The sequence below is a fragment of the Gossypium arboreum genome, unplaced genomic scaffold, assembly GCF_025698485.1.
Source record: "Gossypium arboreum isolate Shixiya-1 unplaced genomic scaffold, ASM2569848v2 Contig00185, whole genome shotgun sequence".
Lineage (NCBI taxonomy): Eukaryota > Viridiplantae > Streptophyta > Magnoliopsida > Malvales > Malvaceae > Gossypium > Gossypium arboreum.
The window spans coordinates 169,076-241,164 of record NW_026440307.1 but is presented as its reverse complement, the minus strand read 5'-3'; the positions used below and the strand labels follow the sequence as shown (position 1 = coordinate 241,164).

Here is a 72,089-nt window from a genome sequence, read left to right as displayed (position 1 = left end):
CCAGCAATCCTAATGACGAGGCTAGGCAAGCCTTTTATAGTGTGATGAACGAATGGTTTAATCAATACATTCGAACCAACACGGCTGTTCCACAACCTCCATTCCCGACAAATGCAACCCTGCACCTACAATACCTCCGTGACTGACCAAATAAGGTCAAGTAAGCCCCAATCGATAGGATTCAAAGCATGGGGCCACTGAATTTAAGGCTACGGATGATGATGATGCCGAAGCGAGCTGAATTTTTGTTAGATAACACTATCCGGTGCTTGATGAGCTATCCTGTACACCGATGAGTGCTTAAAGTGTACCATCTCCTTGCTTACGAGTCCGCCTACTATTGGTGGAGTACTCGACTTCGTGGTGCCTAGAGAGCAAGTGACTTGGGAATTCTTTCAAACCGAGTTCTGAAAAAGTATATCGATCGAGATTCATCGACCAAAAGCGGAGGGAATTCCTTGATCTTAAGCAAGGTTCGATGTCGATTCTCGACTACGAACGAAAATTTGTGAGGCTTAGCCGATGCAGCGAGAATGCATTTCGTCCGAAGCTATTATGTAAAACGCTTCGAGGATGGGCTGAATGATGATATAAGGATGTTTGTTGGCATCCTCGAGATACGAGAGTTCGTAGTACTTGTTGAGCGAGCTTGTAAAGTCAAGAGCTTAGAAAGGAGAAACAAAAAGCTGATGTGGGAACTGGAGAATTCGAAAGAGGTCCTCGGAAAGTCTCTTCAACAAGCATCGAAGAGATTTCGAGATGATGTGAGCCGGTCTAGAGGCGTTTGGGCTTTTCTAGACGAGGACGCGATCGACCCCTGTGACCACACGAGTCACCTCGATCGCGGTGGTGGAAATGATCGCCGAGAGGGCGGAGTGTCCACATTGTGGCAAATGGCATTCGGGAGCTGTTGGTTTCGTGATCGCTCCTCGCTATAAGTGTGGATCGGCCGACCACTTTATGAAGGATTGCCCGAGGATGCATGAGCAGAATGTAAGTCGAGTGCAAACCCGGTGCTACCATTTGCCGAGGTAGGCCACCTAGAAATATGGGCGATGTCGGTGGCGGTCGAGAGGATCTAGAGATGCTACCATCGGATCCGAGGCTCGTGCTCTGCTAGGACTTATGCCATACGCGCACGCGAGGATGCTGCCTCTCCGGATGTTATTACCGGTACTTTCATTCTTTTCAATACAAATGTGATTGCTTTGATTGACCTGGTTCTACTCATTCATATATATGTGAAACCTTAGCATCCAAAGAAGACTTTGCCCATTGAGTCTCTTGAGTTTGTAATTCGGTGTCAAACCCTTGGGTCATTACGTGCTTGTCAACAAAGTGTGCAAGAAAAGTCCCCTAGTGTTCCGAGGTTCTTGTTTTCCGGGACTTGATGCTTTTGCCGTTCGATGAGTTCGACGTTATTCTTGGTTTGGATTGGTTGACCATGCACGATGCGGTTGTAAATTGCAAGAGCAAGACTATCGATTTGAGGTGCGCGAATAATGAAATAATTCGGGTTGAGTCTACTGGACTTAAAGGGTTGCCACCGTAATATCGCCGATGTTGGCCCGTAAATATGTAAGAAAAGGGTGCGGCGTACCTTGCATACGTGCTTTCGATGACAAGGAATCGAAAAGAAACCCGAATCTGTGCCCGTGGTTTGTGAATACCGGATGTTTTCCCAAAGAATTGCCGGTTTACCACTGTTCGGAAATAGAATTTGGCATCAAATTGGTACCGGTACCACTCAATTTCGATAGCTCCGTATCGTATGGCATCAACGAATTAAAGGAGTTGAAAGCTTCGGTTGCAAGAATTGGTGGATAGAGGTTTTGCTCGCCCGAGTTTTTCGCCTTGGGGTGCGCCAGTATTGTTCGTGAAGAAGAAGGATGGAACCATGTGGCTGTGCATCGACTATCGTCAGCTTAATAAAGCGACGATAAAGAACAAATATCCGTTGCCACATATTGATGACTTGTTCGATCAACTGAAGGGAGCCTCGGTGTTCTCGAAAATAGATTTGAGATCGGGCTATTATCAATTGCGAATCCGAGATTCGGACGTACCCAAGACTGCCTTCAGAACGAGATATGGTCACTATGAGTTCCTAGTGATGCCGTTTGGGCTCACTAATGCCCCTGCGGTATTTATGGATTTAATGAATCGGATCTTTAGACCATATTTGGATCGATTCGTAGTCGTGTTCATTGATGACATTTTGGTCTATTCAAGAAATGAGACCGAACATCTTGAACACCGCGGTTAGTCTTTGCAAATTTTACGGGATAAGCAATTATATGCTAAGTTCAGAAGTGTGAGTTCGGTTAAGAGGTTAGCTTCTTGGGTCATGTGGTATTCAGATCGGTATTCGAGTCGACCGAATAAAATTTCAGCCATACTTAATTGGAAGCCTCAGAAATATTACTGAGGTTCGAGTTTTTGGGGCTTCTTAGGTTATTACCGACGATTTGTAAAGGCTTCTCAACGATAGCCACGCCGATGACGGCTTACTCCAAAAGGATGTTAAGTTCGAATGGACGGAGAAATGCCAAAAAAGTTTCGATCAACTGAAAACTTATTTGACTGAAGCCCCAATTCTAGTGCAACCCGAGTCCGGCAAGGAGTTTGTCATCTATAGCGACGCCTCTCTACTTGGGTTAGGTTGCGTATTAATGCAAGAAGGTCGAGTTGTGGCCTATGCGTCGAGGCAATTAAAGCCACATGAGAAAAATTATCCGACTCATGATCTCAAATTGGCCGCCATCGTATTCGCCTTAAAGATTTGGCGACATTACTTATTTGGTGAAAGGTGCCATGTATACTCGGATCACAAAAGTCTCAAATATTTGATGACCCAAAGAGACTTAAATCTGCGACAAAGACGTTGGCTCGAGTGTTAAAGGATTATGAGCTGATCATTGACTATCACCCGGAAAGGCGAATGTGGTTGCGGATGCCTTGAGTCGTAAATCGTTATTCACTTTACGAGCGATGAATGTGCACTTGTCTTGTCCGATCCGACAGTGTGTTAGTGGCTGAATTGAAAGCCAAACCATTATTGACACACCAAATTCGAGAAGCTCGGAAAGTTGACGACGAGTTGGTTGCAAAACGGGCTGCGTGTGTTCGAACAAGGACTCGAGTTTCAAATCGACGATGACGATTGTTTGAGGTTCAAAAGTCGTCTGTGTGTCCCAAAGAATTGAACTCATTTCGATAATTCAATGAAGCCCATTGTAGCCGAATGGCAATCCACCCGGGGAGTACGAAGATGTACAATGATTTGAAACGTCGGTTTTGGTGGCATGGTATGAAGCGAGACATCTCCGATTTTGTTTCGAGATGTTTAATATGTCAACAAGTGAAAGCGGAACATCAGGTGCCTTCAGGATTACTTCAGCCAATCACCATACCCGAGTGGAAATGGGATCGAGTCACAATGGACTTTGTATCCGGACTGCCATTGTCAGCAAGTAAGAAGGATGCGGTTTGGGTCGTGGTAGATCGATTGACTAAGTCGGCCCACTTTGTCCCCGTACGCACGGATTTTTCAATGGACAAATTAGCGGAATTGTACGTTTCTCAGATTGTGAGATTACACGGGGTGCCTATTTCCATCGTGTCGGATAGAGATCCGAGATTTACCTCGCGATTTTGGAAAAAGTTGCAAGAAGCTTTCGGTACCAAGTTGCATTTCAGCACCGCCTTTCACCCCCAAACCGATGGTCAATCCGAGCGGATAATTCAGATACTTGAGGATATGTTAAGATGTTGCGTCCTCGAGTTTAGTGGTTCATGGGAACGGTATTTGCCGTTGATTGAATTCGCTTACAACAACAGCTTTCAATCAAGTATTAAGATGGCACCCTACGAGGCCTTGTACGGTCGTAAATGCCGTACACCATTGTTTTGGACTGAGCTCGGTGAAAGCAAGATTTTCGGGGTGGATTTGATTAGGGATGCTGAATAGAAAGTGAAAGTAATCCGTGAAAGTCTCAAGATAGCCTCAATCGTCGAAGTCGTGCGCGGATCTGAAGCGTAAGGATATCGAGTATCAGGTGGGTGATAAAGTGTTTCTCAAGGTATCGCCTTGGAAAAAGATACTCAGGTTCGGCCGTAAGGGCAAGTTGAGCCCGAGGTTCATTGGGCCATATGAGATATCAGAGCGAGTCGGTCCAAAGGGCATATCGCTTGATTTTGCCCCCTGAACTCAAAAAGGTTCACGATGTCTTTCACGTTTCGATGCTTCGACGCTATAGATCCGATCCATCGCACGTGATTAGTCCATCAGAAATTGAAATTCAAGCTAATATGAGTTATGAGGAAGAACCGATTCGTATCCTATCACGAGAAGTGAAAGAGTTGCGAAACAAGCGGGTTCCGCTAGTGAAAGTGTTATGGCTCAAGCACGGGATAGAAGAAGCTACTTGGGAGACCGAGAACTCTATGAAAGAGCGATATCCAAACCTATTTACCGGTAAGATTTTCGGGGACGAAAATTTCTCTAGTGGGGGAGAGTTGTGACAGCCCAAAATAGACCCTAGCCGGAATGTGGTTTCGGGACCACTAAACCGAGTCATAAAAATAATTAATTGTTATATTCTATGCTTACTATGTGTGTGCATGCATATGTGGAAATTTCATTCTCTAATTTTACCCATTTGTATGAGAAAGTATTAAATAGGGATCAAAGTGAAACATGGTGAAATATGATAGGCTAATTTTAAATGGCTTGTTAGTACATGTTAACAAAAAGGTGGAGTTGCATGTCAAATAATCCCCTTCCTAAGGAGGAGTGGCCGGCCATGACAAGGTTATGGGCAAGGGAACATGTTTCCAACATGTTTTGCTAGTGGTGTATGTAGGAAGTCATAAAATAAAGACTAGCATAAAAAAAAAATTGTTCATCCATTCTAAACACTTTGGCGAATGTCCTAAAGAAAGAAAAGAAAAATTTGTTCATCCTTTCTCATCTTCTTGGCGAAAATACTAAGGGAAAAGGGGAGGATTTTTGCTTCATGCTTGGGTTGGAATAGACCTAGAAGGAGATTTGGCTAAGTTTGCATCAAGATTAAGGTATGTATGAGGTTGTGTTGGGAGTTTCATGCATGGTTTGGTTGCTAATTTGATGTGCATGTTAGCCATGGCTCAAATCCTTGTTATGCCATGGAAATGGTATTTGGCCAAAGTTGTTATGGTGATAAAGCCATTGCATGCTAAGTGTGAAGCTTGATGATGATGCATGCAATGATGGATTGTCTACTCTTGAGTAAGATTTTGAGTTTTCTTTTTGTGTTTAACCATGATTGAAGTTGAATGGAGCATGATTGTCATATTCGGCCATGATGCATTCATGAGCATGGTTCATGCTTCTTGCATGTTAGTTAAAATTTGTATTTTTGGATGGCTATGGACACCTTGAAATTCGGCCATGCTCATATTGTATATATATGTTTGCACATGATGTTTTGTGTAACACCCCTAACTCGTGAAGGACGCCGGTGTCGGACACGAGGGGTTAACGAGACAAATCCTCTTAAAGTACCGACCAATTTGGCATTTCTGGACAGGCTGGAAAACTGCGTCACCGTCGCCTTAAAAATCATATCTCGAGTTTCAAAACTCGGAAACTGGTTTCGTAAATTTTCCCTGAATTTAGACTCATATACCCATCCATGGATTTATTTTTAGAATTTTTGGTTGGGCCAATTGGTACAGTTTATTAGTTAAAGTCACCCATGTTACAGGGATCGACTGCTCTGACCTCCGCGCGTTACAACTTGAATATCTTTCTGTACAGGGCTTAATACTGGTTTCGTTTGTTTCTAATGAAACTAGACTCAAAATGGAATCTGTACATATAAGGCATGACTCCTAATTCTTTCTGGATAATTTATGGTAAATTTTCAAATTCTCGACAGGGGACCCAGAAACCGTTCTGGCCCTGTCTCACGAGAACTTTAATATTTCCCAGTATACTGCTCATATGGTCGTTTCGTTTCGTCCATATAAAAATAGATTCATCAAGGTTCAGTTCCATAATTTACTCACTATTTAATTCTACTTCTACTATTTTTAGTGATTTTTCAATCTCATCTCACTGCTGCTGTCCGCAACAGTTACTGCAGAGACTATGCCAATTTCATGAATTTTTCCTTGGCCTTAATCATCCATCATACATGACACAAATTATGGCCACCTTAACAAAATTTGAGTTTCTAAGACTCGTGGCTATAGGTTCTAGCATCCCACTCGACGACCACATAGGCCATTTTCACATGGCTTAAAGTTTACAACCCACAATTCGACAAAATATAATAGCCTATACATGCCAAATGTTCTTCAACAACAAAAAACAATACCACAAGATTTCAGCCGGTGTGATGACTTCAACGACGGTTCCGAGCACGCAACAATACGAGTCCAAGAGACCTAAAATGGGTGACAAGAAAACACCGAGTGAGTTTACAACTCAGTAAGTCATAAGCATTCGTCAATCCACTGATAAAGTTACTACTACATGTACAACAAATGAGGCTAGGTACTCGTCCATATCGAATCTATACCATAATACCTCGGACCTTTCGGTCCAATCTCGTACCAATTCATACATCCACATTTCATATTCTACACAACAAGATAATCAAGCATTTTTACACATTAACTCATTTTCCAGCACAACCATACAATTTCAATCATCACATAGATTTAAGGCTTACCAAATTCAACCCCAAGCATGAACGTATTCTCTATTCGTCATGAGCTCGAGGTACTTACCCGATCCGCTGTCCATACCCAATTCGATGGAGACACACCCTCCATATATATAGAGTACGCACACACGTGCTTATTACTTGATTTCGCACACTTAGTGCCACGTAATTTAAGCCCGCACACACAAGCCATACCCTCCGAGCTCGCACACCCAAAGGCCGTATTTTTTCAGCTTGCACACTTAGTGCCATATATTTCCAGCACGCACACTTAGTGCCGATCTCGTCACCGTACACGTATTGCCCGCACACTTAGTGCCGAAAGCAAACTTTCTACACATTTCACTATTTCTTTTACATTCAACAAATGTCATCACTCCATACACATACATTTCCATTTATATATATATATCATCCCATTAAACACAATTGCATAAATTTTACAATCATTTAAGCAATATCAAATACGTGCTTAATGACTTACCTCGTGTTGGGTAAAATAGTTCCAAGTCGGCTACTCGATGACCTTCGCCTTCCCTTGCTTGATTCTCCTTCTTTAACTCCTTGAGCTTAATCAATAAATCACTAGTTTAACCATCTTGCTAAACATTCATAATTCAACTACACATGCATATGTATGCTTGTATATTCGGCAACCATTCTTACTAATTGCCCATTTGGTCGATTATACACCTAACCGAATATGCACCAAAAACTTGATTCAACATTACCTACATACTCACTTTAATGGCCGAATATATATATATATGTACAATGTCAACTAACATCTTTTAATCACCTAATTTCATCTCATGAACATTTAATCAAATTTTCCCAATCTAGCATATATACATATAATGAGCATCAATTATGATGGTTAATTATTATTATGACTCAGTTTGGTGGTCCCGAAACCACTTTCCGACTAGGGTCGATTTAGGGATGTCACAACTCTCCCCACTTAGAAATTTTCGTCCCGAAAATCTTACCGTAAATAGGCTCGGTATCGCTCTTTCATAGAGTCCTCAAGTTCCCAAGTGGCTTCTTCCATTCCGTGTTTATGCCACAACACCTTCACTAACGGGATTTTCCTATTGCGCAACTCTTTTACTTCACGCCTCATAATGCGAACCGGTTCCTCTTCATAGCTCAAATTAGGCTGAATCTCAATCTCAGATGGAGCAATTACGTGCGATGGATCAGACCTATATCGTCAAGCATCGAGACATGAAAAACGTTGTGAATCCTTTCGAGCTCGGGGCAAAATTAATCGATATGCGATCGCCCAACTCGTTCGGATACTTCATATGGCCCGATAAACCTCGGACTCAATTTGCCCTTACGACCAAATCTAAGCACCTTCTTCCAAGGTGAAACTTTGAGAAAGACCTTGTCTCCAACCCGATATTCAATATCTTTTCTTTTCAAATCCGCATCGACTTTTGGCGATCCGAGCGACTTTCAAACTTTCACGAATTACTCGAACTTTTGCTCGGCATCCTTAACCAAATCAACCTCAAGAATTTACCTTCACTAAGTTCACCCGAATAATGGGGTACGGCATTTACGATCGTATAAAGCCTCGTAAGGCGCCATCTTAATACTTGATTGAAAGCTATTGTTGTAAGCAAATTCAATCAAAGGCGATACTGCTCCCATGAACCACTAAACTCAAGGATGCAACATCTCAACATATCCTCGAGTATTTGAATTATCCGTTCGGATTGACCATCGGTTTGGGGGTGAAGCGAAGTGCTAAAATGCGCTTTGGTACCCAAAGCCTCTTGCAATTTCTTCCAAAACCGCGACGTAAATCTTGGGTCTCTATCCGACACGATAGAAATAGGTACCCCATGCAATCGAACAATTTGGGAGACGATAATTACGCCAACTTATCGAGCGTAAAATCCGTGCGGACGAGGATAAAATGAGCGAGACTTGGTCATCTATCAACAATGACCCAAACCGAGTCTTTCTTATTACGAGTCAATGGTAACCCAGACACAAAGTCCATTGTTACTCGATCCCATTTCCATTTGGGTATCATGATCGACTGAAGTAATCCCGATGGCACTTGATGTTCCGCTTTCACTTGTTGACATATCAGACACCTTGAAACAAATTCAGAAATGTCTCGTTTCATACCGGGCCACCAAAATTGGCGTTTCAGGTCATTGTACATTTTAGTACTACCCGGGTGGATTGACATTCGACTACAATGGGCTTCATTTAGAATTATCGAAATAAGTTCAATTCTTTGGAACACACAGACGACTTCGAACCTCAAACAATCGTCATCATCAATTTGAAACTCGATTCCTTGTTCGAACACACTCACCCGTTTGCAAGCAACTCATCGTCGACTTTCTCGAGCTTCACGAATTTGACGTATCAATAATGGTTTGGCTTTCAATTCAGCTACTAACACATTGTCGGGTAGGATAGACAAGTGTACATTCATCGTCATAAAGCAAGCAAAGTGATTTCCGGCTTAAGGCATCCGCAACCACATTAGCCCTTCCCGGTGATAATCAATGACGAGCTCATAATCTTTTAACAACTCAAGCCATCGCCTTTGTCGCAGATTTAAGTCTCTTTGGGTCATCAAATATTTGAGACTTTTGTGATCCGAATACACATGGCACTTCTCACCAAATAAGTAATGTCGCCATATCTTTAAGGCGAATACGATGGCAGCCAATTCGAGATCATGGGTCGGATAATTTTTCTCATGTGGCTTTAATTGCCTCGACGCATAGGCCACAACTCGCCCTTCTTGCATCAATACGCAACCCAATCCAAGTAGGGATGCGTCACTATAAATGACAAACTCTTTGCCCGATTCGGGTTGCACTAGAATTGGGGCTTCATCAAATAAGCTTTCGCTTGATCGAAACTTTTCGACATTTCTCCGTCCATTCGAACTTAACATCCTTTTGGAGTAAGCCGTCATTGGCGTGGCTATCGTCGAGAAACCTTTACAAATCGTCGGTAATAACCGGCAAGCCCCAAAAAGCTCCTAACTTCGGTAACATTCCTTGGTGGTTTCCAATCGACTATGGCCAGAATTTTGTTCGGGTCCACCTCGACACCGATCACGGACACCACGTGCCCCAAAAAGCTAACCTCTTTCAACCAAAATTCACATTTATGAACTTTGCGTATAATCGCTTATCTCGTAAGATTTGCAACACTAGCCTCGGTGTTCAAGATGTTCGCTTTCATCTCTCGAATAGACCAAAATGTCGTCGATAAATACAACTACGAACCGATCCAAGTATGGCCTGAAAATTCTATTCATTAAATCCATAAACACCGCAGGGCATTAGTGAGCCCAAACGGCATCACCAAGAATTCGTAGTGACCGTACCTCGTTCTAAAAGCGTTTTGGGTATGTCCGATTCTCGGACCCTCAACCGATAGTACCCGACCTCAAATCTATCTTTGAAAACACCGAGGCTCCCTTTAATTGATCAAACAAATCGTCAATTCGTGGCAATGGATATTTATTCTTTATCGTCACTTTATTGAGTTGACGATAGTCGATGCACAACCTCATGGTTCCGTCCTTCTTCTTCACAAACAATACAGTGCACCCATGGAGAAAAACTTCGATCGAAATAAACCTCTATCCGTCAATTCTTGCAATTGAACCTTCAATTCCTTTAATTCCGTTAATGCCATACGATACGGGGCTATTGAAATCGGCGTAGTACCCGTACAACCGATGCGAATTCCACTTCTCGAACCGGTGGCAATCCCAGAACTCCTCGGAAAAAACATCTGAATACTCACAAACCACTGGTACCGATTCGAGTTTCCTTTCCGTCTCTTTACTTCCAAACACATACGCAAGGTATGTTTCACACCCTTTTTCACATATCTCCGGCGGTCATAGAAGATATTATCGCGGCGCTCCTTTAAATCGAGAGACTCGACTCGGACTACCTCATTATTTGCACTCCTCAAATCAATGGTTTTCCTTTGCGATCCACCATTGCGCATCATGTACTGGTCACCAATCCATACCAAGAATAACATCGAATTCATGAAATGGTAGAAGCATCGGATCGGTAGGAAAACAGATTCTCGAATTATTAGGGGCATCTCTTGCACACTTTATCAACAAGCACGTATTGACCCAAAGGGTTTGACACTCGAATTACGAACTCGAGAGACTCAACGGTAGAGTCTTCTTGGATGCTAAGGTTTCACATACATATGAGTGAGTAGAGCGGGGTCAATCAATGCAATCACAATAGTATCAAAGAGAGTAAAAGTACCAAAGATAACGTCAGGAGGATGCCTCCTCTCGTGCGCTGGATGGCATATGCTCTAGCAGAGCACGGGTCTTGGATCGGACGGCCGTATTAGAGGCTCCTCTCGATTACCACCCCTACCTCCAGAGATTCTCGGGGCCTACCTCCACCGTCGTTCCACTAGGTCTTGCACCTTGCGTCTTATTCCTCTCATCTAGCTCCGTGCAATCTCTAATGAAGTGGTCCTTCAACCGCATCCATAACAGCCCTATTAATGACTTACCCCAACATTCACCTAGGTGTCGTCTTCCACATTGGGGCATTCGGTCTCTCTTGACGATTATTGCCCACACTAGCTACTGAAGTAGCTCGGAGTCCGTCAATGGTCGGCTCTAATGGAAATTCCCGCATCGTCCTCGACTTCTTGGTGTCCTCCTAAACCTCTTTACAGCCGAGAACGGAGCTTTACTCGTCGATCTTTTACGGTAATCTCTTGCTTCAAATTCAGCCTTCTTCTTCTCCTTCCCAAGTTCTTCCGCCTTGCGTGCTCGTTCGACTAGTGTCACGAACTCCTTTATCTCCAAAATTCCCACTAGTAACTTTAACTCTTCATTCAATCCTTCTTCAAATCTTTTGCACATCGCAACCTCATCAGCCACACACTCCGAGCATACCGACTAAGTCTTACGAACTCATGTTCGTATTCGATATCTGATCATCCGGCCTTGCTTGAGTTCCAAAATTCCTTACGCTTCGATCGATGAACCGTTGACTAATGTATTTCTTTCAAATTGGATTGAAAGAAATCCCAAGTAACTCGTTCATTTGGGACTATGGAAATTAAAGTCCACCACCAATAGTAAGTGAGTCTCAGAACAAGGATATAGCACACTTAAGACATTCATCGGTGTGCATGATACCATCTAACACTCTAATGGTGTTATCGAGCCAGAACTCGGCCTTTTCGGCATCATCAGTAACTATGGCCTTGAACTCCTCGGCCCCACGCTTCCTAATCAAGTCCACAGGTGGTTTACTCAGCCTCACAGGATCAGTAACTGGAGGCATTGCGGGCTCTTGGGGTGGAGTATTTAAATTCGGGAATGGTTGGACAGCCGGGTTGGTTCGGGCATATTACGCGACCCACTCATTCATCATGGTGAAGAAGGCTTGTTTCGCCCCTTCATTTTGATTATTCGCGGATGACTGAGGCTCAACGGGCGGTGTCCCTTGCGCAGGAGCAGCCGCTACACTTTCAACGTCATCCGCCAAGGGTCTCTCTACCCCGGGTTCCATTGCTAATCAAAACAAAAATTCCAACCGTCAGAAGTCATCACATTATTAAGTGCTAACAATTTGGCATGTATAGCTAGACTCACACGCGCTATGGTAGTCCTAGAACCGACTAAACCATAGCTCTGATACCAATAAAATTGTAACACCCCTAACTCGTGACCGACGCCGGTGTCGGACACGAGGGGTTAACGAGACAAATCCTCTTAAAGTACCGACCAATTTGGCATTTCTGGACAGGCTGGAAAACTGCGTCACCGTCACCTTAAAAATCATATCTCGAGTTTCAAAACTCGGAAACTGGTTTCGTAAATTTTCCCTGAATTTAGACTCATATACCCATCCATGTATTTACTTTTAGAATTTTTGGTTGGGCCAATTGGTACAGTTTATTAGTTAAAGTCACCCATGTTATAGGGATCGACTGCTCTGACCTCCGCGCGTTACAACTTGAATATCTTTCTTTAAAGGGCTTTAATACTGGTGCTGTTTGTTTCTAATGAAACTAGACTCAAAATGGAATCTGTACATATAAGGCATGACTCCTAATTCTTTCTGGATAATTTATGGTAAATTTTCAAATTCGCGACAGGGGACCCAGAAACCGTTCTGGCCCTGTCTCACGAGAACTTTAATATTTCCCAGTATACTGCTCATATGGTCGTTTCGTTTCGTCCATATAAAATAGATTCATCAAGGTTCAGTTCCATAATTTACTCACTATTTAATTCTACTTCTACTATTTTTAGTGATTTTCAATCTCATCTCACTGCTGCTGTCCGCAACAGTTACTGCAGTAGACTATGCCAATTTCATGAATTTTTCCTTGGCCTTAATCATCCATCATACATGACACAAATTATGGCCACCTTAACAAAATTTGAGTTTCTAAGACTCGTGGCTATAGGTTCTAGCATCCCACTCGACGACCACATAGGCCATTTTCACATGGCTTAAAGTTTACAACCCACAATTCGACAAAATATAATAGCCTATACATGCCAAATGTTCTTCAACAACAAAAACAATACCACAAGATTTCAGCGGTGTGATGACTTCAACGACGGTTCCGAGCACGCAACAATACGAGTCCAAGAGACCTAAAATGGGTGACAAGAAAACACCGAGTGAGTTTACAACTCAGAAGTCATAAGCATTCGTCAATCCACCGATAAAGTTACTACTACATGTACAACAAATGAGGCTAGGTACTCGTCCATATCGAATCTATACCATAATACCTCGGACCTTTCGGTCCAATCTCGCACCAATTCATACATCCACATTTCATATTCTACACAACAAGATAATCAAGCATTTTTACACATTAACTCATTTTCCAGCACAACCATACAATTTCAATCATCACATAGATTTAAGGCTTACCAAATTCAACCCCAAGCATGAACGTATTCTCTATTCGTCATGAGCTCGAGGTACTTACCCGATCCGCTGTCCATACCCAATTCGATGGAGACACACCCTCCATATATATAGAGTACGCACACACAGTGCTTATTACTTGATTTCGCACACTTAGTGCCACGTAATTTAAGCCCGCACACACAGTGCCATACCCTCCGAGCTCGCACACCCAGTGCCGTATTTTTTCAGCTTGCACACTTAGTGCCATATATTTCCAGCACGCACACTTAGTGCCGATCTCGTCACCGTACACACGTATTGCCCGCACACTTAGTGCCGAAAGCAAACTTTCTACACATTTCACTATTTCTTTTACATTCAACAAATGTCATCACTCCATACACATACATTTTCATTTATATATATATATCATCCCATTAAACACAATTGCATAAATTTTACAATCATTTAAGCAATATCAAATACGTGCTTAATGACTTACCTCGTGTTGGGTAAAATAGTTCCAAGTCGGCTACTCGATGACCTTCGTCTTTCCCTTGCTTGATTCTCCTTCTTTAACTCCTTGAGCTTAATCAATAAATCACTAGTTTAACCATCTTGCTAAACATTCATAATTCAACTACACATGCATATGTATGCTTGTATATTCGGCAACCATTCTTACTAATTGCCCATTTGGTCGATTATACACCTAACCGAATATGCACCAAAAACTTGATTCAACATTACCTACATACTCACTTTAATGGCCGAATATATATATATATGTACAATGTCAACTAACATCTTTTAATCACCTAATTTCATCTCATGAACATTTAATCAAATTTTCCCAATCTAGCATATATACATATAATGAGCATCAATTATGATGGTTAATTATTATTATGACTCGGTTTGGTGGTCCCGAAACCACTTTCCGACTAGGGTCGATTTAGGGATGTCACATTTTGGCTATGAAGTAAGTGATGAATATATTGGTTTAAAGAAGAAGATGTGGAAGAATGCTTGTGAAATTGCAAGCACAATTCGGCCTAGCACACATATAAGTGCTTGATGCTATATTATAAGTTTTGGGCCACAATGTGCAAAGCATTAACTAGTAAAATGCATGCTGTTTTTGTGAGGTATTAAGTGCAAAATTGGCCTCAACATGTACATGAATATTCGCCTTGGGTAGCCTATTGAAGGCCTTAGCTTTTCCTTGATGCTCAAATAAATTGTATTGAATTGCTTGATGTAGTATAAAATGTGCATGACCATTGTGTATTCAAGCTAAAGAGTGGCCATATGACCATTTAAACTCCTTGTCATATTCGCCATAAGCAAGCACAATGAGGTTTTAATAAATTGAATTTGTTTGAATTAGCTCAAGAGCTAAGAGGGCCACAATTGGACAAGGGAAGGAAAAGGTGATCGAATAGCCGAAAAAGCCGTTCGACAACATCCGAGGTAAGTCCTCAAGAAGTGACCTTACTTGAATTATGTGAGATGAAGTATGGATGTGTATGATTATTGATTTATGTGTGTATGAGAAATTGAATGATACCGGGCTAAGTCCCAAGGCGAATATGCTTGTGAATATATGTGCGTTTGAGCCTTAGTAACGAAAATGAAATATGTATGTCCAATGATTATTGATGTATGTGTACATGAGAAATTGAATGATATCCTGCCAAGCCCGAAGACAATTATGTTGAAATTATATTCGGGTTAAGACCAAGGCAATTGTGCTAGTGGCTATATCCGGGCTAAGACCAAGGCATTCGTATGAAGTTATTCTATCCGGCTAAGACCAAGGCATTTGTGCACGTGATTATATCCGGTTATATTCCGAAGAATCTTGGGCTGGAGGTGAGTGTTGGTTGCTGTAATGAATTCAATTAGTACACTCGAAAAGCCCAAAGGATAAGGTACGTTATATGTGCATTGGAAAGTCGACATGTTTGAGCACATTCGCTCAATCGACTAATGAATTTCAGTTATTGAATTGGTTGATACTTTGTGAAAGTATATAATGATGAAGTGTGAAGTAAGAATGTGTATTAATGAAATGATGCATTTGGCTATGTGAATGTATTGCTGTAATTAGAGTTGATTATATTCCTTGAGACTTACTAAGCATAAAAAAATGCTTACCCGTTACTTTGGCTCTCTGTTTTATAGATTTCGCCGATAGCAATCGGATTCGGGATCAATAAAGTCGAAGTCATCCACACTATCCACGCCTCTATTTTGGTATAAATTTTGGTTGAACTTTGAAATGGCATGTATAGGACTACCCCTTGTTGGATGAATATGTTGTGATGTATATATGTACGGCCATGCGAAAATGGCTCGTAAAAGTGAAGTATCGACTTAGACTAATTGTGGGTTGTATGTATATATTTGGTGTCATGATGTGGCTATGGCTTGGAAATGGGAATGTTGGTCATATGATCAGCCATTGGCATTGTAACACCCCGTACCCGAGACCGTTTTCGGAGTCGAACACGAGGTGTTAACGGACTTAATTCATTAATTAAACAGCTCATACAATTCATTTTAAAATTTCCAGACAAGCTGGCTAACTGCATCACAGTCGCTTTAAAAATCATATCTCGAGTTACGAAACTCGAAATCCAATTCCGTAAATTTTTCCTGAAACTGGACTCATATATATATCTACTAATTTGTTTCTAGAATTTTTGGTTGGGCCAATTAGTACAGTTTATTAGTTAAAGTCTCCCCTGTTTCAGGGTTCAACTACTCTGACCTCTGTGTATTACGAATCAGATATCTCCCTGTACAGAGCTTCAATGACTATGCCGTTTGTCTCTAATAAAACTAGACTCAATAAGGAATCTTTACATATAAAGTGTGACTTCTAATTATCTTTGTAAAATTTATGGTGAATTTCCAAAGTCAGAACAGGGGATCCAGAAATCGCTCTGGCCCTGTTTCACAAAAATTTAAACATCTCATAAAATATAGCTCATATACCTGTTTTGCTTATTCCATATGAAAATAGACTCATCAAGCTTCGATTCCATAACTTATTCATTATTTAATTCCATTTATACTATTTTTAGTGATTTTTCAAACTCACGTCACTGCTGTTGTCTGAATCTATTTTATGGTAAATTTTACCTATTTCATGGTTTCCATGGATTAGCTAGCAATTTGACATACATAATACCAAATATGATCATGATTAGCCATTCCAATGGCTAATCATTACCAAGCATTTCTATTTCCATACCACTCAATAACCATATCATAAGACCATATATACAAAATGATTATAATGCTATACATGCCATACTCAAAATATACAAGCCATTATGCCAAGATGGTATACGGATAGTGTGAGCGTGCCTCCGACCGCTTCCGATTTCGAGCTGGCTTGTCAACACTACAAGGAATGAAAAGGAGGAGTAAGCATAAATGCTTAGTAAGCTCACATGCAAATAGCAAGTAACATAACCATATAAGCAAACATAAAACATCATTTGCATAATCATCACCAAGACATTCATATCACCTTTTCATTTATCATCTTACCATATTGTTGTTATATCGAGATTTCAACCCGAGGGTTAAGTACATACCTGTTCAAAGTATCCATTTCACAACACTTACCAATACGTCCCTTTCATCTTGAGTATTCCTCCATTTGAGTAGAACTTTACCCGTTGAACACATCGGAATATAATTCGGATACATGGATAACTTGCACATAAGTGCCACATATGTAGCCAAGCTACCATGTAACCCGCCCATAAGTGAACTCGGACTCAACTCAACGAGCTCGGCGTTCGCATCCATAAGTGAACTCGGACTCAACTCAACGAGTTCGGATGCCTAGTTACATCTCACGAACTCGGACTCAACTCAACGAGTTCGGACGCTCGCATCCATAAGTGAACTCGGACTCAACTCAACGAGTTCGGATGCCCAAATATCCCAGTGACATGTCACTTGTATCCTAATCCATTCCCGAGGTTCAACGGACCTTTTCCCAATCATGTGTCTCAACCATCTTCTACGGAATGCCGATACGATACTCGGTAGTATTTCACATTTTCCAAGTATATCACATAATTTGACATATTATCAAACAATTATCACAAGTATAATATTTCATAGTAATTATCATATCATTTAAAAACATTAAAACATTTAAAATAATAACTATGTTACCAACATTTACATATGAACTTACCTCGTATGCTAAAATGGCTATTTTACCATTTCATCCACCACTTGGTATTTTCCCCATTTTAGCCCGAATTTCAGTTTTCCTTGCTCTATCATTTAAAATATAGTCTAATTAGGACTCACATTATTCAAATTGACCCAAAATCATATTTTGGAAAAATTACAATTTTGCCCTCAAACTTTTGCATATTTACACTTTTGCCCCAAAGCTCGTAAATTAAAATTCAGCCTATTTTCTTATGTTTTATGACATGCTGATCATTTTTCCTTCTATGGCAACATCAAATTCTCACTCTAACATGTACTTATGACTATTAGGTATTTTTACCGATTAAGCCCTTTTGCTCGTTTTCACTTAAAACCGAGTAGCACAAGTTGTCTAACATAATTTAAAACTTCATATTCTATCATAAAACACCAAAATACACAAATTTCACCTATGGGTATTTTTCCAAATATAAACCCTAGGTTAAATTATTGCTAAGCATAAGCTAAATCGAGCTAAGGGACTCCAAAACGTAAAAATCATTAAAAGCGAGGCTAGAACGAACTTACAATCGAGCTTGGAAGCTTGAAAACCCTAGCCGTGGTTTCTCCTTGCTATATTCGGCCATGGGGTTGAAGATGAGAAAATTGGCTTTTAATTTTGTATTTTAATTCATTTTACCCCTAAATGACCAAAATGCCCTTACTACTAAACTTTCCAAAAATTCCATCCATGTCCAATTTTTGTCCATAGACTTAGAAATTGGTAAAATTACTCTTTAAGGACCTCTAATTAATAATCTAATTCAATTTTATGCAAAATACTTCTAGAACACAAGTTTTGCAATTTATTCAATTTAGTCCCAAATTTCAAATTAGGCACTTTATGCGTAAAATTTCTTCACGAAATTTTCACGCAATCATGCAATCATATCATAGACCTTAAAATAATCATAAAATAATCATTTCTATCTCGGATTTTGTGGTCACGAAACTACTATTTCGACTAGGCCCAAAATCAGGATATTACAACTCTCCCCCCCTTCGTGGATTTTCGTCCCCAAAATCTTACCGTAAAAGTGGTCTTCACTTTTAATCTCATATTTGGTGTCAAGAACTTGCACTTAGACTGTACCTCCAATACATCTCTTCAATTTCTCATATGATCTAAAAGCTTACGCCTCAACTCTCAACTGTTCTTAAATTTTCAACCCTTCTTAATTTCCCATGATATCATGACATAAAACCCGGATCTCAACTTGATTTAATGGAGACCGGAATTCCAAGAAATCCAACAATCAAAGAGACCTGAAATTCCATGAATCTGATGAGTAGGAATTCATTCAATACAGATGTGATTTATAGATCTCGCCAAACATTTAACAATAGGATACATCACATTTTCCTCTTTCCGCCATAGAAATAATTCTGATATGGCCTCAAGAATAATCCTTCTCATTTCCATCCCAATATCAACATTGACAAGGATAATTTTGATAGATCCCAATGCTCGTCTTTAACCCCTTTAACAACTCCGATTTTATGTAGCATCGGATGCTCTAAACTATCACATTACCTCACTGTCTTGAAACACATCACAATTCATACAACAATACATTACCGAAAGTCGAAGTCTTTGCTCAATGTAGACTAGTCTAGTTCGACGCTTGTTACCAATATTCTCATCTATCCGAACTCACAACATGTAATAAACTTTTCAGCTTTCACAAGATGGAAACCTTATCATTCGTAGTGACTTAAACTAATATTCAACTCTTTCTAATAAATATAGACTTCTCGTTCAAACTATTTACTCTTTGATCTGTACAAAATGAAATTCTATTATCGACTTGGGAAAAATAATCCCGACATAATTGTCACATGAAATCTTTCAAATAAATAATTTACCATACCGACTAAAACTCGCGCTTTTATCACCTATGCCTTTATTGATGTCAAATCCTTACACGAAATTAGAAAAATCCCAATACTAAAATCACCACATTACCAAGATCAAATTAGAAGTATAGTCATATTTGACATGATTATCACGAGTGAAGAACGTGCTTGAACATGAGTCGTAATTGACAAATTATGGAACAAAGATAACAAGAAAACCGAATAAAGAAATCCAAGATAGAAAACCGGAATAAAGAAATCCGAATAAAGAGATCCGGGATAAAGAAACCCAAGATACGATACTATGCCGAGAATCGAAAACCAAATTCATAGAGAAAATACGAATACCACGATAATTCTTCAAAGAAAGAAAGTCCAAAAGAAAACATCATTTAATCCCACTGAAATCAAATATAACAAGATCAATATATCTTCCCATACATATATATCGGATGAAGCATCAAGTAGAAGAAAGAATCATAATATCATATGAATTCTCTCATCAATTCTTATCGACGAAATGAAATAGAATACCCGATAAAATAGAGCAATATAAATTATAAACCAATGACTACCAATGCTTTCATCCAACACCGAATTAGAAGACATTCCCATATAACAAGAATTTCTTCGAAGATCAATAGCCATAGAAATATTTCGAGAACGGGTGAACACATAGAACATCTCAAAAGAGATCGCTAAATCTGTCCGGTCATAATCACACACTCGGATAATTCACATTTGAAATATCATTTCCCCAACTAGTTCTGCGTCACAAATTTCATATTAAATCATTCACTAAAGAATGTCAGTTACGAATAAATTTCGATTTACACTTTTCTCGACCTTGCACTTGAGTAATTCGATTTACCAAAGAGAATTCCTTCTCTAATCGGGACAAAGGCATAATTCCAATAATCTTTATATCAATCGATACTTTCGCTCGACTTTACTTATCAGCTCATTTTCAATCTCGGATCATACTTATAATTATTCTATCACCGAACTCTTTGGGTTTTCAACAGAAACTTATTCAATACAAATCTCATGAAATTCCATTATAAGTACCACTTTGGTAAGGGGAGGGTTGTAGGACCTCGACTCGACTTTCTTATACATACACATATGACACAACTTCCATCATCATAGTAACATCATCAAAATCATGTCATTCATTCATGTTGGCTTACACCAATTTTCCTATTGTCCCATTTAGACAATATACTTATGCATACATTCTATGTTTTCTAGACAGCTTTACTTATCCATTCATTTAATTAAATTAATTCATGCTCATGACATTATATAAGGCCAAACAAACATAGATATTTGCATCACAATCACAACTTTCATTTCGTGCATCATCATGTACATATCATTACAATCATACAATTCAGTCCAACAATTTAACATAGATAAGTTCATTTCATTATAATCCTTTATCTCATAAAAATTGTATATCATTAACATTCATCAACATTCAACGTCCAATCAAGACAAGGACATTTTCATCCGTATTATGATATTATGACCTTTATTCATACCTCTACTACTTTCTATTTATTCCGTTCATCTTATCAAGTAAGCCACATACACTACATCGTATGAGTATTAAGCAAATATGGATATTTATCACAACATGAACTTTCATCTCACATATTATCACATATGTATCATAAACTTTTATTCATACTTTTCTGAACCAAGACTTATCATAATCATAATTTTACTCAAATACCTTCACATAACATTGAACATGGTCGGCACAGCTCGGTTGGAGAGTACCCTGTCTAAATAAGACGGTACTTATACGCGTCGGAAGACATCACACTATCACAGATCAGTGGCATGTATAGCTAAACTTTTACACATGATAGGTTAGTCCGAGAACCGACTAAACCTGCTATGATACCACTAAATGTAACACCCCGTACCCGAGACCATTTTCGGAGTCGAACACGAGGTGTTAACGGACTTAATTCATTAATTAAACAGCTCATACAATTCATTTTAAAATTTCCAGACAAGCTGGCTAACTGCATCACAGTCGCTTTAAAAATCATATCTCGAGTTACGAAACTCGAAATCCAATTCCGTAAATTTTTCCTGAAACTGGACTCATATATATATCTACTAATTTTTTCTAGAATTTTGGTTGGGCCAATTAGTACAGTTTATTAGTTAAAGTCTCCCTGTTTCAGGGTTCAACTACTCTGACCTCTGTGTATTACGAATCAGATATCTCCTGTACAGAGCTTCAATGACTATGCCGTTTGTCTCTAATAAAACTAGACTCAATAAGGAATCTGTACATATAAAGTGTGACTTCTAATTATCTTTGTAAAATTTATGGTGAATTTCCAAAGTCAGAACAGGGGATCCAGAAATCGCTCTGGCCCTGTTTCACAAAAATTTAAACATCTCATATATGAACCACTATTTTGACTAGGCCCAAAATCAGGATATTACAGGCATGGTTAAAATGATCATATATGAACCTATGTATGGCAAGACTAGTTGGTTCATGGAGACTACCAAATAGGTAAGACCTACCTTAAAAACAGATGCTGCCAGCTGCAGTGACGTGAATGTGAAAAATCACCAAAATTCGTAGGAATGGAATTAAATAGTGAATAAGCTATGTAAATGAACCTTGATGAGTCTATTTTCATATGGAAGAAACGAAATGGTCATAGGAGTTACATGTTAAGAGATATTAAAGCTATTGTGAGACAGGGCCAGAACGGTTTCTGGGTTCCCTGTCGCAACTTTAAAAATTTATTATAAATTATCCAAAAATAATTAGGAGACATACCTTATATGTACAGATTCCATTTTGAGTCTAGTTTCATTAGAAACAAACGGCACCAGCATTAAATCCCTGTACAGAGAGATATTCAAGTTATACCGCGCGAAGGTCAGAGCAGTCGATCCCTGTAACATGGGTGACTTTAACTAATAAACTGTACCAATTGGCCCGACCAAAAATTCTAGAAATAAATCCATGGATGGATATATGAGTCTAAATTCAGGGAAAATTTACGAAACCAGTTTCCGAGTTTTGAAACTCGAGATATGATTTTTAAGGCGACAGTGATGCAGTTTTCCAGCCTGACTGGAAATGTCAAATGGATGGGCAAAACAAGTGAACTTGGCTTGTTAACCCCTCGTGTCCGACACCGGCGATGGTCTCGGGTTCGGGGTGTTACACCACCCATGTGCAACATAATATTATATAAATGCAGCAAATACATACGGCATACAAAATCATACAAATCACAGTCACAACAGTCCAATCACAGTCATACATTCTCAGTCAAAATATAGTCAAATCAATCAAATTGTATTATCAGTGAGTCATATACCTTAGAGGGGTAAAACGGTCTTTTTACCTATTAGGGGTATTTTAGTCATTTCACCCTACAAGGGTGTTTTGGTAAATCTACAAACCAAGGGTATTTCGATAATTTTGCAAACCAATGGTATTTCTATAATTTTTGAAAGTCAAGAGTATTTCTATAATTTTGTAAATCAGGGGTATTTTGATAATTTTCCAAATCAATGGTATTTCGGTAATTTTCCAAATTAGGGGTATTCTGGTAATTTTATAAATCGAGGGTATTTCGATAATTTCACAAATCAAGGTATTTTGGTAATTTTACAAACCAGGGGTATTTTGGTAAATTTGCTAATCGAGGGTATGTTGGTAATTTTGTAAACCAAGGGTATTCAGTAAATTTGTAAACTAAGGGTATTTTAGTAATTCTACCCTACAGGGACATTTCAGTAATTCTACCCTACAGGGGTATTTCAGTAATACTAGCCAACATATATGATATTCACATAGTCTAATCCAATATTTACTACACAATCATACAATTTATCCACTTGGGCCCATGGACCCATTAGGCCAACATGGCCCAACCCGGCCCATCGTGGCCCAAAGCAACCTAAGCCCACGAGGGCACTCATGATGGCCTCAACCATCACGTCAAAGCTCCCACACGTGCGCTCGCACGCTCATGTGGCTGTCACTATCGTATGACCGGCATTTCGGCATTTCAGCAATTGTCGTTCTACAGATAGAGTAGTGCGAAATACACACCTGTTTATGAGAACGCGCCGAAGTCCACGATCACTAACCTTGGCACATCCTGCATTAAGTCTTAATCACTTTTTCCCTCCACAACTCATCTTCTTCGCTCTATTTAAAGCCAGCTTCTCACCAATTCCCATGTTAGCTTCCCGATGTGGGATTACTTTCAACCATTAGGAAAATTCCTTATTTTTTTATGACCACTTCAACCACAGAGTTCCAGTCCAACTCCACCTCCTACACAGCTCAAACAACAAAATAAATACAGTAAAATAAACACTCCATTGCACTTCCCAAGACTTGAACCTTAGACCTTAAAGTTATATAACACGCCACCTTGCCACTACACCACAAGGCTCTTTGTGTCACCATTTTAGCCTCAATTAAGTATAAAGTCTATAGGCTAAAGTCCAAGTTCCTTTAAAAGAAAAACCAAAATAAATTGCAAAGACAAGATTTGAACCCAGGCTCCCTTGCAACCTTAATAACGCTACAACCACTAGACCACATGCTTCTTTATGTCATTATTTACCACAATAATTTAAAAGGCCCTCATCCAAGCATCGAGGGTTTTAATCACTTAAAACCAAAATTTTTGCTAAAGCCCAGGTTTGAACCCAAGATTTCTCCAACACTTCTCAGGGCCATTTACCACCAAAGTAGACATTTAATTGTGTCATTTCCTTGTACAATTAAATGCTTATATACAACCTCCTTACAAACCCATACACAAGGCTCAATACTTCTAGGCCCAAACTCAGGGCACTACAATTCTACCCTCTTAAAGAAATTTCATCCTCGAAATTTCCAACTATCTGAACAAGCGCTTAGCTCAATCTACACCACTACGCTCCTGCTGAGCACTCTAGTTCCTAACTACACTAATACACTTTTAACTTAATCTCAAAACCTCTCACACCCAACCAAACATCTAACCATAGAAGCAAACAGATATTTACCACACATGCATACAATTTCTATATTCAAACATCACATCCAAACAAAACACACCTGACTTAAAAGGAATTGTTCAATCCCGAACCCGATGTTCCTTAGACCCGTATTTGAGACACGCTCCTGACTTCCTCCAGCATTCGCCTGGATGGCGCCTTTTGCAATGCTCACAAGCTAGAAAGTTTGGGTACGTCTTAACGCGTTTCACAGAATGAGGCTCCTGCTTCAGAGGATTGTGATCCCTCTTCCTGCTGCGCTCCAAGCACCTAGCCTGAAGTGTTTCACCATACGCCTTAACTCTTACCTCAAATACTTCTTCCAGTACTTCCCTTACCAACCAGGTCAGTGCCTCCGTACCAAGCTCTGGGTTATTGTTACTTGAAGTTGGCAGACTTACCTTGACTACAGTTTCTTGAACCATCTCATGATCTGGGGAGACAGGCAACTCCTGGTGACCTTGCTTGCCTTCGGAATCCACCACAGTACTGTTGCTAACTAAAAAAAAAATCTAATTTCCAAAACATACACTGAATAAATACAAAATCTAACTTTAAGTATAGTCTAACATCAAACTTACAGATTCGGTGCCAGAGACTCGGTAACCACACTTTTAGAAAAATATTCAGAAAAACATTTCAAATACTTCAAATCTTTTCCAACCTTTTTGAAACAATTCTTTCAGAAATCCAATTTTAAAACCCATTCCACAGTTGAGTTTTGTAACTTAACTCTGATACCACTAAATGTAACACCCCAAACCTGGACTAGATGCTATGGCCGAAATCTGACGTGTCACATTGAAGTGTTTTTCGAACACCATGTTCTCATTGAAAACCCTTCTTACTATTTAAAACCTTTTGCCATTTTAAAACTTGTGAAAACCTCAATTTCCGTTGGTTTATTAAAAGTCATTCTTTTGTAAAACCTTATTACCTTTAAAACTTTATTTGCGGTGGAAGCTTAGTTTAAAGATTTGCGGAAACATGATATTTTGAAAAACAATTATTATTTTGGAAAACAAAATCGTGTTCTACTCCAGCAGTTATAAAACAGTATATCAAATTCCAAATTTAGAACCAGAAATTAAAAGAGGCCTTGTTACAACCCAGATCAAATATAAGTACTTGTAAATAGATAACTTAAAAGAAAGTCGGAAACAATAGCAATTGTGCGGCCACCTCTGAGTCTCGCAACACCAATCCATCTAATGCTGCGGATTACCTGTACAATTAATAAATGGGGTGAGTTTATGAAAACTCAATGTGTAATCCCCTCCTAAACTAAAACAGTTAGTAAACAGACAGAATTTAGAATCAGTCTGGGCGGAAGCCCATTACAGAATCAGTATCATATGCAGATATGCAGACATATTACCAGCCCAATCCAACCAACACACTACCCGTACCAACCAGCAAACCATGTGAGGATAAAATCGACCCACCCAGCCAACACACCAAGCTTAGCACCGATTGCGGCACTAAGTCAATAGGACGACTCAACATCATAAACAAGACAGCACATAGCCGTAAACATCGTAACAACGCTGCCAGATAACAGGATGGCTGGAAGCCATAAGCAAAATGGCACAATGGCACAAAGCCATCGATAACTCCATTATGTTAGGCACATAGCCCTTAACTAGAGTAACATAACTGGCACATAGCCCTAGGTAAATGTGATCGACACAAAGTCGTCAATAATCATATATTGGCACATAGCCTTAGGCAAATACGTTTGGCACAGAGCCATATGTAGGTTGGCGCAAAGCAATAATCAGAATAATTGACTTTAAACCATCAGTAGTTGTATCATGTTAGGCACATAGCCATTAGCGATGGTAATATAGTCAGCACACAGCCTCAGGTAAATATGATCGACACAGAGTCGTCAATCATATATTGGGCTTAAAAGCCACCGGTAGATCCACGGTCGTCAAGCAACCATGCGATCCTTAATCGGTGGATCCACGGTCGTCAAGCAACCATGCGATCCTCAATCGGTGGATCCACGGTCGTCAAGCAACCATGCGATCCTCAATTTCTTCCTTCGTTTCATAATCCCCACCCATGTGCAACATAATATTATATGAATGCAGCAAATATACACACGGCATACAAAATCATACAAATCACAATCACAACAATCTAATCACAGTCATACATTCTCAATCAAAACATAGTCAAATCAATCAATTTGTATTATCAGTGAGTCATATACCTTAGAGAGGCATAACGGTCTTTTTTCCTATTAGGGGTATTTTAGTCATTTCACCCTACAAGGGTGTTTCGGTAAATCTACAAACCAAGGGTATTTCGATAATTTTGCAAACCAATGGTATTTTTGTAATTTTTGAAAGTCAAGGGTATTTCTGTAATTTTGTAAATTAGGGGTATTTTTGTAATTTTCTAAATCAAGGGTATTTCGGTAATTTTTCAAATCGAGGGTATTTCTGTAATTTCACAAATTAGGTTATTTTAGTAATTTTACAAACCAGGGGTATTTTGGTAATTTTGCTAATCGAGGGTATTTTGGTAATTTTGAAAACCAAAGGTATTCAATAATTTTGTAAACTAATGGTATTTCAGTAATTCTACGCTACAGGGGTATTTTAGTAATACCAGCCAACAGCTATGAGATTCACATAGTCCAATCTAATATTTACTACACAATCATACAATTTATCCACTTAGGCCCATGGACCCACATCGCCCAACCCGGCCCAAAGCAACCTAAGCCCACGATGGCACTCATGATGGCCTTAACCATCACATGCGCTCGCACGCTCTTGTGGTTGCCATCGCCGTCTGACCGACATTTTGGCATTCCGACATTTGCCGTTCTACAGCTAGAGTAGTGTGAAATACTCACCTATTTTTTAGAACGCGCTGAAGTCCACAACTCCACCTCCTACACAGCTCAAACAATAAAATAAATACTCCATTGTGCATCCCAAGACTTGAACCTTAGACCTCACAATTACACAACACGCCACCTTGCGACTACACCACATGGCTCTTTGCGTCACCATTTTAGCCTCAATTAATTATAAGGTCTATAGGCCAAAGTCCAGGTTCCTTTAAAAGAAAAACCAAAATAAATTGCAAGAGACAAGACTTGAACCCAGGCTCCCTTGCATCTTAATGACACCACAACCACTAGACCACATGCTTCCTTGTGTCATTATTTACCATAATAATTTAAAAAGCCCTCATCCAAGCACCCAGGGTTTTATTCACTTAAAACCAAAATTTTTGCTAAAGCCCAAGTCTGAACCCAAGATTTCTCCAACACTTCTCAGGGCCATTTACCACCAAAGCAGACATTTAATTGTGTCATTTCCTTGTACAATTAAATGCTTATATACAACCTCCTTACAGACCCATACACAAGGCCCAATCTTCTAGGCCCAAATTCGGGGCGCTACATGGTATGTTGTATGTTAAGTTGCCAATCTCTTTTTGGGGATATGCGGTATAGATGACTTCTTATATTCTAAATGATATGCCAACCAAAGCAGCATCAAAATCTCCATACAAATTGTGGCATGGCAGGAAGCCAAGTTTAAACCATTTAAGGATTAAAGGATGCCCCGCCCACGTATTGGATAAACATGCGAGGAAGTTGGCCTTAAGGAAAATTTGTGCATGTTTGTAGGATATCTAATTGGAACAAAGGGTGATTTGTTTTATAACCTAAAAGAGCAAACTGTTATAGTGTCAACTCATGCTACTTTCCTTGAAAAAAGTTATATGAATGACTTTAAACCTCAGAGTAAATAGGTACTCGAGGAACTTTCTAGAAATATACAAAACCCTACAAAAAGCTATTTCAAAACCAACTCCTAATAGTATAGCTGCAAATGATCAACAACATAGGGTGCTTCATTGCAATGGGAGGGTCTCTTGTAGGCATGAGTTCTTCCAATCTATTGGAACTGTTTTTAACACTAAGTCTGTCGAGAAGGTAGATTATGACCCACTCATGTATGACGAAGTGATGCAGAATGTTGCTTCCAAGCACTGGAAAATAGCTATGAAAGTTGAGCCTGGATTCTATAGACTCCAACTCAGTGCGGAAACTTTTAGACTTATCAAAAGGGATAAAACCTATTGGATGTAAGTAGATCTATAAAAAGAAAAGAAATGCAAATAGAATAGTAAAAGCTTATAAGGCCAGACTTGTAACACCCCCTCACCCATATTCAATGTCGGAATAGGGTTACGGAGCATTACCATCACACATTTAAACATACATTTCACATACAATTAGTCAGTTAAAATAAAATTCATTCACAACCAATCATATTGTCCCTAATATGAGCCTATGAGGCCAAAAACATACATTCAGGTTGGTTAAGAACTAAAACGATAACTTTAGAAACTTTTAGAACACTTAGAAAATTTTCTCAAAAATAGGGGACACACGCCCATGTGGCCTGGCCATGTCTCTCACATGGCCAAAGACACACCCATGTTGCAAGCCGTATGGACATTCAAAATGGGAGCACATGGTCGTGTCCCAGCCCATGCCCAACCCCTTATAACTCTCTGACTTGGGTCACACGGCCAACTCATACGCCCGTGTGGCTAGTCCAAGTGCCCTAAAAATGGCCATACACGCCCGTGTACCAGGCCGTATACTAGGCCATGCTAAACATATAGGGTATACTGACTTAGGCCACACGGCCAACTCACACGCCCGTGTGTGAGGCAGTGTGGAGCATACTGACTTGATTTTAATCTCAACACCAGGGGACACACAGCCATGTACATGACCGTGTATCACACACAGCTGAGACACACGCCCGTGTCTCTACCCGTGTGGACAAAAATAGGGTATTTAACAAGCTATCTTGCCACCCAAACTTATGCACACCTACACTAAACTCAATAGCACCAAAACATAGCATATATGAGCATTTAAATCAACTCCAATAAAGCATAAACCATACCATTTCATTTCCAACCAATACATGATATAAATACTACAATATGCCATCCAAATTCATACCAAACTTTACTTTTTCAAATCATCAATATGACCATTATCAACTATGCATTACTTGGTTTATAATCTCTAGCATATCAATCATTCAGAACTTAACTATTAGATATCTATAACAGTAATTATCCATAAGCATCACATATCCAACATTCAAAACATCACACAAGCCATATACACATATATATACATGATTCAAACATACCAAAATAAGCCAACTACTATGGCAATATACAAAAATCAAACTTAGAACATTTACAAGCCAATTCAAATGGCTACATTCATCAACCACTTATATATCAAAATGACCAAAGTCCCTATACATGCCATATACTCAAAATACTTAAATTCAAAAGTACCAAAGTGATAGTAGGATAGTGTGACGAAGTCTCTGACGATCCTCAAATCCGAGCTAGCTTTGACATCACTATAAAACACGGTAAAATAAATAAAGTAAGCTTTATAACTTAGTAAGGTCGTATGAAATAACTCAATTTAATCAAAAGTACATAATTCAACAAATTGAGTATATCAACATGTAACTTATAGTAACTAACAAACCTTTCACATCTTTAATCATAAGATTATATGCAAACTTCACAATTTCTTCGATTTAAAGCTTATACAATTCACGTACATTCCTGTACCATCACATATTAATCTCATATTCAATCACGTCTTTCATTTACCCGTTGAACCATTTGGAATACTATCGGGTACATGGGAAACTCACACCAAAGTGCCACATGCATAGCCAATGCTATCTCAATCTCATATCACATACATGCTCACTCTCGAACTATCAACGGGACTGCTCACACAAGATGTGGGTCAAGACGTAGCTACACGGTGCTACTCACACAAGCTGTCAAGTAACTGCATAACATGTCGGTATACTCAGCCACAAGACCAGCACCTGGATCACATAATCACAATAACCCCTAATGACATGTCACTCGTATCCTAATCTATTCCTAAGGTTGAACCGGGATTTCCAATGTCGAATCTTCTTCAAATCATTTTCGAATATGTCTGTAGTCTCATATTCACAGTTTATGCAATAGCAAAGCATTTAAAATATATTCGCAATGAAACTTATTACATGCGAACTTACCTCGGATGCAAAAGTGACGACACAAGTCAACTATTTCGAAACCTTGTTCTTTCCCCGATTTAAGTCCGTATTTCACCTTTCTTGATCTATATGTAATCAAATTTAGCTTATTTAATTACCTCAATATTCAATTTAATCCAAAACACTTATTACAGCACATTTACACTTTGGTCCCAAGTATTTCACAACTTTTACAATTTAGTCCTTATTTCATAAAAACACAAATTCATGCAATTTAACCACAACCCATGCTAGCTGAATTTCAATTAGGTCCCTAGCAACCCTTATTTTTCATTTATTTCACATTTTAACTACAAAGTTTCCACATTTCACAATTTAATCCCTAATTTGCATTTTCACTAAAAATTACTTATAATTGTAACACCCCTTACCCGTATTCAACGTCGAAATAGGGTACGAGGCATTACAGGACTTACATCACAAGCGAACATACAAATCAAGTCATAAATTTGAATCCAAATTAAAACCATTTATATTCAATCATAAAGTCCCTAATACGAGCCTTCGAGCACTTAAGAATTTTTTATAAAACTTAGAAAAAAATTTTACCATGTAAAGGGGTCACACGTCCGTGTGGTCTGGGACACGCCAATGTGGGCAGGCCATGTGGTCATACACGCCCGTTTCCCTAACCCGTGTAACTCTTTGCCTTGCAATGCATGAACAAATTGAAATCACACGGCTAAGTCACACGCCCGTGCTTGAGGCCGTGTCCCTCACATGGCTGAGACACACGCCTGTGTCTCTACCTGTGTGCTCAATTCTGAGCATTCTACTTCTCAAAATTAAGGTGTAGGGGACACATGGCCGAATCACACGCCCATGGGGCAAGCCGTGTGTCAAACACGGTCTATGTAACACCTCTTACCTATACTCAAGACCGGGACAAGGTACGAGGCGTTACTAGACACATACTTGGACACTTTCAGAAAATACAGGTTATAAATTCATTCTAATTTAAAACCAATTAATCAAGATTTTAGTGTCCCTATTATGGGCCTACGAGGCCCAAAACATATACTAAAAACGATCAGGGACTAAACTGAGAACTATAAAAAAATTTTAGTAAAATTACTAGGGTTATGCCATACATGCCCGTGTAGAGGCAAAACAGATGCCCGTGTGCTTAAGGACACGCCCGTGTGTCCCACCCGTGTCAAATTATTCGGATTTATTTTTCATTTCGAACCTACAGGGGTTTTCACACGGCCAAGCACACGCCCGTGTCCCTCACACAGCCTAGACACGCTCGTGTCATCGCCCATGTCTAAAAAGCTGAACATTCTGTTTGTGACGTTATCATTCATTTTGGGGCACACAGCCAAGGCACACGCCCGTGTGCTAAGCCGTGTCCTCCAAACGGTTGAGACACACGGTCGTGTCTCTGCCTGTATGTTTACGACCATACAAACTGATCTAAAAGTTTAAGTGCAGGGGGCACATGGCCAAGCAACATGCTCATGGGGCTGACTGTGTGTCGCACATAGCCTAGACACATGCCCGTGTGTCTACTCGTGTGGACCTTTTTAGGGCTATTTTCCAAGCCTTTGGTCACCCTCTAACATCCATACACACTTATAGATTTTAATGGTATTTAACATGGCCTAATTATGCTCTCAAACAACCTTCGTGTAACTCATTGCATGTTAACTTCGTCTCATCAGTTTAGTACATGCTAAATTATCCTTTTCGTATAAGGGATTAACATAGCACATTTTGCATTTTACATTAGGTCATATTATGACCATATACCATTATATGTTATGTCCACTCTCAAATTATTAGGTCCCATTTCAAGCATCCATCCATGATAACCTCATCATCATACCTCATGTAACATTTAAACATAAACATGCATCATTAGTAGGTTTACAACCTACATCAATATGAGCCATATCTCATGGCCATATACAAAAGAATAAGTATACCATTTAAGCCCTTACATTGGCTAGCCAAATGACACATTTAACAAAACAACCAAAAATCCTATACATGCCATTAAACAAAATAAAAGTATCTATATACCAAAGCGGGATAAATCAATAGTGTGTTGATTCTCCAACCGTCTTCCAATCTTCATGAGTCCACGAGCTCTGTAAGACAGGGAAAAGAGAAGGGGGTAAGAATTTATATGCTTAGTAAGTCCAGATAACTGGAAAGTAAACTTACCAATTAATTAGCATGCAATCATATTTAGGCAATAATTCCAACAAGCATGAAATAGTTTCCCTATCACATGCACTCAATCATCAAGTTAGTCTCATAACAATACATCATGTCATTAGTCTTAGATGAGCTCATCAATTCATTATTTCCATTTCTATTTCTCATGTTAATCCCGTTGAATTTCTCAAAAATCTCGATGGATAGTCGACTTACCGTCAAGTCATGCAACTGATCATCTCAAGTACGCACTCCCGCGAACCTTACATCTTACTGTGGGATTACCAGTCAATGCTAAATCACCGTAGTGATAACTCATAGAGCAATCTCGAGATTACTAGTCCATGATAAATCCCTTTTAATTACAATTGCTCTCATAAGCTTGGATTTGAATTGCCAGTCCAGGCTAAATTCAGTCCTCAATCGGATTACCCGTACGGGCTAAATCCTTAATGCACCCATATTCTTCAAGAGGCTCGATCACTCAAAGAACACCCGTCCGGGCTAGATCCTTTCTATTTGAGATCATCGGATTAATCGTCCAGGCTAAATCCTTTTCTGCAACACATGCAGGATCTCATGTCAGGTAAGCCATAATTTATCCATCGGATTTCCCTTTCATTTCAGCCGGGACATTTGTCAACACAATATTTATCATGCATTGTTTCATAACCATTATCAATGCTATAATGCATACATGAATATACATTTTTAATGTAATTTAAATAGTTTACATTCGAGTTATGCGAACTTACCTAGTGATCATTTCGGTTTCGTATTTTGGTTATTCTGAAACCTTTTGTTTTCCACGGTTGACCTCCGAAATTGGTTCCTCGGGGTCTATATTAATAAAATTAGATTACTAATACATCACATTATTCGTTTTAGCCCTAAAACTCACCCCGGGCAAAATGACCATTTTGCCCTTGGCCTTTCACAATATTTACAATTTAGTCCTAAGGCTCGTATAATGAAATGCATGTAATCCCTTAGCTACCAAGCCAAGCTGAATGTTATTCACACTCATAGCATCCCATGTCTTCCCTTCATTCTATATTTTCCTACCCATTTCCACAACTTTTACAATTTAGTCCTTTAAGCCATTTCCATAAAAAACCACTTAGTAAAAGTTATTTACCATTCTTTAAACCCTCATATCCCTCCATAAATCGTCAAAAAAAAAAAAAACATCTCATGCATGGGTAAATTTTTTAACATGAACCCTAGCTTGAAATATGGGTAGAAATAAAGAGAGCATGTTATGAGAATCTCAAAAATACGAAGAACGTTAAAACGGGGCTAAAAAGCACTTACTATTAAGCTTGAAAATGTTGAAAACCCTAGCTATAGAGACCCTTTAATTTTTGGCAGCCATGGAGAAGAAATGGCTGAATTTTGCTTCCTTTTTCCTTTTTTATTAATTTTATTACCAAATGACCAAAATGCCCTTCCTTACTAAACATTCAAATTTTTCCATGCATGCCCATTTTTGTCCAAAAACTTAGAAATTGGGCAAATTTCTCTTTAAGGACCTCTAATTTATAATCTATAGCAATTTCATACTAATTGCTTCTAAAATCCAAGTTTTGCAATTTATTCAATTTGGTCCTTAATTTCCCAATTGGACACCTTACTCATAGAATTTCTTCATGAAACTTTAACACATGCTTATTTTCATATCCTAGACCTCATAATGATCAAAAAATAATTATTTTAATGTCAGACTTGTGGTCCCGAAACCACTATTCTGACTAGGCCCTAATTTGAGATGTTACAGTCTAGACACACGCCCGTTTGTCTACCCATGTGGACAAAATAAAGGCTATTTACCAAGCCATTTGTCACCCTCATCTACACCTACACATACACAAGTTCAATGGCATAAATCATGGTATACTTAGGCAACCAAAACATCCATAATCAAGATTAGAACGTATCATTTCATTATCACACATAACATACTTACAACATCATATTCTACCAAACCAAATCATACCAAACTCACATCCACAAGTACCGACACAAATACTTCTATCATGCATAATTCTTCTTAGATTTCCTAGCATACCAATGAGTCAATCTCAACCATTCAACAACAAAATCATTAAGCCACATTCAACATTTAGCAAATCAATATGAACTACATCACCAAAGGCATTGGCACACACATGCATATATGTATAAATATGTATACGCTTACAATCAATTTAACCAAAACAAGCCAATTTACATGGCCAAATACCAAATGAAGCCTATGACTATTACAAGCCAATACATTTGGCCAAGATCATGATGACACATATAACAAAATGACCAAGTCCCTATACATGTCATATACTCAAAATGTTAAGATCATCGATACCCAAAATGACAGTTGATAGTGTGGTGCGATCTCTGACGATCTCCAATCCGAGCTAGCTTGGCGACATTATAAAACATGAGAAATAAAAATGGAGTAAGCTATTTAGCTTAGTAAGCCCGTATGAAAGAAGTAAGCAAATCTTACCATATATTTAACATTCAAATAATATAATATAAAATGATGTAATTTACCATTTTCTCATAACCATAATTCCTTTCATTACATGCTTACCTTGAAGGTATCATTTCACAAAGTTAATAATCATAAGCTTTATGTATATACCTATACCATCTCGTAATAACTTCATACTTATTATCATCGTTAGCATACCCAATAAACCACTCAAAATAGTAATATCAAATACTTGGGAAACACAAGGTGTCACATATGTAGCCATTGCTACCTCTATCTCATAACATATATATGCTTGCTCTCTAACCATCAATGGGCCTGCTCACACAAGCCATCAGTCAAGACGTATCTACACAATGCTGCTCACACAAGCTGTCAAGTAACCGCAACATATGCCGGTATACTCAGCCACTGGCAGACGTTCAGGACCAGCACCCGGATTACATAACAGAAAACCCTAGTGACATGTCACTTGTATCCTAATCTATTCCTAAGGTTTGATTGGGATTTCTCGCTTGCCGAAACGTCGTTGGATGTGTCCATAGAGTCATTTATACAATTCAGACAGAATTAAAACATTAAAAATACAATTATAATAAAGCTTATTTACATACGAACTTACCTCGGTTCCAAAAACAACGAAAAGGACCTATTCGTCAATTACTTTATTTTTCCCCCGATCTACACCCAAACTTCATTTTCTTGATCTATAATACCACATTTTACTTATTTAATCATCACATTATTCAATTTAGCCCAAAAACACATCATGAAAAAATTTACATTTTTCCTGTAACTTTTTAACATTTTACAATTTAGTCCCTAAGCTCGTAAAATGAATTTCTTTCAATTTCATCACAACCCAAGCCTAGCCGAATGTTATTTGTACTCATAACAGCCCACATTTTTATCAAAATTTTTTTATCGAAAATCACTTTACAAATGTTGTTCAACGAACAACGAACATGCATTTTCTACCACCAAACATCAAAATATATAAATATTCAACATGGTTAAAATTTTAGACTTTAACTTTCTTTCAAATTAGTCCTTGAAATAGCTAAATCAAGTTACAACGATCTCAAAAATATAAAAATCATTGAAAATGGGACAAGAACGGACTTACAATCGAGCTTGAAAGCTTGGCCAAAACCCTAGATATGTCTTCCTTGTGAATTTCGTCTATGGGGGGATGAAATTGAGAAGGTGGGCATCTTTTATTTAGTTAATTTTGTCCTTATTAGCCAAATTACTAAAATACCCCTAATGCATAACTTTGAAATTTCACCTAAACCATGTCTATTTTTGTCCATCTTAAGGTGGTATAATTGTCATTTAAAGACCTCTAATTAAAAGTTCAAAAAAATTAGACACCTTTAACTTATAGAATTCAAGTTTTGTACCTATGCAATTTAGTCCTTCTAGTCAAATTGGGCACTCAATCGATAAAATTTCTTAACAAAATTTTCACACAATCATTCTATCATGCTGTAGACCTTAAAATAGTAGTAAAATAAATATTTCTACTTTAGATTTGTGATCTTGAAACCACTATTCTGATTTGACTCAAAAATGGGCTGTTACAATAACTATCATCAAACATTCATAATCTACCATTAATCACTCAATTACATTCTTATTCATCAATTGCAACATCCTAATCCTTTAACAGTTTTGCTAAATAGTCCATGGGCTAGCTAGACTAAGCTGCAACGATCTCAAAAATATAGAAATCACTAAAAACCAAGCAAAAAAACACTTACATGCATGGATAGCTATCGTCGAATTATTCAAAGCCCTAACAATGGTATTTCCTTAGCTAATTTTGGTTGAAGATGGTGAAGAAAGATGATAGCCATGTTTTTTTATTTAATTTATCTTAAATAATCAAATTACTAATTTAACCTTTATTAAAACATAAAAAATTCATATAAACCATGTACATAAATGTTCACCCACCTTAATAATTGTCTAATTACAACATAAGGACCTCCACTTTAATATTCCATAGCTATTAGACACCTTTAACTAATAGAATACAAGTTTTACACTTTACACGATTTAGTCTTTTTTATCGATTAAGCATTCAAATGATAAAATTTCTTAAAGAAACTTTCACATAATGATATTATCATGCTGTAGACATTAAAATAATAATAAAATAATTATTTTGACCTCAGATTTGTGGCTCCAAAATCACTATTCCGATTTGACTAAAAATAGGCTGTTACAAGACTTGTAGCAAAAGGTTATACTTAGAAAGAAGGTATCGATTACAAAGAAACCTTCTTTCTAGTTGTCATGCTCAAGTCAATCCGCATATTTCTATCTGTTGCGGCAGCTCTCAGTTATAAGATATGGCAAATGGATGTCAAGACAGCATTTTTGAATGGCTAGCTTGAAGAAAGCATATATATGATGCAACCCACCAAATTTATAGCTAAAGGAAATGAGCATAAAGTTTGCAAACTGCTTAGATCCATATATGGACTTAATCAAGCATCCCACTCATGGAATCAAAGATTTGATCAAGCGATCTAGACTTCTGGATTTGAGCAAAATTTGGATGAACCTTGTGTTTATAAACGTTTAGGGGATGGAAAGGTGATCTTTCTCATTCTATATGTCGATGATATTCTACTTATTGGGAATGATGTAGGGACAATGTCATCGATTAAATTATGGTTAACACAACAATTTTTCTTGAATGACTTGGGTAAAACTAATTTTGTTCTAGACATTCGAATCCTAAGGGATCGAAAGAACAAAGTGATAGCACTTTCTCAAGCTTCATACATAGACAAGATATTGAAGTGTTATGCAATGACGGATTTGAAGAAGAGAAATCAACCCTTCGTATCAGCAAGGGCAAAGCCAAGGGGTTGGCATGGGCCCCGACCCCCCTAAAATGTAAAATTGCTATTCAAGCCCTTAATTTTTTTAAAATTTTAAATTAGTAAAGGTAAAATTGTACTTTGGCCCCCCTAAAATTACAAAGATATAAACTATAAAAAATTAAAATTTCATACAGCCTCCCTAAAAAATTATTCTAGCTTCACCCCTGCGTATCAGGATTTCATCTCCCTTTAGAGGACTGTCCTCAGACAGTGGAAGAAAGAGAGCACATGATAAAGGTTCCTTATGCTTCGGCAATAAGAAGTCTCATGTATGCTATTAATAACTTATAAAAGAAATTTATGTTTTTTTAATATAATTTTATAATTTTACAATTTTTATTTTTATAATATTTTTATATATAAAAATTATAGAAATTATTATAAAATATAAAAAATACCTTTTATTATATAAAAATTTTAAAAATTTTATTTTTAAAATTTTAAATTTTAATAATTTCATATAACTTAAAAAGAGAGAATTATTAACTTAACGGTCAATCATTAAAGTTAACAGTTAATTTTTTTTTTTTGTGCATTTAGGCCATTCAAATACTTAATTGGGTGAGAAAAATAAATATTTTATTGTTTTTTAGAAAATACTAAAGACTTTATTTATTTATTGCATAAATAACCAAAAGCTATGGCCATTTTTTTTATCACTAATCATATTTAATGAATTTAAAATATTTGTCTGTAACATTCATCAAGAGTCTAGAATACTCATTAATGGAAAATTGCATTCTTTTATCGCTTCACTTCAATTAATTTTAAATATAACACTTAACACATTAAATCTTCTCATATCATTATAGAGGTTCATAATAAATTCCATACATCAATCACATTATCAAAGTAATATTTCCATCATATAATACTAAGAAATACCCAAACTATCTTTTCATCATAAAATTATCATTTGCCTATTTTATCTCTTATACAATTTCTTCACAACAATAAGTACTTATCAAGTCTAAAAATTATAACATGGATATGCCCTTAATATAAATCCATAAATTTTGAAAACTACCCTTTTATCCATTTCTCGGTAAATATGTAAAATTTATAATTTAATCTTTATATTTTTATTTTATTCAATTTAGTCTCAAATTATTTTTCTAAATTCATATGCATAACCCATAGCAACTTAATGTCAATAAATAAATTTCAATCTATAATTTCTTAAATTAGTCATTTTACGCTTCAGTCATTATACATTTTATATTTTACAATTTAATCATTTTTCCACATTTTCATATTTAAATTCCGCTTTATTGTTTCCTAACAATAAATTCTTATAACACCTTTTGAATTTTCTCTTTATTGCCTCATTATCCAATTTTTCTATATAATTCATGATAGCATTTCCCGAAACAGTGCCACTTTCTATACCTAAAAAAATCAGGATGTTACAAAATTCATATTAAAGGCTTTATAAGCATAACCATTTTTCACAGGTAAGCATCATAGTTGCTTTACATTTGCATACACATTTTCACATATCTTTAAACTTTATACACATGTTCATTTCATATAATTGTTACCAATGATAGAAAGTTATATTTTCATTCCTCTTTATTTCTTATAACAAATCTTATGTTTTAATATGGTATAGACTCTATCAACTAAAAGCGATAATTAACTAATAAATCTTATTCATGACTATAATGACAATTATCATTAATAACATAATTTCTACACATCAACACATGCAATTAATATCTCTATATCATATATTTAGTTAATATAGTATTTCATGACTAACAATTTCAACACAAGACACTAATAACCTATTCCATGTCTTTTAAGCCATAGAGTTTACAGGTATTTATTTTATAATTAGACTATATTTTGAAATAAGATACCTTTGAGTGCTCCAAAATACGAAATCATGCTTCCATATCCTTGAATCCACTTTCAAATTTGATTGAAAATCCATTTCTATTATCACATTTTTCTATATTTATGAAATTAAACAAAAATCTTCCAAAGCTTTCTAAAAAATTTCTCAAATATTGAGTTTCAAGAATTAGGAAACACCATCCTTTTTTTTTGTTGAAATTTTATTTCTATAACTTCAATTTCTCACACTAAAACTCATGAAAATCTTTGTTAAAAATAGAGTTTTGATGGTGGAAAACTAATATGGAGGTTGTTTTCTAAGAAACTTAAGTGAAATGTCAAAGTTTTGGTGTTGGATCTTTAGGAAATTTGGGAAAAAAAGACTAGGAAGATGAAGAAAAAGAAAGGGAAAACCATGGAAAGAGAGGGGTGGCAGGAAACACCAAAAACACCAAGGAAAGTTTTGGTGTTTCCTAATTCATGAAATTAACCAAAAATTAATATAAGAGCTTCCAAAGCTTTCTAAAAAATTCTCAAATATTGAGCTTCAAGAATTAGGAAACACCATCATTTGTTTTGTTGAAGTTTCTTTCTATAATTTCAATTTCTCACACTAAAACTTATGAAAATCTTTGTTGAAAATAGAGTTTTGATGATGGAAAACTAATATGGAGGTTGTTTTCTAGTAGATTTAAGTAGAATGTCAAAGTTTTGGTGTTGGGTCTTTAGGAAATTTGGGAAAAAAAGACAAGGAAAATGAAGAAAAAGGAAGGGAAAACCGTGCAAAGAGGGGAGTGGCAGGAGCAAGAAGAAGAAGCCTGATCTGGCCTTTCATCCTTGCTTTCCTTTAAAATACAACAAGTGGGCCAAAAGACCCAATTCTAACAATTTTAAGCAACTGATTTAAAGGATAATGGCTAACTAACTTGATCCAAATTCCAAATTCTAAATGCTCAAATTTATTTCAAAAATTAATTATCTTATATAAACAATAGTTTTACCATACAGTTCTAGAGAAAAGTCCAAAATACTCTTACGAGATTACATTACTTTTTTATCCTTTTCTTTTTTTTACTCTTTGTATAATTTCTCCGCAACTATCCAAACTAAAACTTCAAATTTACACGTAGTCTTTAATGTGAATCTATGGGTGGTGAAAATTGAGAAATTTATTTTCAATTTTTCCAGTTTGATTCTGATAAGTGATTTTTATTAAACTATTACATATTTCTACTTAACCTCAAGTCAATTCATCACTAAAAACTCATTTTTTTAATTTGTTCATGTTTGTATTTTATTCCCTAAATTTTTAAATCTTGTCATATTTTCACTTTTACATTTTTTTATTGATTTCTATATCTAAAATCACTTTACTTTTATAAAAATTATTTTATCTGACATATTTTTGAATTTTCTCGAATATTCACTATATCCACCATCAAAATAGTATTACAATGTAATCAGGTAATTTTGGATGCTACAAGTAGGGTGAGTGTTTGATCGAATCGAATGAAAAAATTTCGAATTAATCAAGTCGATGAATCATATTTTATTATCCTAACTCGATTTAAAATTTCCTCGAATTGAGTCGAGTGAGATGAAATTCGAATCAAATCGAATATATTTATTCGAGTTAAATTAAAATATATATTTTAGGTTCTTTTAATTACTATCACCTCTCAGAATCAAATTTGTATACCGTAATCAAATTTGTTATTAACTTTCATCCTTATAATTTATTTATTAATCTTTTATATACGGGTTAACTTATTTGCTTGTTTAGTTACCTTAATTATCTTCTTTCTTGCCACTATATATTTTGAAATTAAAAATATATTAAATGTAAAAATGTGATTTTTAATAATTATTATTTTAAAGATAAAATGTGAAATTGATACCAACATAAAATTTTAACACGATTATTTTATGATTTCACCAATAATTCAATTTTTAAAAAATTTATAAAGAATATGATAAAACAATTCAAAAATATAAATAGTACAAAATGTAAAATTTAATTTAATAATATAAATAGTAGATATAAATAAAATTATTATTGAGATTTAAAATTTTTTGGATAATTTTAATTTTTATTTGAGGGTAAATGGTGAGAAATAAAATTTTATTGAAAAATAAAAAGTTTTGGAGGTTGAAAGAGTAAAATTTGGAGGGGGAATAAATCGGAGAAGTAAAATTTTGAGAGAGAAATATTCAGGAAAAAAAAAAGGGAAGAGAATGAGTTTGAGGCAAAAGGGTTTGGGATGGGAGAGGAGCAAAAGTTACGGGAGAAAAGTAAGAGTGAGCAAAAGTTTTGAGAGAAAAGGGAAGAGATTTAGAAGCTTAAAGTAATAATGTAAATTATTATAGTTTGATATTCGATTTATTCGAATTATTTAACTTATTCAAATTTAAAAATCAAACTTGATTCGAACTCAAAATTCGAAAAAAAAAATTTAAATTGACTAGAATAACTCAATTAATTCGAATAACTCGATTTATTTAATTTAAAATTTAAAAATCGAAAATTTTTTTATTCTTCGAGTTAAATTCAATTTTAGTCGCCCATAATTACAAGTTGTATGTAGCGAAAATTACAAGGTGCCTTAAAAGAATGTACAAAAATTTTTAACCTTACCAAAATTTCTAATGCATTTTGGTATTCATTTTGGTAAACGTTGGCAGAATCGCTCTGTACAATGATCATCTCAACTCTGCAAAACTGTTAACAATTTCTTTTACCTAAAATGTTAAAATGAAAAACAGAAAAGATTTTAATGATATATTCAATTTCCACCAACAAAATCTCCACAAATTTTTACTAGATTCATACCAAAAGTAGTCATAAGAAATCACAACGAAATCCGAGTTATACTGTTTGTGCACGGACTCACTGAGCCTGCTTGTCCGATCCGATCTAACCTCAATAAAGAATGAAACCCTAACACAGGTCAAGAATCATCGGCTTTAGACATAATCGAAAGACGACTAGGCCTTGGCTCGAAAGCGGCTCGGCGTCGTTGCTGATGCGAAGAAGGCCTAATAAGAGCCGTTAAAGCTCTCTTAACCAACTCTCCTTCCACTCCTCCGATTCTTACTAACGAATTCTTCATCGCCGATCTCCTCAAATTCAACGGACTACCAGGAAGAAACGACGCCGTCATCGGTTGACGATTATTCTCGTGCTTCCTCGACAGAGGCAATCCTTTATGGAGAGAACACCGGAAAGACCCCGGGTGCGTCGTAGGGGAACACAAACACGTCCTATTCCTCTGGTGGTGAGAGCCAGACGGCACCGCATTGTTCTTGTTCTTGTAGGAAATCGAACGGTTGGGAGAGATCGGACGTTCGTTGATAGAGAACCGGACGGACGGCGATGACTGAGGAGAATAGCTTCGTCCGTACAGGTTTACACGCGTGGGGGAAGTCGCACGTGCGAAGAAGGTGGAGGATCTTGAAGAGAAGCTTGAGCTTGACGAAGCGAATGCGTAAGAATATGACGAAGAAGAAGAGTCGTGACAAATCGACGGTGAAGATCTTAGGTACGTGGAGAAGTGTAGACCGTATGATTTAGTTCGGGATGACTGTAACGGCATTTTCTTTCTCAGAAAACGGTGGTTTTTGGAGTGAGTTGCGTTAACCTTGTGAAAAGCGAGTAGTGGTATAAAACGAGGAGGGTGGGCGAATCGTAAATAATGATGACTTTGAGAGTGGGTTATATCGTTAGTAGTCAGAGCGGCCGTTGGAAAAGAACCTGGGTTAGGGTTTCGCTTTGGGGATCTGGACGGAATAAGTGAGGTTTCTGGGTTCACGTGCTGGCGCGGGTGTTTCAAGCACCACCGCCAAGAATATACAAATCTTTCTTATACGGATTATCATACCACATCCATCTTCCCTGTAATTGGTACCAGAGTACTCTGGAGTAACGATATTTGGAGAATTAATGTGGTAGTATTCATTATAAGTTTTTATCTTTAATTTGCAATTTAGTTAATTATGTGATTATTTATTTTAAAATTCATATATCTGTTACTTTGTTTTATTTTTGCTTGTTTAAGTTTGAGTGAGAAACTTTAGGCCTTTGAGTGTTAAGACATAATAACATAACAGACGGTTTTAGGTACCATAGATAAATATTATGGAAGAATTGTTTATATAAAGATAAAACTTGCAATTATACTATGCATATAGACTCTAAGAATAAAATAATATTTCACCTCTTAGTAAAGGATTTAATAGTTTAATAGATATAACCTCTATATATTTTAATAAATTATATAATAAAGTTAGTAAAATTGAACAACAAGTTAATAATCTAGGAGAGGTAATCGAATTAGATTTGAACAACAAATCTAAAAAGTATTATCTAATATAAATAATAAATTAGATTAGGTTCTTATTAACAAAAATATAGAACAAGAAATGGAATTAGGTCCTTTATATTATGGTAATAGTAATATAATATTAACCTTATCTCGAGGAAGAAGACACTTCTTTAGAAGAGTCATCTTCTACTAATAAAAGATGTAAAAATCTGAAAAACATAAAAGAAAATATACTGTCAATCAAAAATATAATTTCCAATCTTATAAAGAACTTATAGAACATTGGAAATTTAAATTTCTTGAAAGTATAGATAAAAATGAGCGAGTAGAATATTTAAAATTAATAGAACAACTTTATGAAAAACATAAAGATTTATTTACTTTATTTAATTATCACTATATGATAAATTATGACATTACAGACAGTAGTAGTTCTAGTAATTCTGATAATCAAGAAGATTTAAAGGTTACTAATTATAAATCTGATAAAGAAAACACTTCAACAGGTGAGGAAGAAAATATAGAAATTCCAGAGCCAATGGATATTGAAGAAACGGACCCTTATGGAAAAAGAAAAATGGAGTCAGATATTCAAAACGATGATTATCTTAGAGCTTTAAATAAAGATTTTGAAAAAGTTGAAAATACAATTAGAATTTTTGGTACTCAAACCGAAAATATAGCTATTAATGAAATCAAAACTAAATATCCAGGAGAGTCATCTAGTCAACCTAGTCAACCTATATCATATAGGATTGATGATTTAAATAAAAGAAATGTGCCCAAGGAAGAATATATTTAGACTTAATTAATATTTCAATATTAGAATATGAAAAAACTATAGATGATTGGGCACAGTCAATGACAATTGTTGTAAACAACAACAATAATTGGTCAAAAGAAAAATTTTAAAATTATTTTGTTGGAACATTCCAAGGGGATGTTTTACAATTTTTAAGACGTTGGGAGGAATATGAAAAAGGAAAACAACAAAAAAAAGTCAGTTAATTAATCAGATCGGAACTCCTAATGATCTTTTAAAAGGATTAACTTTTATTCTAAAAAGAATTTTGTGGCTATTTTGACAAAAAGATCAGGATAGTATATCTAGCTATATATTTTCAAAATTTAAATTATGTGATATTGGATATTTAGAAGAATTTTCTAAAAATTTCTTCATAAATACCAAAAACTAAAAAATGAAAACATAGAATTTTAGAAAAACCAATATTTTCATAAATTACCACCACCATGGGATGAAATTTGCATAGCAAAATATACAAATTATCTAGAAAAACATAGCAAAAAAACTAGAGAAGAACCGAAAATATAGATTCTATAGGTAATAGAATAAATTTTACAAAAGAAAGAATAACTTTACATTGCTTACAAACTAAAGCTTCTACACAAGTTAAAAATAAATTAAGTGATAAACATTGTACAAAAATTTTAGAAAATGAGTGGAATTTGGATGTAAATCAATAAGCCTTAAAACTTATAAAAAATATAGAAAGAAAAATAGAAGATATAAATTAGTTAGATGGAAACTAGGAAATAAAAAATATACTAGTTATAACAATAAAAAGAAAAAATTTGTTAGAAGAAAACTTCTTAAAAATCTAAAAACAAATATGTAAATGTTTCATATGTGATGAAGAGGGTCATATAGCAACAAATTGTCCTAATAAAGGAAAAAATGCAAAGAAAATGATAAAACTCTTGATAAACAAGATTTAGAAATATGTTTAGAAGAGGAAATAAATTCGAAGAAATATTATATGAATTAATATCGAAAATGACTCGATTCAGATAATGAAGAATATATATTTATGTTTAATACAGAAGTAGTTCTAAAACCAATTAGAAGAAATTCCTAAGTCTGAACAACATGATATAAAATTCGATAATTTAATTGGAGAAGAAAAGATTTTTCGATGAAATGATAGAAATAATAAATAAAATTATATTTCTAAAGAAGAAATATATAAAATTTCTAAATTCAAAATATGGAGTCAAAAACACATAGAAAAAAGTAGTGACAATACAATCGCTAAAGATACTAGAGGTGGATTAACAAAAATTCCATTATTTACTAAAGATAAAATTAAAAGAATTGGGAAGAAATACCCTCAAGTTAGATATATACATTTGGGTAAAATTATGATAATAATTAGAGCTTTATTTAGAAATAGTCATGATATACCTATAATAGTAGTTTTATTGGATAAAAGATTTGAAAATCCAATAAAAGCAATCGATTAGAGGAATTCATCTAATTTACATACTGGTGTAATAGGTTTTAAAGTTAAACCAAATTACTTTATATCTATTACAGATCCTCTAATAAAAGAGTGTTTATGTTTAAGAATTCAGTCAAAAAATTCTGAAATAAATGATTTAGCAGAAGATCTAGCAATAAGCTGGACTTCTATTAATGAATATACTAATACTGCAAAAGTAGAAATTAAAGAAATAAATAATAAAATTATTGAACTTTTTGAACCTAATAAATTTACTACAGAAATTCAATCAAAATTATTACATTTAAAGGATCTATCAATACCAAGAGACAGGATGATAGATAGAATAAGTGGTGCTAGAACTTCAAAACCTGTAAGTACTATATAATATATGTCATCAGGAGAAAGATTATATTTTAAAAATAATGCTATAACAAATACAAATAATAATTTAGTTTTACTCTCAAATACTCAAATAGAGGAAGACGAGGATAATATAAGTACAATTTCAACACCCATAGGAATGAAAACAATTCAAATACCTATTTTTCCAACAGAACCTAGTAGAAATTCTAGAAACACTAGAATGGAAGAAATTCAAACCTCAACAATTATTCAAAAGATGAAAATTAGAAATAGTGATGTTATTACATTTTCAAATTTTCAACCAAGAAAATGTTATACATACATTGAAATTACATTTCAATTTAGAGAATATAAAACATATTCTTTACATGCTTTATTAGACACTAGAGCTACCACCAGTAGTTGTAGAAAAAATGTCATTCCTGTAGAAAAATGGGAACCAATGAAAAATCCAATTGGAGTTATAGGAATAGATGGTAATGAAACCATAATAGGATTTAAGGCTAGAAATATACCAATCTACATAAATAATGTTAAATTTGTTATTCCTAAAATATTATGTTTTCCTGAAATGCATGGAGAAATATTATTAGGAAATAATTTTATATATCAAGATTTACCATTTTCTATAGATAAAAATCTAATAATATTATCTACGAAAAGACTTCAGAGAAATACCTTTAGTAGGAAATCATAAATTTGTATGTGATAAAAATTTTACACCACCAACAAAAAAACAAACTAGAAAGCAGATCATTGGTTGTTTAAAATTCTAGAAGATAATTTTAGTGAAGAACCATTAAAATTATGGCAAAATAGTCTTAGATATTGTGAAATAAAATTGGAAAATCCCAATAAAATCATTAGAGTAAAACCTATGATCTATATTAAACAAGATATAGATGCATTTGATATACAAATCAAAGAATTATTAGAAAAATGATTAATAGAAAAAATTAATAGGGGAAAAGGGGAAAAGCTAGGATGGTAATTAATTATAAAAGATTATGTCCGATAATCTCTGCTGTTGAAGCTGTTGAGAATCGCCTCTTTGACACTACCAGATCAGCATCAGCTAACTCTCCAGGCTAAGCCAATAAGATCGAATAAGAGGAAGTTTCTCTCAGAGAAGGAGCAAAGCAGTCCCAATGCCCACAGATCTGCATTATTATACGAGGATATAAATCAAAATATTATTTTTGATGGATATTTTACTCCAAGAAAGGATGTCTTAATTAATCAAGCTAAACAGGCAAAATATTTTAGTAAATTTGATTGTAAATCAGGATTTTGACAAATAATGCTAGCAGATGGATCTAAACCTTTAACAGCTTTTACTGCACTTAGTGGTCATTATCAATGGAAAGTAATGCCATTTGGATTATGTAATACACCTCAAATCTTCCAAAGATGGATGGATTCTATATTTAATAAATATAAAAATTCTATATAGTTTATAAAGATGATATTCTAGTATTTTGATTCATTAAAAAACATAGAAAACATTTAAATATCATTTCTCAAGAATTCATGAAACATGGAATAGTCTTGAGTCCTAAGAAAATAGAATTAGAAAAAACAGAAATAGAATTTTTAGGATTAAATTTATCAAGAAATGATCTTAAACTACAAGATCATATTATTATAAAAATAAAAGAATTTCCTAAAACTATTAGAGATCAAAAACAACTTCAAAAATTTTTAGGAATAGTTAATTATGGAAGAAATTTCTTTCCTAACTTATCTAAAAAAGTAGGTGAGTTATATGAAAATTTTAAAAGGATAAACCTTTTATTTGGTCTAAAAAGATTTAGAAATTATAAAAATATAAAATCGAAATAAATTATAACCCAAAAGTTTATTTACCTAAACAAGGTGATAAATTAATTTTAGAAACAGATGCATCATAAAATTATTAGGGATGTATTTTAAAAGCTAAAACAGTTACAAATGAAGAATTAATATGTGGATATAGTTCAGGAAAATTCAAACCAAATGAAATTAATTATACTATATATGAAAAAGAATTATTAGCTATTAAAAAGGAATAAATACTTTTCTTATATATTTAGCATCTGAAAATTTTATTATAAAAACTGATAATCAAGCAGTTAAACAATTTCTTACTAATGAAATATGTACTTTTAATTTTGAAATATTATATGTGAAAGGTACTGATAATACTCTTGTTGATTATCTTAACAGGCCTATGGATAGAGGTAAAAAAACCTCTAGAACAAGTAGGAGAATGGACTATTGTCCATGAAAAACCCAACAAAAGGGAAGACAATAAATCCTAATCAAGGATTTGTTACAATATCTCCACAAGTATCATTTTATCCTAATTAGGGATATTATGTTCCTTGTCAACTGGTAAGACAACCAGTTAGATCTCAACTATCTCCAGTTAAATCTCAATTATCTTTTACACCAAGAACGGTAAGCCAATACCCTTGGTCTCAAGATCCAAATTCAGCATCTCAAGCTAGTTATTCTAAAATTATAAAAGGAACGGAGTATTTTTTGAAACAACAACAAATTCCAGAAATAAAAGATTTTTATAATCCAGGATTATCACCAGAATTATATAATTTCATAAATGAGATATGAAAAACCCATATTTCTGAACAAAGAGCTAATTTCAGAAGAGCTCTTATAAAATTCTCACAATTCTTAGTTGAAAAAAAACTAAAGAAAATGAATATCATGATTTATTATTAAAATCTATTTTATATAGAGATTGGTATGAGCTTGAAATATAATAGCCCAATTTTGGGCCTAGTCGGAATAGTGATTTCGGAACCGCTATTTCGAGGATGGAAAATTTATTTTTAATGTTATGTTATGTGTTATAGCATGATTATATGAGTGGATGAAAATTTTGGAGAAATAATTTTAGCGATTTCATACTTAATTATCCGACCCATGATCTTGAACTAGCTGCCATCGTGTTCGCTTTGAAAATATGGCGACATTACTTATTTGGTGAGAAGTGCCATGTATATTCGGATCACAAAAGTCTCAAATATTTGATGACTCAAAGAGACTTGAATCTGCGACAAAGACGTTGGCTCGAGTTGTTGAAAGATTATGAGCTTGTCATTGACTATCACCCGGGAAAGGCTAATGTGGTTGCGGATGCCTTAAGTTGTAAATCACTGTTTGCTTTACGAGCGATGAATGTACACTTGTCTATTCTATCCGACAATGTGTTAGTGGCAGAATTAAAGGCCAAACCATTGTTGATTCATCAAATTCGTGAAGCTCAGAAAGTCAATGATGAACTGGTTGCAAAACCGGTTGAATGTGTTTCGAATATGGAATCAGAGTTTCAAATTGATGATGACGATTGTTTGAGGTTCAGAAGTCGTTTGTGCGTTCCAAGAAATTCAGAACTTATTTCGATGATTCTGAACGAAGCTCATTGTAGCCGAATGTCAATTCACCCGGGGAGTACGAAAATGTACAACGATCTGAGACGTCAGTTTTGGTGGCATGGTATGAAACGAGACATTTCCGATTTTGTTTCGAAGTGCTTAGTATGTCAGCAAGTGAAGCGGAACATCAAGTGCCTACGGGTTTACTTCAGCCGATCATGATACCTGAATGGAAATGGGATCGAGTCACGATGGATTTTGTATTTGGGTTGCCAGTGTCGGCAAGTAAGAAAGATGCGATTTGGGTTGTTGTTGATAGACAGACTAAGTCGGCTCACTTTATCCCCGTACGCACAGATTTTTCATTGGATAAACTAGCTAAATTGTATGTTTCTCATATTGTGAGATTACACGGGGTACCTATTTCTATTGTGTCGGATAGAGATCCGAGATTCACCTCACGATTTTGGAAGAAATTGCAAGAAGCTTTGGGTACCAAGTTGCATTTTAGCACCGCTTTTCACCCCAAACCGATGGTCAATCCGGCGGATAATTCGGATACTTGAGGATATGTTGAGATGTTGCATCCTCGAGTTTAGTGGTTCATGGGAGCGATTTACCTTTGATTGAATTCGCACAACAATAGTTTTCAATCAAGTATTAAGATGGCACCTTACGAGGCTTTGTACGGTCGTAAATGCCGTACACCATTGTTTTGGACCGAGCTCGGTGAAAGTAAAATTTTCGGAGTTGATTTGATTAAAGATGCTGAACAGAAAGTAAATGTAATCCGTGAAAGTCTGAAGGCAGCCACAGATCGTCAGAAGTCGTACGCGGATTTGAAACGAAAAGACATTAAGTATCAGGTGGGAGACAAAGTGTTTCTTAAAGTTTCACCTTGGAAAAAGATACTCAGATTTGGCCGTAAGGGCAAATTGAGTCCTAGATTCATTGGGCCGTATGAAATCTCCGAACGAGTTGGTCCAGTAGCATATAGGTTGCTTTTACCCCCTGAACTTGAAAGGATCCACAACGTTTTTCATGTTTCGATGCTTTGACGTTACAGATCTGATCCTTCGCACATAATAAGTCCCTCCGAGGTTGAAATTCAAGCCGATATGAGTTATGAAGAAGAACCAATTCGTATCCTAGCTCGTGAAGTGAAAGAGTTGCAAAACAAAAAAGTTCCTTTAGTAAAAGTGTTATGGCTCAAACACGGGATGGAAGAAGCTACTTGGGAACCCGAGAACTCTATGAAAGAACGATACCCAAACCTATTTATCGGTAAGATTTTCGGGGACGAAAATTTTTTAAGTGGGGGAGAGTTGTGACAGCCCTAAAGTGACCCTAGTCGGAAAGCGGTTCCAGGACCGCTAAACCAAATCACCGAAGTATTTGATTATGATATTTATTGTCTAAAATGTGTGAATATGAATGTGTGGAAGTTTTAAGCTTTGATATAGTCGATTGCATGTGAATTCAGCTAATAGGACTTATGTATGACACTTTTAAAATGTGATAGTTTAATCTATAAGGATCAATTAATACATTCTATAAGAATGAAGGGTTTGCATGTCAAATATCCATTTATTATGAGTAGTGGCCGGCCATGGATGGGTCATAGATGGTAATATGAATTTCCTATTAGCATTATGGGTTTAGAAAATAAAATAGTGAATTAAGAATGATAAAACATGAGGTGAGTGGGAGGAGAAACCAAAGTTGTCTCCCCCTTAATCCCCATTGCCGTGACTAGAGAAAGAGGAGGAAAAACAAAGTTCTTTCTTTGTTGTTCAACTTGGCCGAATAGAAGAAACAAAGGAGGGGAAGAATTTCGGTCACTTGAATCCTTAGGAAGGTTAGTATATTGTGTTGAAATTGTGAAATAATTACTTGTTTTAGGTAAATTATCATGGTTCTTGCTTAGCCCATGCAAAAATTTCCACTTTTGATGGGTGAATATAGCCTTCGGCTATGGTTATAAGGGAAGGAATTTTGATTATTTTACTTGAATCTTGATGATGAATGTATTGAGGAAAGAACTTGGTCTTTCTAAAAATATGAATGGTTAAAGCTCATACTAGTAATAGCCGAATTAAAGAATACTTGATGTCAAGAGTAAATGTTGTTCATGTTATTCGGATGAGAAAGGGTAGTTAGGTGAAGTAGAGTCTAGCAAATGAGCACATACGTGCACTAGTTGCTAAATGAAGAAAAATCGGCTAACAAGCGTGTACTAAGGCCGAATATGATTTTGAACATTATTGAGTAATGTATGTGTTTTGAATCGATAGAATGGAGAGGATGCTTTAATTGTGTTATGAACAATTATATGTTAAATTAAGGTTTGCTAAGCTAGCTATTAAGGTGAAGTGCAAATGTTAGTATGTGATTACTAGTGTATATATGGTATTAGCCGAGTTTTGAACTTGAAACAAAATGGTATTTAGTCAATACAAGTAACCATATTTGTAGAATGTATTAAGTATATAATTGGCCTAAACATAGACATGCATATTCGGCCACATGAGATAGATTGGTGTTGCATGTATTCGGTTAGAGGCAAGCATATTGATGCTTTTATCTTGGCTTAGATAATCGGCTAAAAGAGAGTGTGGGCTAATATATTGAGTTTGATTCATGATTTCATATATATGTGACTCTAATGTCTAATGTATATATGGGCTAAGTACCTTGAGTTTCTCTTTTTGATGTTTAAATAATTAAATCAATTTATTTGTTAAATTAAGCTCAACAGCAAAGGGGAACTAAATCTGATAAAGGGAAGGAAAAAGTGATCGAACAGCCGTCGAAATCGTTTGACAACATCCAAGGTAAGTTTTCGAGTAATGGAACTTAGATTATGGTTCGATTAGATCATGTTATAAGCAAATCACAATCATGCTTTTGTATGTGGCTATTGAGCCGAAAATGGTAATGCTTGATAAGTGACTTGTGTTTGAATTCTAATTATGAAAATGAAATATAGATGTGTCATGATTTATGGTTATGTGCATGAATATTCGGATGATAACCGGGCTAAGTCCCGAAGGCATTTGTGCTAGTGACTAATTTCGGGCTAAGTCCCGAAGGCATTTGTGCTAGTGACTAATTCCGGGCTAAGTCCCGAAGGCATTTGTGCGAGTTACTATATCCGGGCTAAGTCCCGAAGGCATTTGAGAGAGTAGCTATGTCCGGCTAAATCCCGAAGGTACTTGGTTGGGGAATGAGCGATCTTGCTGTAATAATTTCAATTAATACGCTCGTAAAATCCCAATGATGAGGTATGTTTTGTATATGCATTGGAATAGTTGATTCCTTTTAAATATTATTCGCTCAGTCGATAAATAAGCTTCCGGCCTTTGGTTAAGTTGATCCCTTATGCATGAATACAAGGGTTGGAAATGTGAAGTAGGAATGATTTTGAGAATATGTGTATATGAATTATCCGTTTAGTCATATGAATGCTATACTTCAATTGTGCCTAATTTCATTGCTCAAAACTTACTAAGCATTAAATGCTTACGCCGTTCTTTGAATCTCTGTTTTATAGATTTTGGTTCGTCAGCTATCGGACTCGGGATTGTCGAAGTCGAAGTCGTCCACACTATCAAAGCCCTTTTGGTACACTTTTGGTTGAACTCTGAAAATGGCATGTATAGGACTACCCTTGTTGTTGTTGGTCATGTACCCTTTGGTTTTGTATAAATTTGGATAGCCATGCGAAAATGGCTAATATATACTTTGAGCATAGTATTATAATCGTTTTGTATGTTGTTCATTGAGAGGTATGGAAATGTTTGGTAACGATTAGCCATTGGAATGGTTAATCATGATCAGTTTGGTGCTTTGTATGACAAATTCTAGTTGATTCATGGAAAACCATGAAATAGGTAAAGTTTACCTTAAAAACAGATGCTGACAGCAACAGTGGTATGGATTTGAAAAATCACTAAAAATAGTAGGAATGGAATTAAATAGTGAATAATTGATGTAATCGAACCTTGATGAATCTATTTTCATATGAAAGTAACGAAACGATCATATGAGCCGTATTTTATGAGATGCTTAAGTTTTCATGAAACAGGACCAGAGCGATTTCTGGATCCCCTGTTCCAACTTTGGAAATTCACTATAAATTAACCAGAGGTAATTAGAAGTCATACCCTATATGTACAGATTCCTTTTCGAGTCTAGTTTCTTTAGAAACAAACGGCATAAGTATTGAAGTCCTGTACAAATAGATATCTAAGTCGTAATGCATGAAGGTCAGAGTAGTCAAACCCTGAAACAAGGGAGACTTTAACTAATAAACTGTACTAATTGGCTCGACCAAAAATTCCAGAAAAAAATTTGTAGATGGATATATGAGTCTAGTTTCAGGTAAAATTTACGAAACTGGTTTTCAAGTTTTGGAACTCAAGATATGATTTTTAAGGTGACAGTGACGCAGTTAGCCAGCTTGTCTGGAAATTTTTAAAATGGTCTGTGAAAATAAATGAATTAAGTCTGTTAGCACCTCGTGTTCGACTCCGGCAACGGTCTCGGGTACGGGGTGTTACAATTTTATTGGTATCAGAGCCACGGTTTAGTCGATTCTAGGACTACCGTAATACGTTTGGGTCTAGCTATACATGCCATTATGTGATTATTTGATAGTGTAGTGATTTCTGACAATTGAAAAATGTGTTTATTTATAGTAATGGATCCCGATCCCAACCGAGCGGTAGCTGATGATCTTGAGAGTGTAGCGCCTGCTCCCTTTGTGACGAGTGCTTGCGGATTCTCAACCTATTGCTAGTAATCCGAATGATGAAGCTAGACAAGCTTTTTATAGCGTGATGAATGATTGGTTCAACCAATACATTCGAACTAATACGGCTGTTCCACAACCTCCATTCCCGACTAATACCACCCCCGCACCTACAATACCTCCGGCAACTGACCAAATAAGGTCAAATAAGCCCCCAGTGGACAGAATCCGAAAACACGGGGTTACTGAATTTAAAGCTACGGACAGCGATGATGCCGAGCAAGCTGAATTTTGGTTGGACAACACTATTCGGGTACTCTATGAGCTATCTTGCACATCCGATGAGTGCCTAAAGTGTACTATCTCCTTGCTACTTGATTCTGCCTACTATTGGTGGAATACATTGACTTCTGTTGTGCCCAGAGAGCAAGTAACTTGGGAGTTTTTCCAAACTGAGTTTCGGAAAAAGTATATCAGTCAGAGATTCATGGATCAAAAACGGAAGGAATTTCTTGAACTTAAACAAGGTTCCATGTCGGTTACCGATTATGAACGAGAGTTTGTAAGGCTTAGCCGGTACGCTCGAGAATGCATTTCTTCAGAAGCCGTGATGTGTAAACGTTTCGAGGATGGACTAAATGATGATATAAAGCTGTAAGTTGGCATCTTGGAAATTCGAGAATTTGTGGTACTTGTCGAGCGAGCTTGCAAAGCCGAGGAGGTCAGTATGGAGAAAAGAAAAGCTGATATGGGAGCAAAGGAGTTTCGTAAGAGGTCTTCGGGGAGGCCCTTTCAACAGTCATCGAAGAAATTTAGAGATGATTTAGGCCGATCTAGAGACACTTCGGGTTTTTCTAGACGAGATCGTGATCAACCCCCTGTGATTGCACGAGTCACTTCAGTCGCTAGTGTTGGAAATGATCGTCGAGACAGAACGGAGTGTCAGTATTGTGGTAAATGGCATTCGGGGAGTTGTAGGTTCCATGACCGCTCCTGTTACAAGTGCGGATCAGCTGACCACTTTATTAAAGATTGCCCGAGATTGTCTGAACAGAATGTAAATCAGAGTGGGAAACCTGGTGCTACTACTGCTCGGGGTAGACCATCTAGAAATACGGGCAATGCTAGTGGCGGTCAGAGAGGATCTAGAGATGCTACAACCAGATCTGAGGCTCGTGCTCCTGCTAGAGCTTACGCTATACACGCACGCGAGGATGCTTCCTCGCCAAATGTTATTACCGGTACTTTTACTCTCTTTGATACTAATGTGATTGCTTTGATTGACCCTGGTTCTACTCATTCTTATATATGTGAAACCTTAGCATCCAGTAAGACTCTACCTGTTGAGTCTACTGAGTTTGTAATTCGGGTGTCAAATCCTTTGGGTCGTTACGTGCTTGTCGACAAAGTGTGCAAGAAATGTCCCCTAGTAATCCGAGGTTCCTGTTTTCCGGCCGATTTGATGCTTTTACTGTTTGACGAATTTGATGTTATCCTCGGTATGGATTGGTTGACCGTACATGATGCAATTGTAAATTGCAAAAGAAAAATCATCGATTTAAGGTGTGTAAATAACGAGATAATTCGAGTTGAGTCTACTGACTTGAATAGGTTGCCAGCTGTAATATCATCGATGTTGGCTCAGAAATATGTAAGAAAGGGGTGTGAAGCATACCTTGCGTATGTACTTGATGACAAAGAGTTAGAAAAGAGCCTGAATCTGTGCCAGTGGTTTGTGAATACCCGGATGTTTTTCTCGAAGAATTATCGGGTTTACCACCTGTTCGGGAGGTAGAGTTTGGTCTTGAGCTTGTACCTGGGACTACACCGATTTCGATAGCTCAGATCATATGGTACCAACCGAGTTAAAAAGTTGAAGGCTCGATTGCAAGAGTTGACGGATAGGGTTTCGCTCGACCAAGTTTCTCACCTTGGGGTGCACCAGTATTGTTTGTGAAAAGAAGGACGGAACCATGAGGTTGTGCATCGACTATCGTCACCGAATAAAGTGACAATAAAGAATAAATATCCGTTACCGCATATTGATGATTTGTTTGATCAACTAAAGGAGCCTCGGTGTTTTCAAAGATAGATTTGAGATCGGGATATTATCGATTCGAATTCGAGATTCGAGATATACCCAAAAGCGCTTTGAGCGAGATACGGTCACTCTGAATTCTTAGTGATGCCGTTTGGGCTCACTAATGCCCCCGGTATTTATGGATTTGATGAATCAGATCTTGAACCGTATTTGGATCGGTTTGTAGTTGTGTTTATCGATGATATTTTGGTCTATTCGAGAAATGAAACCGATCATGCTGAATACCTGGGATTAGTGTTGCAAATTTTACGGGATAAGCAGTTATATGCTAAGTTCAGTAAGTGTGAGTTCTGGTTAAGAGAAGTTAGCTTCTTGGGTCATGTGGTGTCTGCATCGGGTATTCGAGTTGATCCGAAAAAAATTTTGGCCATACTTAACTGGAAGCCTCCGAGAAATATTACTGAAGTTCGGAGCTTTTTGGGACTTGCTAGTTACTACAGACGCTTTGTAAAGGGTTTCTCGATGATAGCCACACCAATGACGAAACTACTTCAGAAAGATGTTAAGTTTGAATGGACAGAAAAGTGTCAGAAAAGTTTCGATCAACTGAAAACTTGTTTGACTGAAGCTCCAGTACTAGTGCAGCTGAATCAGGCAAAGAGTTTGTCATTTATAGTGATGCATCCCTACTTGGGTTGGGTTGCGTATTGATGCAAGAGGGTTGAGTTGTAGCTTATGCGTCGAGACAACTGAAGCCACATGAGAAAAATTATCCGACCCATGATCTTGAACTAGCTGTCATCGTGTTCGCTTTGAAAATATGGCGACATTACTTATTTGGTGAGAAGTGCCATGTATATTCGGATCATAAAAGTCTCAAATATTTGATGACTCAAAGAGACTTGAATCTGCGACAAAGACGTTGGCTCGAGTTGTTGAAAGATTATGAGCTTGTCATTGACTATCACCCGGGAAAGGCTAATGTGGTTGCGGATGCCTTAAGTCGTAAATCACTTTTTTCTTTACGAGGGATAAATGTACACTTGTCTGTTCTATCCTACAATGTGTTAGTGGCAGAATTAAAGGCCAAACCATTGTTGATTCATCAAATTCGTGAAGCTCAGAAAGTCGATGATGAACTGGTTGCAAAACGGGCTGAATGTGTTTCGAATATGGAATCAGAGTTTCAAATTGATAATGACGATTGTTTGAGGTTCAGAAGTCGTTTGTGCGTTCTAAGAAATTCAGAACTTATTTCGATGATTCTGAACGAAGCTCATTGTAGCCGAATGTCAATTCACCCGGGGAGTACGAAAATGTACAACGATCTGAGACATCAGTTTTGGTGGCATGGTATGAAACGAGACATTTCCGATTTTGTTTCAAGTGCTTAGTATGTCAGCAAGTGAAGGCAGAACATCAAGTGCCTACAGGTTTACTTCACCGATCATGATACCTGAATGGAAATGGGATCGAGTCACGATGGATTTTGTATCTGGGTTGCTAGTGTCGGCAAGTAAGAAAGATGCGATTTGGGTTGTTGTTGATAGACTGACTAAGTCGGCGCACTTTATCCCCGTACGCACGGATTTTTCATTGGATAAACTAGCTAAATTGTATGTTTCTCAGATTGTGAGATTACACGGGTACCTATTTCTATTAAGTCGGATAGAGATCCGAGATTCACCTCACGATTTTGGAAGAAATTGCAAGAAGCTTTGGGTACCAAGTTGCATTTTAGCACCGCTTTTCACCCCAAACCGATGGTCAATCCGGCGGATAATTCGGATACTTGAGGATATGTTGAGATGTTGCATCCTCGAGTTTAGTGGTTCATGGGAGCGGTATTTACCTTTGATTGAATTCGCTTACAACAATAGTTTTCAATCAAGTATTAAGATGGCACCTTACGAGGCTTTGTACGGTCGTAAATGCCGTACACCATTGTTTTGGACCGAGCTCGGTGAAAGTAAAATTTTCGGAGTTGATTTGTTTAAAGATGCTGAACAGAAAGTAAAAGTAATCCGTGAAAGTCTGAAGGCAGCCACAGATCGTCACAAGTCATACGCGGATTTGAAACGAAAAGACATTAAGTATCAGGTGGGAGACAAAGTGTTTCTTAAAGTTTCACCTTGGAAAAAGATACTCAGATTTGGCCGTAAGGGCAAATTGAGTCCTAGATTCATTGGGCCGTATGAAATCTCCGAACGAGTTGGTCCAGTTGCATATAGGTTGCTTTTACCCCCTGAACTTGAAAGGATCCACAACGTTTTTCATGTTTCGATGCTTCGACGTTACAGATCTGATCCTTCGCACATAATAAGTCCCTCCGAGGTTGAAATTCAAGCCGATATGAGTTATGAAGAAGAACCAATTCGTATCCTAGCTCGTGAAGTGAAAGAGTTGCGAAACAAAAAGGTTCCTTTAGTAAAAGTGTTATGGCTCAAACACGGGATGGAAGAAGCTACTTGGGAACCCGAGAACTCTATGAAAGAACGATACCCAAACCTATTTACCGGTAAGATTTTCGGGGACGAAAATTTCTTAAGTGGGGGAGAGTTGTGACAGCCCTAAAGTGACCCTAGGCGGAAAGCGGTTTCGGGACCGCTAAACCGAATCACCGAAGTATTTGAATATGATATTTATTGTCTAAAATGTGTGAATATGAATGTGTGGAAGTTTTAAGCTTCGATATAGTCGATTGCATGTGAATTCAGCTAATAGGACTTATGTATGACACTTTCAAAATGTGATAGTTTAATCTATAAGGATCAATTAATACATGCTATAAGAATGAAGGGTTTGCATGTCAAATATCCATTTATTATGAGTAGTGGCCGGCCATGGATGGGTCATAGATGGTAATATGAATTTTCTATTAGCATTATGGGTTTAGAAAATAAAATAGTGAATTAAGAATGAAGGTGAGTGGGAGGAGAAACCAAAGTTGTCTCTCCCTTACTCCCCATTGTCGTGACTAGAGAAAGAGGAGGAAAAACAAAGTTCTTTCTTTGTTGTTCAACTTGGCCGAATAGAAGAAACAAAGGAGGGGAAGAATTTCGGTCACTTGAATCCTTAGGAAGGTTACTATATTGTGTTGAAATTGTGAAATAATTACTTGTTTTAGGTAAATTATCATGGTTCTTGCTTAGCCCACGCAAAAATTTCCACTTTTGATGGGTGAATAGAGCCTTCGGCTATGGTTATAAGGGAAGGAATTTTGATTGTTTTACTTGAATCTTGATGATGAATGTATTGAGGAAAGAACTTGGTCTTTCTAAAAATATGAATGGTTAAAGCTCATACTAGTAATAGCCGAATTAAAGAATGCTTGATGTCAAGAGTAAATGTTGTTCATGTTATTCGGATGAGAAAGGGTAGTTAGGTGAAGTAGAGTCTAGCTAATGAGCACATACGTGCACTAGTTGCTAAATGAAGAAAAATCAGCTAACAAGGGTGTACTAAGGCCGAATATGATTTTGAACATTATTGAGTAATGTATGTGTTTTGAATCGATGGAATGGAGAGGATGCTTTAATTCTGTTATGAACAATTATATGTTAAATTAAGGTTTGCTAAGCTAGCTATTAAGGTGAAGTGCAAATGTTAGTATGTGATTACTAGTGTATATATGGTATTAGCTGAGTTTTGAACTTGAAACAAAATGGTATTTAGTCAATACAAGTAACCATATTTGTAGAATGTATTAAGTATATAATTGGCCTCAACATAGACATGCATATTCGGCCACATGAGATAGATTGGTGTTGCATGTATTCGGTTAGAGGCAAGCATATTGATGCTTTTATCTTGGCTTAGATAATCGGCTAAAAGAGAGTGTGGGCTAATATATTGAGTTTGATTCATGATTTCATATATATGTGACTCTAATGTCTAATGTATATATGGGCTAAGTACCTTGAGTTTCTCTTTTTGATGTTCAAATAATTAAATCAATTTATTTGTTAAATTAAGCTCAAGAGCAAAGGGAACTAAATCCGATAAAGGGAAGGAAAAGTGATCGAACAGTGTCGAAATCGTTCGACAACATCCGAGGTAAGTTTTCGAGTAATGGAACTTAGATTATGGTTCGATTAGATCATGTTATAAGCAAATCACAATCATGCTCTTGTATGTGGCTATTGAGCCGAAAATGGTAATGCTTGATAAGTGACTTGTGTTTGAATTCTAATTATGAAAATGAAATATAGATGTGTCATGATTTATTGGTTATGTGCATGAATATTCGGATGATAACCGGGCTAAGTCCCGAAGGCATTTGTGCTAGTGACTAATTTTGGGCTAAGTCCCGAAGGCATTTGTGCTAGTGACTAATTCCGGGCTAAGTCCCGAAGGCATTTGTGCGAGTTACTATATCCGGGCTAAGTCCCGAAGGCATTTGTGAAAGTTACTATGTCCGAGCTAAGTCCCGAAGGCATTTGAGAGAGTAGCTATGTCCGGCTAAATCCCGAAGGTACTTGGTTGGGGAATGAGCGATCTTGCTGTAATAATTTCAATTAATACGCTCGTAAAATACCAATGATGAGGTATGTTTTGTATATGCATTGGAATAGTTGATTCCTTTTAAATATTATTCGCTCAGTCGATTAATAAGCTTCCGGCCTTTGGTTAAGTTGATCCCTTATGCATGAATACAAGGGTTGGAAATGTGAAGTAGGAATGATTTTGAGAATATGTGTATATGAATTATCCGTTTAGTCATATGAATGCTATACTTCAATTGTGCCTAATTTCATTGCTCAAAACTTACTAAGCATTAAATGCTTACTCCGTTCTTTGAATCTCTGTTTTATAGATTTTGGTTCGTCAGCTATCGGACTCGGGATTGTCGAAGTCGAAGTCGTCCACACTATCAAAGCCCTTTTGGTACACTTTTGGTTGAACTCTGAAAATGGCATGTATAGGACTACCCTTGTTGTTGTTGGTCATGTACCCTTTGGTTTTGTATAAATTTGGATAGCCATGCGAAAATGGCTTATATATACTTTGAGCATAGCATTATAATCGTTTTGTATGTTGTTCATTGAGAGGTATGGAAATGTTTGGTAACGATTAGCCATTGGAATGGTTAATCATGATCATTTTGGTGCTTTGTATGACAAATTCTAGTTGATTCATGGAAAACCATGAAATAGGTAAAGTTTACCTTAAAAACAGATGCTGACAGCAGCAGTGGTGTGGATTTGAAAAATCACTAAAAATAGTAGGAATGGAATTAAATAGTGAATAATTGATGTAATCTAACCTTGATGAATCTATTTTCATATGAAAGTAACGAAACGATCATATGAGCCGTATTTTATGAGATGCTTAAGTTTTCATGAAACAGGGCCAGAGCGATTTCTGGATCCCCTGTTCCGATTTTGGAAATTCACTATAAATTAACCAGAGATAATTAGAAGTCGTACCCTATATGTACAGATTCCTTTTCGAGTCTAGTTTCTTTAGAAACAAACGGCATAAGTATTGAAGCCCTGTACAAGGAGATATCTAAGTCGTAATGCATGAAGGTCAAAGTAGTCAAACTCTAAAACAGGGGAGACTTTAACTAATAAACTGTACTAATTGGCTTGACCAAAAATTCTAGAAAAAAATTTGTAGATGGATATATGAGTCTAGTTTCAGGTAAAATTTACGAAACTGGTTTGCAAGTTTTGGAACTCAAGATATGATTTTTAAGGTGACAGTGACGCAGTTAGCCATCTTGTCTGGAAATTTTTAAAAATGGTCTGTGAAAATAAATGAATTAAGTCTGTTAGTACCTCGTGTTCGACTCCGGCAACGATCTCGGGTACGGGGTGTTACAATTTTATTGGTATCAGAGCCACGGTTTAGTCAATTCTAGGACTACCGTAATACGTTTGGGTCTAGCTATACATGCCATTATGTGATTATTTGATAGTGTGGTGATTTCTGACAATTGAAAAATGTGTTTATTTATAGTAATGGATCCCGATCCCAACCGAGAGGTAGCTGATGATCTTGAGAGTGTAGCGCCTGCTCCCGCACAACGGACAGTGCCGGCGGACTCTCAACCTATTGCTAGTAATCCGAATGATGAAGCTAGACAAGCTTTTTATAGCGTGATGAATGATTGGTTCAACCAATACATTCGAACTAAAACGGCTGTTCCACAACCTCCATTCCTGACTAATACCACCCCCGCACCTACAATACCTCCGGCAACTGACCAAATAAGGTCAAATAAGCCCCCAGTGGACAGAATTCGAAAACACGGGGCTACTGAATTTAAAGCTACGGACAGCGATGATGCCGAGCAAGCTGAATTTTGGTTGGACAACACTATTCGGGTACTCGATGAGCTATCTTGCACACCCGATGGGTGCCTAAAGTGTACTATCTCCTTGCTACGTGAGTCTGCCTACTATTGGTGGAATACGTTGACTTCTGTTGTACCCAGAGAGCAAGTAACTTGGGAGTTTTTCCAAACCGAGTTTCGGAAAAAGTATATCAGTCAGAGATTCATGGATCAAAAACGGAAGGAATTTCTTGAACTTAAACAAGGTTCCATGTCGGTTACCGATTATGAACGAGAGTTTGTAAGGCTTAGCCGGTACGCTCGAGAATGCATTTCTTCAGAAGCCGTGATGTGTAAACGTTTCGAGGATGGACTAAATGATGATATAAAGCTGTAAGTTGGCATCTTGGAAATCCGAGAATTTGTGGTACTTGTCGAGCGAGCTTGGAAAGCCGAGGAGCTCAGTATGGAGAAAAGAAAAGCTTATATGGGAGCAAAGGAGTTTCGTAAGAGGTCTTCGGGGAGGCCCTTTCAACAGTCATCGAAGAAATTTAGAGATGATTTAGGCTGATCTAGAGACACTTCGGGTTTTTCTAGACGAGATCGTGATCAACCCCCTGTGAGTGCACGAGTCACTTCGGTCGCCAGTGTTGAAAATGATCATCGAGACAGAACGGAGTGTCAGTATTGTGGTAAATGGCAGTCGGGGAGTTGTAGGTTCCATGACCGCTCCTGTTACAAGTGCGGATCAGCTGACCACTTTATTAAAGATTGCCCGAGATTGTCTGAACAGAATGTAAATCAGAGTGGGAAACCTGGTGCTACTACTGCTCGGGGTAGACCATCTAGAAATACGGGCAATGCTAGTGGCGGTCAGAGAGGATCTAGAGATGCTACAACCAGATCTGAAGCTCGTGCTCCTGCTAGAGCTTACGCTATACGCGCACGCGAGGATGCTTCTTCGCCAGATGTTATTACCGGTACTTTTACTCTCTTTGATACTAATGTGATTGCTTTGATTGACCCTGGTTCTACTCATTCTTATATATGTGAAACCTTAGCATCCAGTAAGACTCTACCTGTTGAGTCTACTGAGTTTGTAATTCGGGTGTCAAATCCTTTGGGTCGTTACGTACTTGTCGACAAAGTGTGCAAGAAATGTCCCCTAGTAATCCGAGGTTCCTGTTTTCCGGCCGATTTGATGCTTTTACTGTTTGACGAATTTGATGTTATCCTCGGTATGGATTGGTTGATCGTACATGATGCAATTGTAAATTGCAAAAGAAAAACCATCGATTTAAGGTGTGTAAATAACGAGATAATTCGAGTTGAGTCTACTGACTTGAATAGGTTGCCAGCTGTAATATCATCGATGTTGGCTCAGAAATATGTAAGAAAGGGTGTGAAGCATACCTTGCGTATGTACTTGATGACAAAGAGTTAGAAAAGAAGCTTGTGTGACAGTCTTAAAACTACCCTAGTCGGAATGTGGTTTCGGGACCACAAAATCGAGGCATAAAAATAATTTAATATTTATTTTATTGCCTATAATATGTGTTAACTCATGTGTGACATTTTTGATGTTTTAATTTAGAGTTATAAATGCGAATTTCACTAGAAAGGACCTAGTAGAAAACTTTGAAAGTATGATGGGAAATTTGTGATGACTAGTTGATCATGCATGCAAAATGAGGGTTTGCATGTCAATTTCCCTTTTATTTGCTAATGGCCGGCCATGACAAAGAATTATGGGCAAAACATGTCATAAAATATGTTGGGTGAATGCTTGATGTTAGAAATAATAAAATAAAGAGCATGGGCAAAGAAAGAAAAAAAAATGGTCTCATCCATGCCCACCCTTACCGTGAATGAGAGAAAGAAAACAAAGAAGAAAAAAAAAATGTGTGTGTTCATCCTTGAACATCTTTTGGCCGAAAATTGAAGGAAAAAGGGAAGAAGGGAGTGAAGCATTCGGCTAGGCTATCCTAGGTCACTATTAAGGTATGTTTGATGTTGTGCCATGAGATTCTTGCATGTGTTAGTTGTTAGCTTGAGCTATACCTAGCCCATGGTCTAAACCTTGCTATGTGATGGAGATGACACTCGGCCATGGATGTATCATTCTTGCTTGGTGTTGATGTTGTGTTGATGAGATATTAAGTGATTTTTGTAAACCATGTTGAAATTTGATTTGTGGGGTGAGTATGGTTTTCGGCTATAAAAGATTAATAAGGGTGATGGTTGTGTTTTATGCTAAACTTAGATAAATAATGGTAGTTGTTTACATCTTGATATCTATGAGTTCCTTTCTTGGTTCTACCATAGACCCATGAAGTATATGCTTATTTGGTGTTGTTGGAGATTATGATAGAAGCTAATGAGTGAGAGTTTGATAGATACTATGAGGTTAAACTTCATGAGATTGTAAGCTTGTAATTTGGATGATGAAATTCATGCTTTGTGAAGGTAAATGGTGAGGAAGGAGCATTCGGCCATGGTAGTAAGATGAAATGCAAAATGTTAGTATTTGATTACTAGTGTATAAATGCGTATTAGCCGAGTCTTGAATTTGAAACGAAACGAGATATAATCAATACAAGTAACCATACTTGTAGGAAGTATTGAGCATAATTAGCCTTAACATGTACATGCATACTCGGCCACATGAGAAGATTAGTGTTGCATGCTTTCGGTTAGAGGCAAGCATAATGATGCCTTTATCTTGGTTAGGACAATCGGCTAAAAGGGATGTGGGTTAATATGTTAAGTTGATGCATGATTTCACATGTATGTGACTTTAATGTCTAATGTATAAATATGGGCTAAGTGCCTTGCATTCCTCTTTTCGATGCTCAAATGATTAAGTCAATTTGTTTGTTTAATTAAGCTCAAGAGCAAAGGGGATCTAAATCCGATAAAGGGAAGGAAAAAGTGGTCGAATAGCCATTGAAATCGTTCGACAACATCCGAGGTAAGTTCTCGAGTAATGGAACTTAGATTATGATTTGATTAGATCATGCTCTTTGTGTGTGGCTATTGAGCCGAAATTTCAAATGTGATAAGTGACTTGTTTTTGAATTTTGCTAATGAAAATGAAATACCAATGTGTCATGATTTATTGATAATTGTGCTTGGCTATTTGAATGATGTCCGGCTAAGTCCCAAGGCTTTGTGCTAAGTGACTATATCCGGACTAAGATCCGAAGGCATTCGTATGAGTTAATAAATTCGGGCTAAGCAAAGGCATTTAAAGCGAGTTACTAAACCGGTTAAGTCCGAAGGCATTCGTGCGAGTTACTATAACCGGGCTTTGTCCCGAAGGCATTCGAGCGAGTCATTATATCCAGATAAATTCCGAAGGTACGTGATTCGAGAATGAGCGATCTTGCTATAAAAATTTCAGTTAATACGCTTGAAAAATTCCAGCAATGAGGTATGTTCGTATGTGCTTGAAATTAGTTGATTCCCTTCGAATGATATTCGCTCAGTCGAGTAATGAGTTTCCGGTATTTGGCTAAGATGATCCCTTATGTATGAATATAGGGGTTGGAATGTGAAATAAGTATGATATTGAGAATTTGTGCATATGAAATTATCCGTTAGCTATATGAATGCTATGCTTTTGTTGTGCTGGAATCCCTTGCTTAAACTTACTAAGCATAAATTGCTTACTCCGTTTCTCTGTTTCTTTGTTTATAGATTTTGGCTCGTCAGTTATCGGATTCGGGATCATCGAAGTCGAAGTCATCCACACTATCAAAGCCCTTTTGGTATTCTTTTAGTTGAACTCTGGATATGGCATGTATAGGACTACCCTGTGCTGTTTTTCAAGTATGTTTTGTGTTGTATGTGTGTACAGCCATGCGAAAATGGCTCGTAAAGGTGGAGTATGACATTGACCATTTGTGTTTATGTATATATGTATGGTTTCATGATATGACTATGGACTGGAATGGAATTGTTGGGCAAATGATCAGCCATTGGAATGGCTAAATATGATTATATGTGGACCTATGTATGACAAAACTCTAGTTGGTCCATGGAAACCACGAAATAGGTAAAGTTTACCTTGAAAACAGATGCTGACAGCAGCAGTGGTGTGGATTTGAAAAATCACTAAAATTTGTAGGAATGGAATTAAATAGTGAATAAATTATTTAAATGAACCTAGATGAATCTAATTTCATATGGAAGAAACAAAACGGTCATATGAGTTATATGTTAAGAGATATTAAAGTTCTCGTGAAACAGGGCCAGAACGGTTTCTGGATCCCCTGTTCCGACTTTGGAAATTCATTATAAATTAACTAGAGATAATTAGGAGTCATGCCACATATGTATAGATTCCTTTTTGAGTCTAGCTTCTATAGAAACAAACAGCATCAGTATTGAAGCCCTGTACAGGGAGATATCCAGGTCGTAATGCATGAAGGTCAGTGTAGTCGCACCCTGTAACAGGGGAGAATTTAACTAATAAACTGTACTAATTGGCCCGACCAAAAATTCTAGCAAAAAAATATGTAGATGGTCATATGAGTCTATTTTCAGGGAAAAATTACGAAACTGATTTTTGGGTTTTGAAACTCAAGATATGATTTTTAAGGCGACAGTGATGCAGTAACCAGCTTGTCTGGAAAATTTTTTTTATGGACTGTGAAAACAATTAAGTCTGTGTGCACCTTGTGTTCGACTCGATAACGCACTTTCGCACGGGTGTTACAATTTTATTGGTATCAGAGCTGCGGTTTAGTCGATTCTAGGACTACCGTAATGCGTTTGGGTCTAGCTATACATGCCATTATGTGATTAATTGATAGTGTGGAGATTTCTGACATGTGAATTTGTGTTTATTTATAGTAATGGATCCCGATCCCAACCGAACGATAGCTGATGATGTGGAGAGTGTGGCGCCTGCTCCCGCACAAGAGACAGCGCTGGCGGACTCTCAACCTATTGCTAGCAATCCGAATGATGAGGCTAGGCAAGCTTTTTATAGCGTGATGAATGATTGGTTCAACCAATACATTCGAACTAATACGACTGTTCCACAACCTCCATTCCCAACAAACACAGCCCCCGCACCTACAATGCCTCCGGTAACTGACCAAATAAGGTCGAATAAGCCCCCAGTTGATAGAATCCGAAAACATGGGGCTACTGAATTTAAAGCTACGGATAGCGACGATGCCGAGCAAGCTGAATTTTGGTTGGACAACACTATCCGGGTACTCGATGAGCTATCTTGTACACCCGATGAATGCCTAAAGTGTACTATCTCCTTGCTACGCGATTCTGCCTACTATTGGTGGAGTACTCTGACTTCTGTTGTGCCCCGAGAGCAAGTAACTTGGGAGTTCTTCAAAACTGAGTTTCGGAAGAAGTATATCAGTCAAAGATTCATTGACCAAAAACGGAAAGAATTTCTCGAACTCAAACAAGGTTACATGTCGGTTACCGACTATGAACGAAAATTTGTGAGGCTTAGTCGATACGCACGAGAATGCATTTCCTCAGAAGCCGTGATGTGTAAACATTTCGAAGATGGACTGAATGACGATATAAAGCTGTATGTTGGCATCTTGGAAATTCGAGAATTTGTGGTACTTGTCGAGCGAGCTTGCAAAGCCGAGGTGTGACAGTCCAAAATTGACCCTAGTCGGGAAGTGGTTTCGGGGCCGCTAAACTGAGTCACCGAAATGTTTGAACGTAATATTTATTGTCTAGAATATGTAATTATGAATGTGTGAAAATTTCAAGCTTCGATTTAGTCGATTGCATGTGAATTCAGCTATTAGGACTTGAGTGACACTTTTGAAATGTGATAGGCTAATCTATAAGGACCTAATAGTGCATGTAATCGAAAGGGAGGACTTGCATGTCAAATTTCTCCCCCCTAATAGCTAGTGGCCGGCCATGACAAGGAAATATGGGCAAGACATGTCATGAAACATGTTTTGTAAGTGCATTATGTAAGGAGATATAAAATAAGATGCATGGGTAATAAAAAATAAAAAAAATTGTGTGTGAAGGCTCTCCTCCCCATTGCCGTGAGTAGAGGAAAAGAGAAGAAAAAATTGTTGTTCATCTTTTTTCATTTTCTTTGAGCTGAAATTCTAAGGAAGAAGGAAGGGTTCTTGCTTCATGCTTGGTTTGGAGGGGATTAGGAGGAGTTTGGCCATACTTGTGTCAAGATTAAGCTAAGGTTGATGTTGTGCCATGAGACTCATGCATGTTTTTTTTGTTAGCTTGAGTTCTAATTAACCCATGGTTCAAATCCTTGCTATGTCATGGGGAGGATATTCAGCCAAGGTGGATTTTGTGTTAATGCCTTTGCATGCTAAATATGAAGCTTGCTAATGATGCATGTGAAGGTGGATTGATGGCTCTTGGACTTTATTTTAGCATTTTGAGTGAGGTATTAAGTTCTTTGTTCAACCATGACCAAAATTATAGTGTTGTGATGTATTCGGCCATAGTACATCCATAAGTATGATTTATGCTCATTGCATGATAAGTAAGATTTGTGTTTTGGATTTATGCTCATGTTTAGTATAATCAACTTGAGATTCGGCTCTTGCACATATGTATACATATATGTTTGCACATGATGCATTAGTATGATATATATATACTATCTCAAGGTATATATTTACATATGATGATGTTTTGTTATGAAGTAAATGATTGATGCGTTGAGTTACGATATGTAATGCGTTAGTTAGTAAAATGTATGCTATTTTTTTGTGTGGTATTAAGTGTATAATTGGCCTCAACATGGACATGCATATTCGGCCACATGAGGGGAATTGATGTGCATGCATTTGGTTAGAGGCAAGCATATTGATGCCTATTCTTGGCTTAGAAAATTCGGCTAAGAGGAATATTAACTAATGTGTTGAGTTCGATTCATGATTTCGTACATATGCGACTTTGATGCCCAATGAGTATATATATTGGCTAAGTACCTTGAATTCCTCTTTCGATGCTCAAATGATTAAATCAATTTATTTGTCAAATTAAGCTCAAGAGCAAAGGGGAGCTAAATCCGATAAAGGGAAGGAAAAAGTAGTCGAGTAGCCGTCAAAATCGCTCGACAACATCCAAGGTAAGTCTTCGAGTAATGACCCTACTTGAATTATATTGAAATCATGCTCCTTGTGTGTGGCTATTGAGCCGAAATTGTAAAGGTTTGATAAATATTTTGTTTTTGAGCCTTAGTAACGAAAATGAAATATGGATGTGTCGTGATTATTGATATATGTGTACATGAGCATTTGAATGATACCCGGGCTAAGTCCCGAAGGCATTTATGCTAGTGATTATATCCGAGCTAAGACCCGAAGGCATTAGTGCAAGTTGTTATATCCGGGCTAAGACCCGAAGGCAATTGTGCAAGTTACCAAATCCGGGTTAAGACTCGAAGGCAATTGTGCTTGTGTTATATTCGGTTAAATCCCGAAGGTACGTGATTCGGAAATGAACAATCTTGCTGTAAAAATTTCAGTTTATACACTTGTGAAAATTTCAGCAATGAGGTATGTTAGTACGTGCTTGAATTAGTTGCTTTGGCTCTCTGTTTTATAGATTTTGCTCGTTAGCTATCGGATTCAGGATCATCGAAGTCGAAGTCATCCACACTATCAAAGCCCCCATTTTGGTACAATTTTGGTTGAACTTTGAAATGGCATGTATAGGACTACCCTTTTGTTGTAGGTCATGTACCTTTCGGTTTTGTGTAAACTTGGATAGCCATGCGAAAATGGCTTATATAATTTTAGCATAGTACTATAATCGTTTGTATGTTGATCATTATGAGGTATGGAATTGTTTTGAACGATTAGCCATTGGAATGGTTAATCATGATCACACTTTGTGCTATGTATGCAAAAAGGGCCAATGGAATCATGGAAATTATGAAATAGGTAAAGTCTACCTTAAAGCGCGATCTGCTGTCAGCAGCAGTGGTGTGGATGTGAAAATCACTAAAAATAGCAGGAATGGAATAAATTAGTGAATAAATTATGTAAATGAACCTTGATGAATGTATTTTCATATGGAAGAAACGAAACGGTCATATGAGTTGTATGTTAAGAGATATTTAGGTTTTCGTGAGACAGGGCCAGAACGGTTTCTGGATCCCCTGTTCCGACTTTGGAAATTCATTGTAAATTAACCAGGGATAATTAGGAGTCATGCCATATATGTATAGATTCCTCTTTGAGTCTAGTTTCTATAGAAACAAACGGAATCAGTATTGAAGCCCTGTACCGAGATATATTCAAGTTGTAACGCGCGAAGGTCAGTGTAGTTGACCCTTGTCACATGGGAGACTTTAACTAATAAACTTTAAAAATTCTAGAAAAAAATATGTAGATGGAAATATGAGTCTAATTTCA

At 36.8% G+C, this 72,089-nt stretch overlaps 1 protein-coding gene across 1 annotated transcript; it reads right to left on the bottom strand.

Annotated features, from left to right (window-relative positions):
- Positions 1–42,808: 42,808 nt before the first annotated feature.
- On the bottom strand, positions 42,809–44,439 carry LOC108466578 (uncharacterized). The gene is made up of 2 exons (XM_053024834.1): positions 43,145–44,439; positions 42,809–43,053 (listed from the first exon to the last, which is right to left on the bottom strand). The coding sequence occupies exon 1, from the start codon at positions 43,905–43,907 to the stop codon at positions 43,263–43,265; it is 645 nt and encodes a 214-aa protein (XP_052880794.1). The 5' UTR covers positions 43,908–44,439; the 3' UTR covers positions 42,809–43,053; positions 43,145–43,262.
- Between the last annotated feature and the right edge of the window lie 27,650 nt (positions 44,440–72,089).

Excerpts from the sequence above, each read along its gene's own strand:
- LOC108466578 (XM_053024834.1), bottom strand. The coding sequence starts at position 43,907 with ATGCCGTTACAGTCATCCCGAACTAAATCATACGGTCTACACTTCTCC.